The sequence below is a fragment of the Monodon monoceros genome, unplaced genomic scaffold (assembly GCF_005190385.1).
Source record: "Monodon monoceros isolate NGI ecotype Baffin Bay Population unplaced genomic scaffold, NGI_Narwhal_1 Super_Scaffold_13, whole genome shotgun sequence".
In the NCBI taxonomy this organism is placed as follows: Eukaryota; Metazoa; Chordata; class Mammalia; order Artiodactyla; family Monodontidae; genus Monodon; species Monodon monoceros.
The window spans coordinates 62,894-132,614 of NW_021703769.1; the positions used below are offsets into that span (position 1 = coordinate 62,894).

General features: G+C 58.7%; 1 protein-coding gene across 1 annotated transcript; it reads right to left on the reverse strand.

The window, feature by feature from the left end:
- Positions 1–9,656: 9,656 nt before the first annotated feature.
- MYT1 (myelin transcription factor 1) lies at positions 9,657–44,441 on the reverse strand. The gene is made up of 21 exons (XM_029221141.1): positions 44,387–44,441; positions 43,341–43,371; positions 38,003–38,065; positions 37,022–37,269; positions 34,764–35,528; positions 33,533–33,667; positions 32,973–33,063; positions 31,796–31,909; positions 28,446–28,660; positions 26,923–27,047; positions 26,134–26,391; positions 23,289–23,443; positions 22,247–22,309; positions 22,063–22,131; positions 17,728–17,790; positions 17,314–17,397; positions 13,922–14,143; positions 13,259–13,350; positions 12,590–12,693; positions 10,118–10,261; positions 9,657–9,797 (listed from the first exon to the last, which is right to left on the reverse strand). Exons 1-21 carry the CDS (start codon positions 44,439–44,441, stop codon positions 9,657–9,659), a joined length of 3,237 nt encoding a protein of 1,078 aa, XP_029076974.1.
- Between the last annotated feature and the right edge of the window lie 25,280 nt (positions 44,442–69,721).

The window sequence follows — 69,721 nt, forward strand, 5'->3', positions numbered from 1 at the left end:
GACCTTCTCTCCTGCCTCTGGCCATCTGTGAAGTGAGGCAGGACGGATCGCATCCCAGGGCCAGGCCATAGCAACGACGAGACCCGATATTGACCACAAGGCGTCGCCGCTGCACTGTTGTGTTGAGAGCGTCCAAACTAGGTCATCTGAGAAGAGAAAAAAGTTTGTTCTTCTTCATTTTAAGCCATTCGTAGCCATTTGTGGTGGAATTAGCCACAGTTTCAGACATGAGTTGAGGCTTCTCTGCTATTTGTACTATGTTTGATGTTGATCTGAAATTATTGGTGAACTCAAATGTATTCATATAAGTAAAATGACTGGGAAGGGATTCTGAAAAATAACTTCTCATCTTAAAACAAACGACCTTAATAAAAGGTTAGCAATGCCTGGGCACAGGAATCTTCAATGATTACTTTTATGTGTCCACTTGACTAGGTTATGGTGCCCAGATATTTGGTCAAATACCAGTTAGGTGTTACCATGAGGGTAGCTTTTAAACGTGGTTCACATTTACATCAGTAAACTTTGAATAAAGCAAATTACCCATCAGAATGGAGGGCCTCAGCCATGCAGCTGAGGCCCTAAGAGCAAAGATGGAGATCCCACTCACCACCCTCTCACTGCCACTCACCTCCAGACATCAAGACCTCTGGGTCTCCAGGCTGTTGGCCTGCCCTACAGATTGCAGACTTGCCCCCCCACATTGTGTGAGCCAGTTCCTGGAAATAAACCACTCTCCATATATAGATATAGATGTACGGGTATAGATAGATACACATGATATGGATATAGATACGGATACGGATATAGATAATAGATATAGATATGGATACGGATATAGATATAGACATAGATATAGATATGGATACGGATATAGATATAGATACGGATACAGATACAGATATAGATACAGCTGATATAGGTATCTCCTCTTGGTTCTGTTTCTCTGGAGAACCCTGGCTAATACAGCGTCCTGACCCAGAAGTGGTAGCAGATCAGGGCCCAGAGGTCTGTCTACAGGACACCTGGGGCAGAAGCACCCTGAGGTGCTGACACCCGCATTTCTTAGGGTGCCGTTCCCAGGATTCGAGGCGCCCCTTCCCCTTAGCCAGCTCTCACTGTGTTTTATGATTTATGAGAGGGAAAGCTTGCGGGGACAGCGTGAGCGGGTAGCAGCCTTAGAGACATGGGGCCAGCCTGGGAAGAGCAAACTCCAGAACCTCTGGCTGCAGCTGTCAGTGGACAAGACCAGTTGCCAGTGCAGGTGGCAGCAGCAGTCGTATTCACCCTGCGGGCACCAGGTGGGTGGCAGTTAGACTTTGCAGACAGGAGTGCCCTGGGTGGCGCCTCCAAACCCAGGGCTTAGCTGGCAGCTGTGGTCAGACATCAGGTGTCTGGTAACCCACGAGGGGCAGATCTTGGAGCCAGGAGTGGTGGCTGGTGCTGATGGGGGGTGCAAGAAGGAGAGGCAGGCTAGAGGGTGTCCGCAGAGCATCAGGGGTGGCATGTGGCCCAGGGCCTGGGCTCCCGCTCGCTCCCTCCCACTCTCCTTCAGCAGCATGTGCTGTGGACCCCTTTACAGAGAAGGAAACTGAGGCACAGGGGCTGGAAGTGTCCTGCTCAAGGTTCCCAGGTATGAGACGGGCCTGGACTCAAACCAGAGAGCTGACACCTGTGCTAACGTATCGGAAACCAGGAGCCCCCGTGAGGGGCATCTCGGCATACTCTTAACTCATGTCCATCTGCTGCCCCTCACCACTGTCCAGACGTACTTCCTGGGCCCTCCTCCAACCCTACAAATCCCCCACCCTGCTGAGCATGAGTTCTGTGCTTGGCTGCCCACGGCCACACCAGTCTGACCCTCAGCCTCCGCCAGAGCAGCATGGGGGCTCCGGGTGACACTCCACTTAAAGGGTTTAGGTGACTGAACAATGTTCGAAGACCGCCAGTCCCGACCCAGGGCTCCAACGTGCAGGGCAGCAGCAGCATCCCCTCCCCCACACCACTGGCCACCCAGGGGCACATAAACCTGTTGGGGGTACCCTAGGGCCCCTCTAGCATGAGTGCGGGGTGGGTGTGGATGGCCCCTGGGGCAGAGCTCTGTGGCCGGGGTGGGGGGTGAGCCTTGAGGCCTGGAGCACATCACCACCACTGTGAACCCCTCTCACAGATGCCTCTGAGCTGGCTTCCCAGGGACATGCGATGGCAGGGGTGGGGTGTCCAGATGTCTCAGGGCAGCCTGCTCCCCATCGCAGTGCACACACTTGTCTCAGCGCGTCTGCCCCCTGAACTGAGGAGGAAACTGCCGCACAGAGGGTCGACCTGCCCAGGGCCTGGGCCGCTCTGAGTGCTGTTCACAGGACACGTGGCGACCGTGAGCTGGGAAGTATCCCTGCTGCACTAAAGAATTTGCGGTGGGCTGTGGGCCAGGGAAAGAACCCCTCTGAACGTGCACACATGATTTCTCAATTTAAAGTTGTCTGGACTCTAAAAGGCCCCTAGACTCAGCACTTTAAGAAGGAAACACGTTTGAGGGTCTGGTGGTGATCCCAGACCCCAGCTTGGCAGGAATCACGTGGGACAGACCTTCCCCCACCCAGGGTCAGCACAGGGGATGAGGCCAGGAGGCCGCTGTAACCTCTGGGAACAGCATGAATGTGGAGGGGCCTCCAGGGAGGGTACAGTGTGAAGGTGGCTCTGGAATGATCAGGAAGGTTCTGGAAAACGTGGTCCCAGGGCAAGGACCATGTCTTACTCCTCTCTGCCTCTGACTGAAAATGCGTGCATCGGAGGAGACCGCCTTTTGGCGTCCAGAGAAGACATCTTGGACAAGCCTGGCCGCCCTTGAGGGAAACCCATGGCTACCCCAGTGACAGTGAATCCTCACCGGACAACAACTGGAGAGGGGCCACTCTGACAGCAGGTCTGGCCTGCCTGGTGGCTGCCACCATCCCCAGCTCACAGTGAAGGAGGAGCCTCTCCAGGAGGCTCCAGAAAGAGGAGATCAGAACATGTGGCTGGTCCGTCCTCCTCCCGTCGGACGGCATGGACTGTGAACCTGGCAGTAAAGCTGAGAAGGGAATCTCCTGGGCCTGGTGGCCCCAGACCCCTGACGTCCAGGTGGGGCCCCTGCGGCTACGTCAACCTCTTTGTCCGAGACACAGAGGCCAGCTTCCACCTGGCTCCCCCCACACTGCAATGGGGCAGTGTACCTTGGGCCACACTACAGACAAGCTGATCTGCAAAGAGCCTTCTCATTCTGGAAAAAAAAAAGACCCCGTCTGTAATTAGCCCGAGGTGAAGGGAGACAAATACTTTCTCTTTGTAGCCCCTCCGTCATGTTTGAAAGCAAAGTTATTTATAAATCAGAAGCACTGATTGCTTTTCTCTCAGAGCTTAGCACCCTGGAAGGAGGGACCAGAGCTCCTCTGGAGTTCACCGTGGAGCCACCTGTCAGGGAGGGTTAGGCTCAGGGTCTTTCCCTTGACGGTCCAAGCAGGTCTGGGGACTTCTTAACTCCTGGGGCTCCTGCCAGGCGTGGCTCCCACCTGTGGGCTGCTCCTAGCTGAGGTGTCCAGGGGCACAACTGGATCCTCCTAATTCAGACCCAGGGCCCTGGGCCCACCTCCTGCCCCATGCAGCCACCCCTCTCCCCACTCTGGCATGATCTAGGGGGCACCCTGCTCAGCCTTCCTGTGGCAGGTGGGACATCCAAGTGGAGACCCAGAAGGTGCTAGAACTGGGAAAGGCAGGCCTGGGGAACAGTGTGGGCATTCTCTGCACGTGGCACACTCTTGTAGGGATGGTGAGAAAGGGAGGGGAGAGGCCAGGAGGAGACCCAGGGCAGCTTCTGCGGGGCGCAAGGGGGACAGGCTGGAGGAGGGCACAGAGGGGGAGGGATGGAGGGAGCCATAAAAGGCGCTGGAAGGGTAGAAGCCAGGCTTCAGTGGCCCACACACCCTAGACCAGAGGGGACAGGGAGAGGGGCAAGGCTAGCAGGGGCGGGGTCTGGGGGGCAGAAGGGACCGCAGGGGCCTGTCCCTAGGGTCAGCTGCCAGCACTGGTGGTGTGCCCACGATCGTGGATCCCCTGGCACCCCTATGTGTTTTAACCTGACGGGCACTTGGCTGAGGTGGGGGCTGGGATTCTCTCGGAGAAGCCACCTCCTATTTCACGGAGGAGCAAAGAGAAAGGCAACGCCGTAACACCTGCAGACCCGTATGGCAAGGTTTGGACCCGTATCGCCCAGTGTTAGGAAACCCTCCACATCCACAGCTGTAACAGCCTCTACGGAGCCATGAGCCTTAGGGGTGCAGTGGTTAAGGGGAAAGTCTCTCCTGCAATCATGGGGTGGCATCAACACAGCCTCCACACACAGCCTGATGTTCACCCACTTGGGGCGTTACCTGTGGGTCCAGGTAAGGAGGGCAGGTAGACACGCCTATCTACATTGGCACCCTCTCAAAACCTGGCTAAAGTGACAGTTTTTAAGGTATAAACTGGCAGGCAACAAACACATGAAAGGATGCTCAACATCACTAATCATTAGAGAAACGCAAATCAAAACCGCAGTGAGGTGTCACCTCCCAGCAGTCAGAACGGCCATCAGCAAAAATCTAGAAACAATAAATGCTGCAGACGGTGTGGAGAAAAGGGAACCCTCTTGCACTGCTGGTGGGAATGTGAATTGATACAGCCACTATGGAGAACAGTATGGAGGTTCCTTGAAAAACTACAAATAGAGCTACCATATGGCCCAGCAATCCCACTCCTGGGCATATACCCTGAGAAAACCATTAATTCAAAAAGAGTCATGTACCACGATGTTCACTGCAACACTATTTACAATAGCCACGACATGGAAGTCCAAGCTATTAGGAGGGACAACCTAAGTGTCCATCAACAGATGAATGGATAAAGAAGATGTGGCACATACATACAATGGAATATTACTCAGCCATAAAAAGAAATGAAATTGAGCGATTTGCAGTGAGGTGGATGGACCTAGAGTCTGTCATACAGAGTGAAGTAAGTCAGAAAGAGAGAGACAAATACCGCATGCTAACACATATATATGGAATCAAAAAATATATATGGTTCTGAAGAACCTAGGGGCAGGACAGGAATAAAGACGCAGACGTAGAGAATGGACTTGAGGACACGGGGAGGGGGAAGGGTAAGATGGGACGAAGTGAGAGAGAGGTATGGACATATATACACTACCAAATGTAAAACAGCTAGCTAGTGGGAAGCAGCCACACAGCACAGGGAGATCAGCTCGGTGCTTTGTGACCACCTAGAGGGGTGGGATAGGGAGGGTGGGAGGGAGACGCAAGAGGGAGGAGATATGGGGACATATGTCTATGTACAGCTGATTCACTTTGTTATAGAGCAGCAACTAACACACCAGTGTAAAGCAATTATACTCCAATAAAGATGTTTAAAAAAAAAAAGGTATAAACTGGCAGGAATGGGAAGATGGAAGAGGAGACAACAATGTGATTCAGAAGGCAGAAAAGACACCGATATGCAGTGGACGACTTAGCAGACCCCAAACCCGAATTATAGCTAGAGTGTGGGAAGCTCAGAGCCAAGGCCATCCGCACCTCAGAACCCGGGTACCTGGCAGATTCAGGTGATGCTGGAGAAGGAAGAAAGGGCCTGTAACAAAGATGGCTGGTGGCAAGTGTCTCTGAGAGCTGGGGAACGCTCCCCTCCCTCAGGATAAAGCCTTGAGTTTTATTCTCTGCAGGGTGTAAAAGAAGGGTCTGCAGGCTGGGAGAGGAGGCCTGGCTGTGGATGAGGTCCCCACCCCAAAAATAAATCCTAAGAGAGCATATGCCAATGACACCAAGACCTTCCCCAACCCTGGACCCCAGGAGGCTGGTGGCTGAGGCAGACCCTCCAAGCAGGAGGTGGGATCAGCTTTTTGGGGGGTGAACAGCTAATGTCATCATTAGACTGTGGGACCATACAACCTTCTAGCGGCACGGTGCTGCTGCATCTGCTTGAAGCCAGAGGGGCTGCCGTGGACCCTCTGCCCACAGCATCACACACAGACACCAGCAGGTAAGTGCAGAGCCCCACTCAAGCCCAGGTCTGCTGACACCACAGTGGACAAAGCCTCAGAAGCCCAGGATATCATCGTGGATGGAAGCCGAGAGATACTGAGGACCCAGAAGCCCGAGGCCAGGCTGCCTAGTACCTCCCAGAATCCTGGAGCCGGAGAACAGCTTGGAAAGCCTACAGGTCTTATAGAGCAAAGCAGCCTCCTGAGTGCTGTGGTTCTTCAACATCAGGGTCCTACACGCCAGCATCCGTGCCCACGGTGCTACCTCTCCAGGAAGCCCCCTCTCCTCCAATCCACCTGCCACATCCGGCACACGGCCTCTGAGAGGCCTTCCGAGATCCCACACTCCAGGGGAATGCCCTTGGCCCACCTGGCCAGCCATGGGCCTGAGCAGCCCTGAGGGTAAGGCTGAGTCCATCTTTGCTGGAGCCCAGGCCCAGGGCCAGTCCAGGGCTGGTTTGGAGCTGACCTCTCCCCAGGCTGTCCTTTCGCTGTGGCCCACCTGCCCCCCAATTATGCATACAGGACTTCACTGAGATGCGGCTCGTGGAGGGAGCCTCTGGCCCGCCCCTGCCCGCACCCTCCACAGCCCCTCTGTCCCCCCACATCTGTGCACTCACCTGCTCTGGACGCTGACCTCTGGGGCCCTCTTCCCAGCCGTGTTGTCTTTGTTGTTCTTTGGACCAACCAGGTTCTGCAGAGCCCACGGGCAGAGCTTACCGCAACGAAGCCAGCTGGAGACCTGCGTGGCAAGTGCGCCGGCACCCAACCGTCACCTCCACGGGCACCAGCGCTTCTCACGTTGCTGGAGCCCTTGGAAATCTCTGCTGAGGCCGTGCCGTGTGGCGCTGGGGAGAGGTTCTGGCTGAACTGGTGCCAGGTCGGGGTGCGGTAAGCTGGGTCCCCCGAAGCGCAACGTTTCGGAGTCAGGAGGCTAAGAGGCCCGCTAAACCCTTGGCAGGGAGCGGGCGAAGCCCGGGGAGAGGGTGGGAGCAGGGTGTCGCGCGTGGGACGGACATGGCCCTTCGCCCGTTCTTCCGCAGTCCTGGCCTCTGCTCGTCTCCTGCCAACTCTCATGCCTCCAGAACGCTGTCACCCCAGCATCTGCGTGCTGACACAGATGAGTACCAACCCGGACCACTGGTTCCCTGTGCCCCCCCGGGGAGCCCCTCCTCAAGGCTGCACAGGTTCCACGCACTGTCACATGCTCTGGTCCCCACAGCCGGCAGCTGAGGCCCTCCAGAGCCTCAACTGTCCAGCTGGGACGGGTCTTGGAAGTGAGGCCCAGAATTCCTAAGAATCTCCCTTCGTTCTCAATTCGGGTGGGAGCTCCAGTTTGCCCTCAAGGGCCAGATTCCCAGTGAGGTCAAAGTTTGTTGACAGTTCAGGTTGAATGTGACCAGAAGCCCCAAATCTAAGTCTTACCTGGGAGAGCCCCGCCTGACACAAAAGGGTAAAGCAGTGAGGAGCCACTACAGCCATCGCCACCTTCAGGTATGGCTGAATCCAGGAGCTCTGTCTGCCTCCCCCTCCCACCTCCACCTTTCTCTCTCCCCCTCCCAGCTCTGCCTCCCTCCTAAATGTCCAAACTCCCTCCTCTGCAGATGGCTCCCTCCGGCAGCCAGGAGAGGTGGCCTTGGGCAGCCCCCATTTCACACCCCCAGTCTAGCAACCCCAGCAGGAAGACTTCTTCTGACCCTAAGAGAAAACTCTGATTTACACATGCAGGTCTGTGACTCAGACCTTGGGGGGGAGGGCGGTTCCACAAAGGAGATGTGGGTTCCACGTGTAGCATCAAGGAGAGCCCACCCACCATCCACTCCCCAGGAAGGTGACCCCTAGAGCTCTCGGGACAGAGACGGCACCCTCACCAGACACAGCTCCCACTCGCAGTCAGAGTGGACTTTTATTAGGAAATCACCCTGCAGACACACTGAGAAGTGCTGTGCTGTGGGTTCAACGTTTCCTGAGGAAGGAGAATCACAGTATCAGAGCTGTCAGAGGGACGGGAGCCTAGAGCGGGCAGCTGCTCAGGGAGGCCTGCGGCCAGCACCCCTCACAGCAACAGGACTCAGCCATCAAGAACCGGCACACAGACGCGACACAAGAAACACGCCAGAGCACACACGTCTGCACTACGCTTAAATAAACAATAAATACAGAATTCCATTTGCTGTCGTCCGCGCCTGAAACCAAAGGAGCCAAAAGGGATGAAGAAAACCAAAAAGTCGTTCTTTCCATTGGACCGAGGGGGAAATATCCCCAAATTATCAAAATTCCTGTTACAAAATACTTTTTTAAAATTCCATTATTAAAAGAATAAATAACAAAATATATAAAAAATAACTCAGTTGCATTAAAATCATAACTAGAAGTTACAGCAAGATTTTTCGTGTGGCCTATCGCATAGTGAAATCGTTAATTTCGCTTTGATTTCATTGATTTCCCTCTCGTGTGTCCTAGTGTGGGATCTAGGTAAAATAGTATAAAATTAATAAATAAAAATGTTAAATAAATAGCAAACATTAACATAAGAGGTTGTGAATATAAATACTTACATTTTGACAAAATTAAATAATTTACAGAATAATTAAACTAACTACTTTCTTATTTCTTCCAGGAAGTGCAATTTCTCTACTTTTAAATACTAACTTGGAATCGCAGTCACAGTTGATTTGGACTCTATTTACACGTTAGGAACATTGTGTTTTTAACACATTAAATCAAAATTTACCTTCTTTCTAATCTCGAATGGATCTAAAAAGAAGTGACACCTTGGTGGTCTCTAGTTAGGAACTTATCCCCTGACCTCGCTGACACTGTCCCCACCTCAGTAAAGCTCAGCCATGACCCGGGTGGTGGGCGGGTCACGGGCCACGTGGGCACACAGAGAGCCAGAGGCCCTGGCCTTGACCCCAACATGGGTCTAAAGGCCACAGCCTCGAGGGAGCCAAACCCCGAGCACAGGGTCTGCAGGCTCAGCCGGGGGTGCTTCCATGTGGAGCTGGCGCTGTCTTTCAGGGGGTCCTGGGCCAGCTTCCTCGAGGCCTACTCCTAACCTACCCTCTGGAACGCTGTTCTCTTCCACCCTTAACGTAAAAACTGAATTAAAGGACAACAGGAAACACACTTGCCACGCGGCCTCACCGCGCAGGCGCACTGGCCGCCCCAGGCTGGCTCATCACACGCACCACCGCCCGGCCGGGCTGCCCTCTCGGCCTTGACAGACAAAGGAGTACTGTGGCTGCAGCTCCAAAACTTCCCTGAGAACCTGGTCCTTGAGTTTCCCCTGGAGACTTCGAGCTTTCAGAAGCAAAAATAAATCACTTTGTAATACTTCACGCCCCGCACTCGTGTGGAGAGGTCAAGGCCTCTGGCCCGGCGAGCGCATCGCATCGAGGGAGACACGGATTTCCAGGCACCCCTCTGGGTAAACCCCCCGAGGCCGCCCTGGGCTGCCAACTAGAAGTCACTGTGAGTTGGGAATCTCCACTGGGAGGGCAGGGCAAGGGAGGTAAAAGATGGAGGCAAGTCGGGGTACCCCCGGTGCCCCGGATCAGCACGAGGGCTCCTCACACGAGGAGGACTAGACCTGGATGCCCCTCACGGCCTGCTTGATGCTCTCGAGGAGGTCCTTGTTCTCGGGGTTCTGGTAGCACTCCTGGTTGGAGTACATGTCGGTGAGGGTGCTTACATAGGCATCAAAATTCTGTTCGCATATTGGCTCCTAGAGAACAGAACCAGGTTAGCGAGGCCCATCCGTGCAGGGGGCCCCAGGGTTTCCAGAAGCAAGGGAAATCGATGGGGGAACTCTCGGACCCACACGCCCATGCCACCAGAGACAAGCCCACGGACCCACCACGGGCAGCACTCGGGCTGAGACAGCCACAGCCCAGGCTGCTCAGGGTGTTACAGCCACCATGGCCAGCTGTCTGCCCAGGCAGAATCCCCAGCTCAGGGCCCCTCCAGCAAGACCCCAGAGGCAGAGGGGCGCCCTCCCTCCCAAGAGCCCGAGGACGTGGCTGCCACGGGGCTGCTGCTACCTACCATGTGCGGAAGGCGGATGTTGGCAAGACTTTGGATGAGGGCTTGGCTCAGGCCGGACAGCTCCAGGAACAGGGCTTCGTTCTGCTCCTCGATGAGCCTGTTCTCCTCCTCGATGTTCTTCAGGCTCCTCTCCATGGACGAGATCTGCGCCAGACAGAGACGGGAGCTGCCTTCCGACGCATCCGCCCGGGAGCGCACGGGGTGTGCCCGCTGGGCCACGCCTCACGTCCCTCTGTGAGAGGGTGAGGAGGCAGAGGCCCTGCCACAAGTGAGGGCTGGCAGCACCCTGGTCCCTGGGTGGAGGAGGGGATGCAGTGACTGAGCCAGGGCGGGGGTGCCACGGCTTTATGTGCCCCACGGGGTGGAGAGGAGCACAGACTGAGGCACCTGGGCTCAAGTCCCAGCTGCTACTAGCTTCCCGTTCTTCCTCTCTGGTAGGGACACTGTACACACCTTGTGGGACGTCCACCTGCCTTTGGGTTTCCCCCACCAGAAAGACCAACCAAGTGCCTTATTAAAGCTGTGAAGGTGGGCTTCCCTGGTGGCGCAGTGGTTGAGAGTCTGCCTGCTGATGCTGGTGGACGCGGGTTCGTACCCCGGTCCAAGAGGATCCCGCATGCCGCGGAGCAGCTGGGCCCGTGAGCCATGGCCGCTGAGCCTGTGCGTCCGGAGCCTGTGCTCCACGGCGGGAGAGGCCACAACAGTGGGGCCCGTGTACAGAAAAAAAAAAAAAAAAGTAAAGCTGTGAAGGCAAGCAAAGCAGCCCGCTGCAGCTCTCTGCAACTCACGGCGGAGTGGAACCAGCACACCAGAGAGCATCCTGGGATTTCTGGCACAAACACTTCTCCTTCTCTGGACCCAGCAGGGCACTAGGAGGGAGCCTGGAAGTTCTCCCAGGGGCTCTAAGGGTTCCACATGGAACAGCAGAGGACGGTGATGACAGGGCTCATGGCCATGGGCAGTCTCACCTGCTCTAGGTGCCACAGGCACCACATGAGTCTCAGGGTGAGCAGAACCCTGTGCAGAGGGTCACCACCCCATGGGGAAGGTGGGAGAGAAGCCCACCACGGGGCCTGGACCAGAGGAGACATGCTTGGGAGGGCAGCCCCCAGCCTCACTGCATCTCAAAGGAGCCTCAGGGCAGAGGCAATCTCATGCAGTGTGTGTGACACACCAAGCCACCCCTCAGGGGCAGGATGGCGAGCCGCCGTTTAGGAGGCTACGGCTCTGTGACCTGCGGCTGAGAAGCATCACTCTCTCGCCGCCTAGTGACAAGCCTTTGGCTTTAAAAAAGTTTTGAGTAGAGGTCTGGAGCCTGCCTTCTCTGCCTGAGCCCTCCTGCGGGGCACACAACTCAAAACTCCCCGGACGGGAAGGGGAACTCCAAGTCCTTCCAAAAGGACGATAGTGAATAATCTGTCTATAAATAGGTGGGCATTGGCAAATAAAGAGAAATCAGAGGTGCTTCCCAAGGGTGTTGACACTGGGAGATCCCTTGGACTTTGAGAAGGAAAGGAGCAGGGAGGTATGGGGGGGACAGCCACCCAGTGGGGTGTCTCGGTCCCCAGAGACAGCCCCTGCACCCCTTCTCTGCTTCCACTGCCTGTGAATGTGGAGAAGACGTTGCACAGCAGAACAAAACTCCCTCCAGATCCTCATGGGCTGATGCTCTTTTTACACCAGTTCCTGGGTAACAGGAGGTCAGCGTAGAGGCCCGTCTGCCAGGGGAAGGAGGGGCGGCACAAGTCATGTGGACTCCAACATCTCACACTTCCCATTCACCCCCTCTGCCCTCCAGTTCCGCAGGGCCAGGTCACCTCCTTGTCCTTGGGGACGTGGCTGTGTGCGGCCTCCCCTTCTGTGCCCCTAGCTCTGCTCCGGCCCCCACTCAGCAGCCAAGGGAAGGGCATGGTCTTCTTTTCAAAATAGACCATCACCGTTCTTTGCAGGTTTTTGTTCTTGTTTTTTTCTGGTTGCAAATGTTCGATTTGGGGAAATCAGAGAGGTAGGATGCAGACACCTAAAGTAACGTGTAACCCTGTCCCTCAGCACAGCAGTTCTTTCTGGGTCGGACACCGTGCTCACCGCTTTCCTCGTAGAAATGCATTCACCTTACAACAAATGAATGCAGTAGGTTCTCTTATTATCTCCACGCTACCTGGGAGGACATCCAGGTACGGATCAGATGAGAGCCTCACAAGGTCACAGAGGTGGTTTGTGGCAGCGCTGGGCTAGAACCCAGCACCAGCCGGGCTCTGAGGACCCACACTGGGGTTCTGCTCCTACTAACCAACGGGACCAACAGCCACCAGCACCTCAGGACTCCTGACGCCGCTGAGCAGAGCACGCGCTGAGCAGAAGCTGGACAAGGCGCTGGGCTCCCCGCACACTCCCCAGAAGAGGAGGCCGAGGACGGGAAGGACATCCTTGGGTTGGAGGGCGGGGCGGGGGCAGGTAGGCAGCACCACCCACCTGGGACTGCAGCTGCACCATGGCGGCCTCCATCTCGGAGTTGGACTCGTTCAGGTCTCGAATCTCCTGGTTCAGCTGCTTGATCTCCTCGTCGCTGTCCAGCACTGCCCCAGAGAGAAACCTCAGTCGCGGCTCTCGCAAGCGGCGGTCGGCCGAGACCTGATTTCTAGATGGACCCAGGTACCCCCTTCCCAAGCAGAAGCCCTGGCTCATGGCCCACATCTCAGGCTGGGAAAGATGGCCTTCAGGACTAGTAGACGTGTGTCAGCTGTTTGCCTCCTGGCCCTGGGTCTTGGTGGGAAAATAGACGCCTCCTGGGCAAGTGTTAATTGCTGAGATAAAAATGGAAGTTTTTCCCCGATGGCGCTGATTTCCTCAGCTTCCCTCTTCATTGAGCCTGAGTGAGTTCACAGGCCCACACTATGGCTTCCAGCGCGGCCAGCAGGGCTCACCAGCCCCCAGGTTAGAGCCGTAATGACCACGCGAGGGCACAGGGCAGCCAGAGGCTCTGAGCCCAGGTCAGGAGGGCCAGCGGCTCAGCTCAAGAGCTCTGTCCCCACCGCGACTCGCTCCAGGGTGGCTTTGCTTCCCGACCCACTTCTCGCCAGTGCCACCCGCCCACTCTGGCTGCAAAGACCACGTGCAGGGGCTGCAGGAGGGCAGCCTTACCATCACTCGTCTTGAATTTTGTGCCGAGAACCTCATCCCCTGAGACTTTTCCCTTCTTTCCAGCGAAGGTCGCTCTGGGACAGCCGGACAAGCTGGAAGCAAAGGTCACACGTGAAAAGCCAGCGCAAGCTCACGCACCATGGGCCAGTCTGAGGTCACATGTCACAGTGAGAGCTGGCGGCCTGGTGGGATCCTGTTTGGAATGTCGCTCATCCCCAGTGCCCCTCGCTCCCGACACCAGCCCGCAGGCTCCCTCAGTCCTCAGCAGCCCAGGCCATTCCCAGCTCAAGCCACTGCCCTGAAGTCTTGTCCCTCGGACGGCTCGGAGCAAGCGCCACACCACCTTTTCAGAAAGGACTTCCTACCCGCTTCCTGCTGCTATCTCCCCGCAGTGTGTACCATCCTTCACCAAACTAGGTATTTAACTTGTGTGCTGGTTTGCAGGGGGGCTAGTGTCCTCTTGTTCTCCAGAGACTGATACTTGATGGACTTTCAGTAATGGCTTGTGGAATGAATGGGCTACCAGTTCGGGTCTTGCTTTTTCCTCGAGAAACTACCATTTACACCTGAGCCCTGGTCTGGCCCTCCCTGGGAGCCTTGCCCACAGCCCCGCAGCTGGGGCCCTCCTGGGTGATGCAGGGGCAGGGAGGCTGGGATAGTCACCTCCTGTGGGTGAGGAAGCTGCCGTTGGCATGGCCGGAGCCGTCGCAGCCCGGGGTGGGGCAGGTGGGCCCCTCGTTCTTCAAGGGCTTCCAGGAGGAGGATGAGCCATTGAGGGAGCCCTCTTTCTGCCTTCGGGCGGCCAGAGGGCAGCCCGACGCACTTCTGTGAGAGGCGTATTTGCCGCTGATGTGACCAAGCCCCACGCAGCCTGGAACTGGGCACCTGGGCACAAAAAGGTCAGAGGTGAGCCCCAGGCGCCGGAGCCCAGAGACCCCCCCACCCCAGGCCAGACCCTAAGACACACCGGGGTCTCCTGGACGAACTCCAGGCCTTGGAGCAAGAGAAGCACAGGAAGCACAGGAGGCCTGGGGCCTCCCCAGCACAGGGCTCGCGCTCCCTCCCCAGCCTTGGCCTCACATCCCCTGCACAGCTGGGGGGTCAGCAGCCACCTTCTTGCCCCGACCCTCAGCAGCAGTGACCCCTGGGGCCTGGGGCTGGCTCTTGGTGGCCTCAGGTCCACAGCGGGACCTTGCGGCTGGCATCATTTCTGCATCAGCCCAGAGGCCACTTGCTGGGCGCTTGCCCTGAGCACTGGCCGCTTGTCACCGCTTTCTGCAGGCCACAGACCCAGCAAGCACAGAGGACCCAGTTCACAGAGAGCTCGCTGGGGTACAGACACACCAGAGGCAGGAAGCCCCCGGGAGGTGGCAGGGCTGGGGGACAGCGTGCTGCCTCGTGGCCCGCACACTCGGACTCATCTCACAGGCGCCCTCCTCAGCCGGGCCCATCCTCATACGTCCCCTGTCTCAGCTCTCACCCCTTTCTCACTCATCCCAGCCACGTGGGCCCTAACGTGGGCTGTCCACCAAGCCGGCCCAAGGTCACCTTCGCCGCCGATCCAGAGCGGAGTCACTGCCAGGGGCCCCTGCAGGGGACTTGGGGAGGTTCCCTTCTATGTCCACCGCCAAGCCTGGACACCTCCCAACTGTGGGGTCCCAGGGGGACCACTGGGCCCGGCCGTCTGAGGTACCTGAGGTACCTGACGTTACAAGATCAAGAGGCCAAGTGAGAGTCACCAGCTGAATCTAAGCGCTTCTCTCCTGCTCTCCTTGCGAAACCCTTGTCTTCTCAGGAGGGGCTGCTGGGGTTTCCCAGCAACTGCCCTCGTGGTGAGTAGCTCAGATATGTCAACGGTGACTCTGCGAGTCTTTCCCTCCACACCCCAGGTCCAGATCTTCAGAGCTGTCAGGTGACCTCATGTTAAGACGTGTGGCACACCCAGGGGACCCCCGCTCAGAGGCACATCTCTTTGGTCAGGTGCCAGGGCGGCCGGGGGCAGCCGAGGCCTCTCCACGGGCAATGGATGTGCAGCTCCCGACCCACCACGCTGGAACCTCCACAGACTTTCCTTCTTCTTTTTTTATTGGGGTACAGCTGTTTTACAATGTTGTGTTAAGTTCCCACTGTACAGCGAAGTGGAGCTCCCTGTGCTATAGAGCAGGTCCTCGTTAGTTACCTGTTTTACACGTATTAGCGCGTATGTGTCAATCCCAGTCTCCCAAGTCATCCCACCCACCACCTCCACAGACTGTCTAGGCCAGTTATTCAGTCGTGGCCAAAGGGATTTACTGCAACGTGCTGACCGACTCAAACGCTGCAGACACGAGACGCCTAAGAGGGAGCTCTTCCTCTACGGGTCCCTCCACAGCCGCGCCAGTGCCGGCCGACCAAGTCACGCCACGCAGCAGGGCCTGGCGCACCGACTGAGGTTTCTGCGGCCACCTGCCCTTGTCTAAGATGCTCGTCACTTATAAATATGGTTAGTCTATGGCTAGGGAGGAGATCCTATAAAACGGAGGTGCTAAGTGAGCGGCCCCCTCTCCTTGCCATGGAGCCATTAGAAACTCCATCCATCCTGTAAATGGTGAACTGTTTCTACAAGTCACATTCTCCACTTGGCTGCAGAATCTTGCTGTGTGTTTTTAAAGCAAAGTTGACAGCACATCAGGGAAAGGAAAACCACTTTTCCCCGTTAACCTGAAAAACGCTGATCTTGACTCTAATCGTTTGCAAATGCAGCACAATTCATTTATCATCCCTACCAGCAGGATCCTTGCTAAACCCATAACAGCAATGCGTCTGTATGATCACAGGCAAATTCCTAGGTTCTCAGAAGAAAAAATATTCTTTATCCACCCTCTCATTTAGTAGGCAGCATTCACAATACCAACAACCATGTATTTTGCATTTTTGATTTAGCATTCATTACAGTTTTACTGTATAAATTAAATAAACAAGCCACTGCCTTATTACAGCAAACAGCCGGTGGGGCTGTCCCCTTTGAAGGGCATAATGCTGTTCAATTAGGCCCCTCCTCTGTGGCCAAGCAGATGTTTGGGTGGCCAAGCAGCTGGGGTGAGCTCCCGGGAGGAGCAACGGAACCTCGGGCCAGGTTGATCCCCTCTACAGAGGTGAGTGTCCAGCTGTTCCTGACAGTCAGGGCAGACCTGCTTCCCGTGCAACTGCGTGCCCTGCCCCAGCCAAGCCACCAGACAGCCAGAGCCCTTCTCTTCCAGCCCCCACCCGCCTGGGGGCACCCACTGCCTGCTCTACCTGGTGTCAGCTCTGAAAGTCCTGGGCAAGTTGGGTGGTGGGTCACCCTGTTTGCACCTGTGGCACAGCCTCGCCCCCACCTGCCAGTGGGGAGCTCGGGGGGGTCCCTCCTGGAAGGATCAGTTTTCAGCAATACCAGCCCCCACCAGGCGAGTCGGGGTCTGGGTCAGGGTTCATGACATGTCAAGCACCCCCAGTGAGAAGGTCCGTAGAGGGTTTCAGGCACTCCGATCACTTAAGGCCCAGGATGTCCTCTCTCCTCCCCACAGGACTGTTGAGGTCCCAGTTCAAGGTGACCTTCCCAGGCCCCCTCACTGCGCGTCAGCTCCCTTCAGAGGTGTGGGAGCGCGCACACGTGATTCAGAGACTTGCTGTCTTTCTAACCACCCTCTCCTCCTTGACTCTTTGCACCTGACCTTTCCCACCAGGCCAGGAGCCGTGCAGACCGCAATGCCCGTGAGTGCCTGGGGTTGCCAGGCCCTGAGGTCCATGCCCAGGTGCGCGGGCAGCCGGGCACTCTGCCTCTCCCGGCCCGTCAAACGCCGCAAACCCGAGAAGCCCAGACAGGAGCCCGCACACGCAGGTGCCCTCTACACAACGCACACGGCTCCCGCCTGCAAGGTGTCCCCGTGCACGGTGCGAGCACGTCTGTAAAAGTGGGCGTTGTCACAGCTATATTAATGCAAACAGAATCTAGAAGGAGCTTTTAAAGTTATAAAAAATACCGGAAAACCCCAAGTCTGCACAGCAGCCAAGAGGCCGGCAGGACCTGGACTCACTTCATCAGCTCAGGGTCTTCCTTGTCATCCTTTGCGGGTGTAGCCTTGGCTCCGCTTTTCTTGGCACGAGGGCAGCCTGACAAGCTGGTTTTGAAAGAGGAAACAATGCCACAGTGGTCCAAGGACAGCAAAGCCTCACACCCCCCAGCCTCACCCCTCCCCTTAAGCTCTGTGACAGCAGCCCTGGCGGGCGCCGGCAGCAGGGCCACATGCAGGAGGCGGCACCGTGAGCCCCCAGCTCTGGTCAGAGGGTGCCCTGATCAGGCTCTGGGAACACTGGCAGTTCCCATGAAAGGGACGAAACCGTCTCTGGATGCAGCAACGTTAATGTCTTACTTGGAGCCTGGAACTTCGTCTGAGGAGGAAACCGTCCCCACCCGCTCCGGCCTGGCACCCAGGGCACGGCAGGCTCACCTCCGGTGCGATGCGTAGTTCCCCGTTATGTGGCCGGAGCCGTCGCAGCCGGGTGTGGGGCACCTGCGGAGGAGATTAGAGCTGGGACCAGAGCCGCGGAAGTCACTTGGCCACAGAAGACGCCTCTGTACTCAGCCCCCTACAAGTCGTCTACCCACTAAGGTCTCACAGATGGCCACGTGTGTCCCGGCTGGCCTGCTGCCACGACCTCCGGGCCTCAGAGCTTGGCCACCCACGCTCCCCAAGGGGGCCCGGGGGGCGGAGAGGAGAGCACGTTTCCACTGCGGGATGATGGGCTCCTGACTCAGCCTCCTGCAGAGGACCAGGCTGGACTAGAAGGTTCCAGAACACATGTGGGCCTTTAAACAAGCGCTCAGGATGCAAACCTCACATCTAGGACCGGTTCATCCTCCTTGAGCTTGCTGGAGGAAGACGGCCTATTCCCACCGAGGGCTGCCACCGTCGTGAGCACGAACAGACAGCACTGAGCCCCTGAGACTTGCCACCCCCAGAAGTGGTGACGTCGGGGCGTGAGTCCTACTTGGTGAGTGCCGAGATCACACGGGTGCGGGCTTTCGAGGGATGGCTGGCACCAGCTGAGGGGAGGGAGGGGAGGAACAAACCACAAAAGCCCAACTGGGTACACCCCAAGTGCTTGATGAATGTATCACATAGAAGGTAAAACTTCCCCTCTGATACACCGGCTTGGGTTTTCTTATTTTTTCCCTGAATGTCCACTGAAGAAACATGAATCCGTTCCTGCTGGCGCCAGTGGAGAAAGCACCCGATCCTGCAGGTGGGTCCTCAGGAGGCCTCCTCCGGGGTGGATCTGCCGCCTGTGCCGTGTCCCTCGTGAGGGCGTGGTTTCGTCCTATGGACCCGGCAGGACCTTGGTGCTTGCATCTGGAGAGGCTGGCACTCACTGGGTGCTTATCTGCCATTCCTGGCTCCATCCTCACACGGAGAGAGAACTGTGGAGCCAAGGCCATTCCTCAGCACAAACGTGGACCCAGAAGGACAGAGGGCCGAGCGCCAGCGGGCCAGGACACGGGTGGCCGTCAATCAACAGAGGGCTCCCTCGCGCCCAGGCTCCGGCAGCCGTCAGCAGGCAACACTGCCCGCCCATCTCAGGCTGGCATGGCAACACGGAGGGGCTAGATGCCCAGAAGCCTCCTTCTTGGCCCCTCTCTTCACCCCTGCCCCAAGTGCCACACGTCAGCGCCTCCCTGGCCTGGCAGCCGGCCAACGGGTCAATCTCCCTCCTGTCGGGATTTGGGGTAACTCAGACCCCACTGAGGTTGGGACACCTCCTGCCCGTCACGTGTGGTCACATTCCAACCCCCACATCTGGGGCAAAGAGGTTTTTGTGTTTTAACGGAAACCACCCACCACCTCTGTCCAGGTAAGCATCACCCTTTTCAAATGACCCCCAGCTGCTGGGACCTCCTGCTCTGACACTCTGCGTCTCTGCGTGGCCCGCGGTCCCAGGGCGCCAGCTGCTCAGAAAGGCCCTCTGGGCCGCACTGAGGGTACCAGGGTGTCCCTCGCATGGCTCTCTGCGCTGAGGCCCGGGCCTTGTGACACCCTCTGGAAGGACACTCTTCTCCCTCCTGGTCTTTCGCAGCTTCGGAACACACAAGCTGGGCGCTGCAGGCAGTGGCCAGGACGGCGGGTCCACAGCAGTCCCAGGCCTCTGCGGCCGTAAGCACAGCTCTGGTCTGCGGGTGACACCCCTGCGAGTTGCAGCCTCTGGTGGTGCCTGTGAGTGGGTCTCAGGTCTGGGGGAAGCGACTCGGCGAGAACACGCACGTTGGGGCCCTCCAGGAAGGCGGGGCAGCCCCACCCTCCTTGCTGGCCTGATGTAACGGCTTTTCCCCAAGAGTCCTGTCCGAGAGAGGATGACGTCACACGGCTGGAAAAGCAGGTGTGTGCTCTGGGCGCCAGTAGTGTCGGCCACTCTTATGGCCCTGGGTAACCCCAGGGCCAGCTCCAGGAACCCTCCCACCTTCTGTTCTGAGTGCGTTGTCTGGGCAAGACAAAGAATCCATGCCGCCTGGTGCACAGCAGACGTCACCCCACCCCCAGCCCTGTCCTGTGGCCGGGGCGGGGTGGCGGGGGCTGTCCCCCACCCCGTGCAGAGCTCCCCCATGATGCCCTTGCAGGCTGTGTGGCCGCACTCTGAACGCCCACACATGGAGCGGGCTGCACAGCCCAAGGCAGCCGAGTCCCCAGCTCCTGACCACACTGGGCACGTGGATGGGAAGAACAAACGCCCTTGGGATTTGATTGGAGCGCAGAAAACACATCGCCTGCAACTGTCACCACAAACCAGGTGTTGATGGAGGGCCACCAAAAATGACTCATTTGCAAGGCACAGGTGCCTTTGCCCCCCGTGGACAGGTCACCTTCAGCTGGCACTGCCACGAGGCTGATCAGGGTGCCAAACCCCCACCGAGCGGGGGAAGGAGAGAGAAGCATGGGGGAGCCAGGCCACACCCACACTGTGGCCTGCGAGAAGCAAGGAGCACGCTCCACGGAAGGAACCCTTTGGGGAGAAAAGCGCGTCGGAGGGAGTTAGGGAGTGATTTGTTTTCACACGAGGAAAACTTTCCATTGCTAACTTCCAGACAAGTTTGGGTTACAGTTCTTCACAGGCTCTCAGTCTTAGGAGGGCACTGACCCTCCCTGTCGGCCACATTTCTGGACCCAGACCGAGTCTGCGTGCTCCTTCCAGGAGCCCTGACTAACGGCTCTGCAGGAAAAGGGCTACTGAGGGTATGTGGTCACTTCTAGAATTCCACCACCACTCAGGCAGGCCTTCAAACTGGAAAACCATGAAAACTGATCAGTTAGAAAAGCAAGTCGAATTGGAAAAGATAATAGAAGAAAGGATCACGAGAAAGATGGTAAAAGAAGAGAGGAAGGAAAGCGGGAAGAGGACGGTGGGGAAGAGTGCGTCGAACCTACGGGACTGAGAGCCTCACTGCCTTTCTGGGGCTGGACACGGGGTGAGTGAGCACATGTGTGAAGCTGCCATGATGAGCTGAGCCTCAGAACATGCAGGTATCAAAGCCGATAGTTCCCAGAAAGACGCTTCTGTCCATGACCCCTGCCCAGCCTTGCCTGTGGGAACGGAAGGCCCCACGGGTCAAAGAGGCAACGCCACACTTCTCCCGGCTGCTAGGACCAGACAGGCTCCCCCGAGCCACAGAAATGAGGCCGGCAGGACCGGACCCTCTGAGAGAGCTGGAGCTTCCTGCCCCGTTTCCGAGTCAGCTCAGGTCGCCAGAAGCCTGCGGCAACCGTGGTTCCTCACCTTAGAGGCACCAGAGCCCCAGTTCCTCTCTGGCCTCAGACGGGGATGGGCCGGGGAAACCCGGCCTGGATTCAGACCCCCAGCACAGAGGCCCAGGGCGGTAGGAACCCCCTGAAGAGGGGGTGACCTGAGGGGCCAAGAGGGGGCCCTCCTTCCACAACCTCGGCTCAGCCTGGAAATCCAGAGCCAGCACCTTGTGGCTTAGGGCTTAGCCCAGCTCAAGGCATGAAACCAAAGGCAATCACAGCCCCGGGTCCAGCCCCGCGAGGACGCTGAGAGCCGGAAACCTCTGGGTCCTTGCTCCTTGCTTGAACAAGACCATCAAGGAGAGTGGCTGGTGCCACAGGGCGGCCCTGCCCAGACGTCAGGGGCAGGGGGAGCAGAGACAGGGCACAGCCAAAGAAAGGGTGAGCACGGAGGAGAGGCGTGGGGGCGAGGGCACGAGGGGCCAAGACGGAAGCAGCTGGAAGGGGCTGCACGAGGAGGGACGCGCACAGAGTTACCGCTGCCGTCACCAGCATCCAGCTCACTTAGCAAGAGCCGCACGGCCTGTAGCCCCGAGTCACGGAGAGACTTACAAGCCAAGGCCAATTCGGGACTCCTCCCGAATCTCCACGGCAGGAGGAAAGCAGGCCCAGACAGCCCGGCAGGGCTCCTCAGGAGAGGGAGAGAACGGGCCAGGCCACCACGAGCCGCAACCAGGCCCTACACCTGCTTGGTCCTCCCAGCCGTCGGCCCTCAGAGGGGAGCGCGGGAGCCTGTAGCGGCCCTGGGCCCAAGGGGGCAGGCAGACAGCGGCACTCAGAGCAGGGAGATACAGGCAGCAGCGGCGACAGCCCAGCCAAGCAGAATGAGCCCCTCCGTGGCCCTGCCTCTCGGCCCCACGGCCCCGGGCCTCAGGCTGGGGCTGGCCTGTGCCAGAGCCCCGCAGAAGGCTGCTTTTGGCCAGAGCCTCATGGAAGGAGTGAGCAGAGCAAGGAAGCCACCCAAGAGACGGGAGGCCGGGAGGGCAGACATACTTGAGGTCAGCAGAATGGGCAGCCATGAGGTTTCTGAGGCTCTTGTCAGCAAGAGGGCAACCAGAGAGGCTGAAAGAGAAGAGATGGGATATCGGGGTGAGCCAAGAGGGGGAGCAGAGGCGCAGAGGAGGAAGACCCACCACGCAGCACCCAGGCCGGGCCGGACCCGAGTGGGGGGACGAACCTGCGGTGGGAAGCATAGTTCCCAGTGATGTGGCCACTGCCGTCACAGCCGGGGGTGGGACAGCTGGACAAAGGAAACAGAGCGTCAGAACAGAGAGCGAGGCACCCCCGCCAGGCCCGCCCCCCAGGCTGAGCCCGCTCGGAGAGGGCGGCTGCCACCTGCCTCTGGCTCACCCGAAAGCCAAGGAGCGTCTCGTCCCCACCAGCCCTCAGGGCCGGGCCCTCGCCTCTCCGACTATAAGCTTCTCCCACGCAACTTAACTCAAGAAGCAAAGGGAACCCACGTGAAGCTCAGCTTAAAGTTGGGGTGCCTCCGAAGCAGACGTGCTGTGCGTGCACACGTGTGCGTGCTGGGGGATGCGTGTGCAGGGAGCCCCTTCCTGACGTGGCAGGGCCTTCCCCAAGGACAAGACCAGAGCCACCCTGGGGCGAGCCAGCTACAGGGCAGGAGGAAGCTGGAAGCTGGCGGGGTTCGGGGCAGGAAGAGGAACCCCAGGAACAGACTCTAAGCGTCGGTGGGGGCTGGATCACCTGAGGGGCAGGGGCCAGGCCTCTCATGCCCCCTAGGGAAGGTGGTTCTTAGTGGGGGCCGGCCAGAAGGCCGTGGGGTAGCGCACGTCTACCAGTAGCCGCCCCCTCTCCAGTGGCACCTGGTTAAACTGACTCGGCTGCCGGAGCTGAGGTCACGGAGCCCAAGGCAGAGCGCACCTCAGGCCTGGGCGCGAGGGCCAGGAGCACAGCGGGCGCTCGGGGGCGGTCCCTCCCCTCGGCCCTTGTCTGCTCTGTGGGCCACACGGGGGCTTTTGCCCTCACTCTTTATCAGCCTGAAGGAGTGGGTTAGAGGCCCGCGTGGTGCAGGGGTGAGAGGACGCCTTCCCCCGCTGCCTGGCCCAGGAGGGGCCTAGTAGCGGAGGCCCAGCCTCTGCCCACCAAGGCAGCCAGGCCAGCAGGACGGTCAGCACGGGGCGCTCCCACCGAGACGAGCTCCTCTCAGGGCCGTGGCGGTGCCCTGAGGGGTCCCGCTGCCCAAGGTGGGGACTTACGTGAGCAGCTCCTTCTTTATGTCCTTGGAGAGAAACTTCAGCTTAAAGTTGGCCAGGGTGACCTCCCCGGGGTACTTCCTCTCCTCAAAATTCTCCTCCGACGCTTCCTGGTCATCTGCTTCAGAAGAAGCAAAAGAATGGGCTGCTGGCTCTGACTGCAAAAGACCAGCAGGGAGAGGTTTCAACCGGCTGGCGGGGGGCCGGGCGCCCGGCCCGGGGGCTGAGGGAGAGGGGCCTTTCAGAGGCATCTTCCGGAGTCTCCTGTCTTCTGGAAGCAGGAGGAAGACACAGGAAACGGCGCCCCGAGGGGCTGGGGTGCTGCCTCACCTCAGCCACTGCTCCTGAGCTGCCCGGGAACGAGGAGACCCGGGCGCTGCCCGGCACCGCAGCTTCTGACGCCCTCCGCGGACTCAGGCAGGTGGGTCACCTCCAACTACCCGCCCTGGGCTGCAATCTACACGCCAGAGTGTACACCGAGGGCGGCTCCTTTGGGGCTGGGGACGCACTCAGTAGGCAGTGGCACTAAGGAAGTGTTTGTTGAAATGCTTTGAGGATGAGACGGCACGATGCACAGAGTATGACACAAAATAATCACAGCGACCTCGGGACCATCTGGCCCTACAGAACCCCAGCCAGCATGACGACCTGGCCGTAGCAGGCACCGAATAAGCACTTTGGCCTCAAAAGTGGGGCCTGCAAGTGCTGAATCGCCACCCAAGGGCAGGGTGCTGTGGATGCAGGGGTGAACAAGGACAGTCCCTGCGTCCGGGCGCAGGGAAGGAGTCCACGAGAGTCAGGAAGGCCAGTGCCCTACAGGTCAGTCTGCAGCAGACCACTACCCCCGTGGTGGATCACGATTCAGATCTCAGGACTGGTACTTGCTGTGTGTCCCAGGCATGCCGTCCAACCTCCTGGGCGCCACACTTTTCAACTGGAAAGAATAGCTGCCCCTCCCAGGACGTCTGGGGATGGAAGGAGGAAGGGTCCTCGGCACCATGTCGTGCCGAGGTCACTGTCGCCACTGTTACTATTACTGAACAAGGCGCAGCTGGGTGGACGAAGCCCCTCAACTCAAGCCCAGTCTGCAGGAGAAACGGGGGCCTCCCAGAAGCATAGGGGTAGAGGCTGCTCCAGAGCAGGGAGCGTCCCAGAGGCCCCTAGACACGGGGGCCAGGGGTGTTGGGGTGTTAGGGGGACCTGAGGTGGGGCTGCTGCCAGAGTTGGGTGAGGCAAGGTTAAGAGTGGGGCAGTAGCCCTACCCAGGATGGTCAAGGAGCCTCAGACAGAGCTAGAAGGAGAGTCTGAGCAGGGAATCCAGGGCCATGGTAGAGGGACTGGGAAGGCCTGATGCAGGAGGTGTTTCTGGGGGGTCACCCAATAGGACGTGGGCACCTGTGCCCAGGGCACAGGGGAGGAGAGGAAGGGCCTGGGGGTCAGCTGAGGCTTCCTGCTGGAGAGTGGACTGTCGACCATGGGGCAGAGCAGCAGGCCTCTGTGGCCAGGGACCACAGGACCTCTGAGACCAGGGTCATCCACAGAGGACATGACAGTCCTGGGAGGGGATGAGGATGCTCAGAGGGCACGTGGAGGGGGCGGGGGGCAGCGTGGCCAGAGAGGCCAGCCTGAGCTGGGGGTCAAAGAAAGGGGCAGGGAAAGGGAAGGAGCCGAAGGAGGGGCCGAGGGGCAGAACTGAATAGGGTGACAGCAGACGTGGGGACGCTACGCTGGTGGCCCAGAACAGGAACAGGAAGGCGGGGCCCACCAGCCAGGGAGAAGCCCTCCTGTCGGCCCCGGGTGGGCACCCTCAGCCAGCCTCCCTCCCCTGGGGGCTCCCTCTGAAGAGGTGTCCCTCTTCTGAGGCCAGACATTGAGTTGCAGCCATGTGACTGAGGCAGAAGACCTAGACCTGAGGCTCAGTCGGCTCCTCTGTAAAGTGGGGTTGCATGCGAAGCCTGCAGAGAGAGGGGCCCTAGCTGGCCCTGAGGGTGGGACTGCGGAGGGGCTGGGCTCTCAGAGGAACCCTCACCACCCCGTACTCCTGCACAGGGACTTGCCCCCCTTGCCCTCCTGGGCATGGGGGCTGGCAAGGAGGGCAGGGCTGGGGGGGCACCCACAGGCCTGTCCACACTGTGCAGAGGCCACCTGGTCTGAGCCCTCAGAGCAGGGCTCTGCTGTTCGGGAGGCTCTTCTCCTTGGGGAGAAGCCCTGCATCAGCCCCCATCTCAGCTGGGTGGAGTAACTGGGAAGGGAATGTTCCACCGCCCCCAGACTACAGCTCCAACACAGCGGCCTGGTGTGCGGCCCTTCCCCAGGCAGTACTGTCCTGGGACTCTGGCCACTGGCCACCCAAGGGGCTCCTGAGTCCAGGAGTTTTCTCCTGCCTCCGTCCAGGGAGCCAGGCGCCTGAAGTGTCCTGGTGACAGTGAGAAGAGGCTGCTGCCAGAGCTCAGGGTGTCCCTGATCTGGACACAGCAGGTCGGTGGGAGGCCCACAGAAACGAGGAACTCGGAGCCACTCCCGAATCATCCCCCGTGGGGTCTGAACAAAAGCCCTTCTCCTCCCCGTGCTCTCGGAGAACCGCATTGGTGCTGAACACTGATTCTGCAGAGGTGAGAAGGCCACCTCTCTCTCCGAGGGGACAAGGCCACAGACTGGCCCAATGGTGAAAATCCCTCCAAGAAGGTGGGCTTAGCTGCCCAAAGGGTGCAGGACCCTGGGTGGAAAGGGGCAGGACGCACGGAGGCTCTGCCTGGAGCGAAAGTGCGTTCACACCCGCCCTCGGGTAAGGCAGACTGACCACCAGCGCCTGCTCGACCTTCTGCCAGCTCAGGACCCCAGGACCCACCTCCTCAGGTTCCTCCTCTCGCTGGCGGCTGGGCTTGGTGTAGTCCAGGGGCCGGTCCCACTCGTCCTGGCGGGAGGCGTGGCTGGACTGGGGCGAGGCCACGGAGCTGCTGGGGGCCGTGATGCTCTGGCCCTGGGAGGCATCAGGCGAGGTCACGCCGGGGCCGCCACCGCCGCCGGGGAAAGCGTTCTCCCGCCTGCGGTGTCTGTGCATGCTCAAATCCAGGGTTCCGTTCTCATCCACCGCAATGTCCGTGGCCTGCATTGCAAAGGTAACGCCTGTGTCAGACCCCACCCCCTTCCCACGCGTGCCTCTGGTCCCTTACTCAGCTCACCGGAAGCCCAGACAGCGTCTCCCTCCAAAGAGAGCAGACCCAAACAAGAAGAGAAGAGCCTACGCGGGAAGAGAGCGTCCTGAGGCTGATGTGGGCCACGCTCTGCCCACTGCCTTGAGGCTTCCAGCGCCGGAAAACCAGACCCTTGACACGGCAGCTCGTGTGGGCCCAAAAACACGTGCAGGGTCCTTAGACTCGGCGAGATATGGGAACACACGTGTGCACAGCCACTTGGGCCCCCTTAGGCACAGCGCACGGAGTTCAGAGGGGACCCATCCAATGTCTCTGCCCAGCAGGGTCAACGGTCAGGAGGGAGAAGAGGAAAGAGTGGTAATCACCTAGTAGACCCTGGGTTTGCTGAGCCCCCTTCGTGCAGGCTGCACGTGCCCCTGACTGCAAATCCCAACCCCCTTCTCTGCCTCAGCAGGGGCTCCTGGCGGGGGGGACACACCAACCTTGCTGGGCAGGTCCTGCGGCTTCATGCTGAGGTTCTCAGGCATCTCCCAGCAGCGCGTGGAGAGGTTCAGGATGGCCGTGGCGGCCATGTGTGCGGCCTCCGCGTCATGGGCGTAGTCGAAGCCTGTAGAAGAGGACGAAGTGCAGGGGCTGGGCCTGGGGGGAGAGGCCTTTGGGAAAGGTTTGGCTGCAAAAAGGGAACAAGAGCAGGCTGATATACAACCTGAACGGGAGGCGGCCACACAGACATGGGGTGGGGTGTGGGGTACTTCGGGGGGGCTGGGAGCAAGCACACAGGGCACAGCCAGGGCCGGGAGCCTGGCCCCACCGCAGCCTCACCCCTGTCGGGCATTGAGAAGGCCGTTTCTATCTTGACCTAACTTGGGCAGAAAGGGCAAAGCCTCCGAAGACGTTCGAGCGCCCCCGATATTTCAAACAAACAAGTTGTCTGTCGGTGATGCTCATTGAGAGACTAAAGTCTGCAAGTAGGAGGAGTGTCTGGAATATCATTCAAGTAGGAAAAGTTTATCACAACGCCTCAAAAGGCTGATTTCGGTGTCGCCCCCCGCCCCCCTCCGCCAAGAGCCACAGCTTTGGCGAATGACATTAGTGTTCAAATAAACACGACACAGGAAGGCATCAAACGTTATCTTTTCTAGTAACTGTGCTATAACCATAAGGTCACCCTCAGGTATGATTTCTGAGTAATCAGGATATCGCCAGCAGATTTCCAGCGCCCCAGCGTAAGTGGGTGCCTTGCGGGAAGGCATGAGGCCCCCAGTCCTAACAAGCCGGAGAGACACTCGCACTCCAGGTGGTAATTATATCATTAACCTGTAGGAAACTCATCACTGCCAATTCTGGGGGCTGACAACAGCCACCAGGGGCCGCCAGCTCCAATCTCAAGCGCACTGGGGCGCTTTTCCATGCTGTTTGTATTTCCAGGGCTAACAGGCTTGCAACTCACAAATTAGCGCAATAAGTGAGCCCTCCCCCCCCCCAAAAAAAAGCCAGGAAGGCTTGTTCCGGAAGGTTTGGCGGAATGAACGTTGTTAGTGCGACGAGCACCCGGAAAGTTTGCTGCTAATGTCACAAATGGCACACTGTATCCAGCAAGATGGTCCCCGCGCAGGAAGCATCTGTCGGGTACCCAGGCTCAGCACAGCGGTTGTCTGACCCTCCCAGACCCCCAGCCCTTGAGCTGGAATAAACTGGCTGGGAACGGACAGCCAGGGGAGGGCACGCTCGTAGGGTGAACCACGGCAGCGACGTCGTTAAGTCTGTGGACACGCACGGCATAATGGACTTGGGTTTGTTTCACGTGTAGTGAGGAGACACATCCAGTTTGATGGTGAGTGTGTGGGCAGCAACGTGGGTGAGACACGGACTCTGAGAAATCCGCCACGGGGGATTGGGGCGTTTTGGGCCCCAGCGTGGAGAGGACCGACACGCTGCTGCTGAGGGCTCCCCCTCCACTGCCCCTCAGACGCTACACCTCCGGGAGCAGCTTTCCCCAACTTACATTTAAAGGCTTTCGGTGAGGTTTCGCTGGTCTGAATCTTTGGGGCAAGCATGCGCTTGCCAAAAACCTGAGCGTCAAAACTTGCGTAGTCGAAGGTGACCTTGGAGAACTTCTCCAGCTCCTTGGCCAGGTTGGCCCTGGGTGTGGTGGAGGCCACGCTGGGCCGGTAGCTTCCATACGGAGGGACCTCAAGCTGCTTCACAAAGCACATGGGCCTGGGGTGTGAGACGGAGATGAGAATCATGAAGACAGGACGCAAGGACTCTGTGCTGTTCATCCCAATGCCCCGTGCCATGGCCTGGCCCAGCCATCCCTCAGACCCCGGCGCGGACAGAGACCCAGGCAGGCCCTCCCTCACATCCACCACTACAGGGTGCCTAGGGGCTGATGTGCAGGAAGAATTGCCACAGGGACGAAGCACTAGGAGCCTTGAAGAAACAGTGCGTGTCCCCTTGCGGACCGCGTCAACAGAGGGAATGAGGAGAGCAGGTTTCTGAGCCCTTTGCAGGGAGCCCTAGAGGAGCATCCTTAGGGCGGCAGGCAGCCGAGGCAGAATTCTGGTGGTGGAATAACTTACAATTCCCCAGAGGGGAGGGAGCTGGGGTGCCTGGAGGGAACATGAAGGAGGTTCTGAGAATCAGCCTCAGGGCGGCCGACTCAGCCCTTAGCCCTCCAGGTCGTCTGCTGAAAGTCACCTGAGATGCCCCTGGAGGGGCTGCTGCAAGGGTTAAAGACACGCATGAAAGGACGCTGCAAGCATTCAGCCACTGTTACTGAAGCTCTGAAAGAGCTCAGATTTTTAAATGCACGAGAGATGGTGCGAACACACCAGCCCTGACAGCACTGGAGCCACGGCGGGAGGAAGACCAGGCCGACCAGGAAGAAAGGCCACAAGGTCTGTACCGGTCTGCGGATGGGCTTGTGTACCAGTCAGCTGAGAGAAGAGCGGAGGAGGCCTGGGAGAGCCATGCAGTGACTTCAGTCTGGAGAAGGTGGTGGGCGGAATTAAGAAGGAGCCAGTGGTGAGGCCCCCAGGGCGCCAGGCACTACGAGAACTTAGGTGTGACCCGAAAATATGAGCCGGGTGCCAGGAAGACCCTGCAACCACGATAGGCTGGCTCTGCAGGGCCTTGGGAAACCGACGGCTCTCCTTCCCCAGCAAGGGCGGGGGCCCCTCTGAACCAGCCAGTGGCATCGGAGAAGTGGCTGGTGAGTGCTCAGGCACCCCCGGGGGGAGACAAGTCCTAAACTTAATGTCTGTGCCACGTTTTGGTGGCTTCCTCAGCCGGGGCTTCCGCCAGCAGCAGACTCAGTGTCCGTGATGCCCACAGAGCTTTGCAGAGATTCGCCCCACACCCTGGGGTACTGGCCCCTCCACGGAGCACGTGGAGCCTGGATGGAAAGCTCTGCACCGCGGCCACAGCTGCCACCATCTGGCCTCCTCACCGAGGGCCCGGAAACAAAACGGCCCTGCCTCATCCAGCCTCATGAGGAACTTCTGAAGTCGATAACGCTGTCGTCCCACTTTTACCGGCAAACAAACGGAGTCACGTTCCCGGGGCACAACTCCCACATTTGGCAGCTGTTTGGCCCCCACCCTGGCCTCGCCAAGCCTCACCTGCCTGGTAGTTTGACATTTTGTCAGTGACTTGGATCAAGGCAAGAAACCCGACAAGAAGCCAGAGGAACAGGAATAAGATGGAGGAAAGAAGCAGTTTCCACCACCGTGAGCGCCACCCGCTTGAAAGAAGCCAACTGGAGTGCAGGGCGCCCCAGTGCGGGAGGGCGAGGCCCAGCCCGGAGACCACTTGCACGTGACCCTGAGACCAAGGTGGGAGGCCACGCTGCTCAGGCAGTGGCTCTGCCAGGCACATGCCAGGGAAGGGACAGCTGGGTGATGGAGGTGGCCCGCCCACCTCCAGGCCATGGTCTGTGCCATTGCCCATGCTCGTGACTGCCGGACGCCGGGCCTGTGCAGGGGACGGTGGCCCTGGTCTCCCACACTCTCCTTTGGGAGACAGACGTGGAACAGAGAGTCTAGACGGGACGACCTGTCAGTTCTAGCTCCTCAGAGATGAGGGAGCAGGGAGTCCGCTGAGCAAGGACACGGGGGTGAGGGAGAGTCCCCCAGCACGGTGGGCACCAGAGAACCGGTCCCACTGGGAGGAGATTCTGAAGGCAGGCTGCTGGGGAGCGTGTGGCCTTGGGAAAGCTCCTCAGCCTCTGGCCTTGTTTGTGGCACCTACAGGGGCCTGCGGGTGAGGCCACACCAAGCAGACTCGCTCTGAAGGGTCTTTCAGAAGCCCCCTCATTGATGAGCCGTGTCTGCACGCACACACGGGTGCACACACACTCACACATGTGCATATGCACCTAAACACACGGCACCTCAAGGGTCACGGGGAGTGGCACTCCGGAGGGTGCCGCTGGCACCCACTCCGCTCCCCAGCTCACGGTCCGTCCTGGGGTGAGCAGCTCCCAGGGCTCCCTAGACAGCAGGGGTCCTGGGCTGGTGCAACCCACTCTCTCCAAACAGGACCAGCGACTCCACAAACAAATCCCTGAACAATCCCAGGCGGTGACATCAGACACCCTCGGGGACAGCGAGGCAGGGGCAGCCGTGCGGGTGCCGGGGCCCATGAAACCACCCTCCAAGTCCCCCCTGGGAGACACCAGCACACACGTGCACATACACACGAGCATGGACACGCACACACAGCGGCGGAGAGGCGAGAAGCCCCCTGGGCACTTGCGGAGGCAGCCCATGAAGCCTAGCAGGACCCTGCAGGGCCTTCCCGGGTAAAAAAGCCCCTGCGCGTCTCTGATTCTCGTTTGTAGGAAAAAAAAAAAAAAACAGTCTTGAAGCCCCCTAGGCCTTCCCACCCAGTTCCAAAGAGCAGGTTCAGTCAGTTAATAGGACAACAGAGTCACAGGGCTCCTAGTTCCTCCTGAAGAGACAGAGGGAACAATCTGACACGTATCTCTGAGTCACTCTGCAGAAACTAAGACCCCACCCGGTGGAGGATGGTGATGACATGCTGACCGCAAGCACGTGGACCCCAGACTGCTTGGAACCGTAAGGCTGAGATTCCCTCACCATCAGCTGATCAGAAGAAGGTCCACGAGCTGATCACCCATCCTGGACCCTCTCCCCTCACACTGGCTGTAAAGACCCTGCCTGAAAGCCACCGGGGAGTCGAGTCTTTGGAGCACGAGCCGCCCGTCCTCCTGGCTCGGCTCTTGTAACAAACCTTCTCCGCTCCAGACTCTGAGCTTGGCCTCACTGCACGTCAGGCATATGGACCCGGGGTCGAAAACACGCCTCCCGGTCTGTGACTCATTTCACTCACCTGAGGATCCGATCCGAACTGGGGCTATTCTTGGAAGGGTCTCCCGTCGGTGGCTGTTGCTTCTCATGAGATTTGGCTAATTTTTCGGCAGCAGCAATGGGACACCCAGACAAACTAGAGAAAGGACAGGAGGACAGCTGAGCCCTCCTCCAGGCCCCACCCATCTGAGCCGGGAGCCAGGCGCCAGCAGGAGCTCAGGGAAGGCTGCCTTGCCTATAGAGGGGCCTTTCCCCAGGTCTGTCCTCAAGCCTTCAAAGCACCTGCTGCTCAGCCAGCTTCTGTTTTTGGAAATTCTAAGCCAATGACACAGAGACAAAACGCACCCGAAAGTTCTTCAAGGCTCTGAGGAAAGGCACCTCCTCTGGGTGGGTGCGGGGCTCGGGCCGCCTCTCACCTCCCTCCTCTCCCCTCACCACCAACCAGAGCTGCTCACAGTCTATCAGCCCACGGGCCACGGGCTGGGTGCTGACCCTGGAGGACATGGTCTACCAGGGTCGCACGAGGAGGGCACAGGTCCTGCCCAGGAAAGCACCCAATCCGAGACGCCACAGGTTCAGCTTCCACTGTCAGAACTGAGAAACTGCGATCAGCCAGGAGAGGTGACATCATCCCAGCAGTGTTGGGAAATTTAGCCTCTTCTCAGTGATTGGACCTCAAAAACTCTGGCCAGTCGCTCCAGCTGAGTGTCACTTGCCGGAGCCACTTCACGCCCCGCCACAGCTGCAGCTACCCATGGCTCGGGGCGAGGGCGGGGCCGACCTCTCACCAGAAGATGGCAGACAACTCAAGCACCAGGCTCTCAGCACCCCTACAGAGCAGCCAGGCTCGGCCCCGGCTGCTGAGGTTCTGCCTTGAGCAAAAGCTAGTGTCCAGAGGTTTCCCGAATCTCAGCAGGACAGGGTCTCTACCTGGCTCTCCCCACAGGCTGCAGGCCTCCCTGCGCTGCGTGCGTCCATTCCTCCAGCCGCCCTCTGGTCTCTCGGGACCCCCACTCACAGTGGCACAGGTGACCACCCCTCCAGGTGCTGCTCTGCTCCCGCCAAAGGTCTGCCCTGACCGTGCACTCACCCCAAAGGGCAGCACACAGGGAGACCGTGTCCCAGGCTGGGGCATGCACTGCAGGCAGCCCCCTCCATGGCCCTCACCATTCCCAGCCCAGCCCAGCCCAGCCCCGTACCTTCTGTGCGTGTTACGGTTGCTATTCACGTGGCCCTGGCCTGTGCAGCCAGGAGTGGGGCACTTGAGCACGTTCTCATGCATGGCCAATACTGCAAGACAACGTGGGGGGGGGGGAGCCGGTGAGCACCACCAGCCGCGGAGGGCGCAGGAGCCCCAGTCCCCGCTCAGCCAGGCCACGCCTGCCCCCTCTCACCGCGACCCTGGCCTCCCTGAGGCAGAAACCTTACAAACTTAATGGTCACGATTGCTGCCCCTCGCCTAGAAGCAAGGACAGCTTTTCTCCTGAGCCCTCAGAACACAGACAGCGGCCCCTCCCCAGCTCCAGGGCCCAGCCTCCCCTCCTGTGTGCCCGTGTCTGTGGCCGGTTTCCAGGGGCCCTGATCCAGGCTGCCGTTTCAAGGTGAATAACTGGGCGTGCTCCAAGTCGCCACGCTTGTAGGGCCCAAGTTTGGGCTTCTGGACGTGCCAGTCCAGAGGGACAGGGTCCTGGGTGGCCACTCCTCTATGTGGACACCATCCAAACACCAGAGGCGGCCTGAGCCGTGCAGAGCTACTCACTCTCCGGGGGGATCCTGTCCTTGTGGGGGCAGCCAGACAGGCTGCGGTGGTGCGGGTACAGCCCAGTGACGTGGCCGGTGCCGTCGCAGCCTGGTGTCGGACACTTGATCTCACGCTTCTCAGCTCTTGAGGGATCTAAACACACAAGGCCTATCCGTCAGAGGGCAGCCGGGAAGCTGGGCGGGAGGTGGTGAGCAGGGAGGCGGAAGGGCAGCTCACCGTCCTTCACTCTGGCTGTCCAGAGAGGAGAGTGACCAGACTGCCCAAGAGCCCAAAAGGGACCGTGGCTGGACAGCACGGGGACCCTGCAGAGACCGTCCACACTGGCCGTCCGCGTGGAAAAGCTCCCCACAGATTGCGGCAAGCCACAAACAGCAGGACCCGCAGGGCTTTAGGGGGGACCCCCCCGGATGGCGGCTGACACCTTCTGCCCTGTCCTGCTAATGTCATGCGAGGGCCACTGGCTTCGGGCTGGGAGCCAGGCCTCTGCACAGAGAGGTAAAGCCGTGTGACAAGGTCTCTGCCAGGACACGTCCTTTGTATTTGACAGTAACGGGGACCGAGGGGCTGAGTCACTTACCCAAAGCAGCTAATAAAGGCCTGGGCAGAAATTTGACCCCAAATCTCAGTTACTGACCTCGTAGAGCCTCTGCAGGCCCAGAGAGGTCACTTTCAGTGTGGGGCAGAAGGGAATGCCTCTCAGGACACACACGGTCCCCAGAGCATAGCCAGTGTCCCAGGGAAACTTCCAGCGGAGCCATCCGTCCCCTTTGGTAGGGAAGCCACAATGCAGAAGTGACAGACATCCTCAGAAAGCCCACCCCAGGGAGGGCAGGACCCTGGCGGGCTCTGTGTGTGTGGTTTAAATGGGAGGAAGTTGTCCTCAGACCACCGGGCAGGCAGGGGCACCCTAAGGGGTTCACAAGCCTCTCCCGGGCACTGCCTTCCTGCGCTCGCTGTCGCCGGCCTCTCTGTCCAGGGCGTCTGCACCTCAGCGTCAGTCGGTCCCTGAGAACCAGTCCCACTGTCCTCCATGGCTTGGGCCTGCTCTGCACTGCTCAGTGCTCCCAGCCTGGCCACCTGCCTCACCGACCACAGGCGGCTTCTGTCTGGCTCACACCACCTCCCCCCGCCCGTGCCCCCCAGCCCGTAAAGACCTCAGGACTCGCCCGTGGGTCCGGGACTGCGCACCCCTGGGAGGGGGCGGGGCAGAGCCAGGTGCCCAGCCTACCTTTGCTGCAGTAGCTCTTCCGGGCGGCATCCAGGGGCCTCGCCGCCTTCCCCGGCTCGCCCGGGCCCAGCGGGCCTTGCTCGGCGGGTGGGCATCCCGGCTCGCGGACGGCCCGCACCTGCTCAGCCTTCAGGGCGATGGCCTGCTCCAGGAGGCCCAGGTTCCCACGGGTCATCATGTCGTACATCTCCGACTCATCCGTGACTGTGGACTTCTGGGACCTCGAGTCCTCGTCCTTCCCGTTGTCGTCAGAGCGCACTTCCACGAGGACGGAGTACGCGGGCCTGGGGCTGGGCGGCGCCGGGCGCCGAGGCTCAGAGGCCTCCGGGCGGGGGGCGGGGGGGGCCTGCTCCTGGCAGATCGCATCAGGCGGGGCCTCCCCCCGCTCAGTGCCCAGGGCCACCCTCTGCTTGCTGGACTCCTCGCTGGCCACACCCTCCAGGGACTGGGGACGCAGCTCCTGGGAGCGCTCACTGGTGACTTCGATCGCTTCCTCTGCGTCCTCCGGCTGGATGAAGACATCCTTCTCCCCCTCGTCGCTGGTGGCTCCTTCCTCAGCCTCCTCCCGCACCAGGCGCACGATGCCGGCGCCCCGCTTGGCCCCCTGGCCCGAGTCTTCCCCGACCAGTGTCTCTTCGGCGATTTGGCCCAAATTTAGGAGAGAAGTTGCGATGATCTCCTGATAGCTGCTGTAGCTGCCCTTGGAGGAGCCCGTGAGGCTGCTGATGGGATTGGATCCGAAACGAGCCTTGATGGGGCTCCTTCCTGCACGAAATCAGAAACTGCGTGGGAGGCACACGGGGAATAGAGGACAGGTCTCCAGGCGGGGCTCCTCCAGCCTGCCTCACTGCCGCTGGGGGACACCAAACCCCCAGAAATGGGCTCGGGGTGGCCGTTTTTGTCAGCCCCTCTGCCCGGATCTGGAGGTCACAGTAAACTTATGTTGGGAGGTGGAGGGAGAAACCACCGCTGTATTTTGAAGCTGAGAATTACTCTGACACTTTTGATTAACGGTCCTCCCTGTTATGTGTACTTTCTTAAATCAGGCGAATCTACATTTCATAAAATGGAGCTTAAAGAATGGATCAGGGCTTCCCTGGTGGCGCAGTGGTTGAGAGTCTGCCTGCCGATGCAGGGGACGCGGGTTCGTGCCCCGGTCCGGGAAGATCCCACATGCCGCGGAGCGGCTGGGCCCGTGAGCCATGGCCGCTGAGCCTGCGCGTCCGGAGCCTGTGCTCCGCAACGGGAGGGGTCTCAACAGTGAGAGGCCCACGTACGGCAAAAAAAAAAAAAAAAAAAAAAAAGAATGGATCAGATTTTTAAAAATTGTTTCATAACAGATAAACAGCAAAAGCTGGTTTTAAAGTTTAAGGCTTTTAATTGCCATGGCTAAGACGCAGTGGGTGCTCACCACACCCAGGCCCCCTGGGATCAACGACAAGGACCACCCCCCAGGGCGCAGCAGCCAGCCCACATCCTCCCACTCTAGGAGGGGCCAAGCCAGGGCCCATGCCTGAGCACCAAACTCCCTCCTTTATAAGAAACCCAGCAAGCGAGAGTCCCCTGGCCCTGCACCCTCTCAGGCAGAGCCGGGTCGTCAGGAGGGAGGCGGGTATGAGGACCCTCCCTGGAGTGGCTGCAAAATGAATAAAAATCCACCTCAGGCCCTGAGAGGCGAGAGCACCAGAAGCTTGGAGGTGTTGCGGGGTTGGGGCCTCAGGCCTCAGCCACATCCCCAGGACCCTACAGTCAGCCAGGGTCTCGGGACATGGACGTGTCCCACCTTCGCACTACTGTTTGCCAAGGGCTGGGGGCCCCGCAGGAAAGAAGGTGCCAGCAGGGAGACCCCCTCAGTTCCCCCTGCCCTGCCCAGCTTCCCTGAACATCCGCACCATCTCCCCTGATGCCAAGCAGACCCCTTGCCCCTCCTGCAGGTGGCTCTCCTGAGGCCAAGTGGGGCGGGTCTATCTGAGACCCCGCCACACAGACGCACAGCCACATCCATCTGTCCGACCGTCTCTCACACACACAGACACACATCCAGGTCCACAATGCTCACATACAGATGAGCCTCTGGGCCCCCCCACCCCGAGCCCCAAGCGCCAGCCCCTCCCCAGGAAGCCTTGCAAACGTCAGACAAGAGGCGCTTGTTCTCAGCAGGGCTTCCTCGCTCGCGGGAGCCCCGCCTGCTCACAGGCTGCGATTCTCCGGGCCCACACTAAGCGCCTTTATTCAGGGGAGAAAGAGCAACAAAGCACCTTCAGCTGGCTCGGGGCGATGAATCTCCTCCTGTCCTGACGCCTCAGCCTCGTCCTCCTCCGCAGTTCCTTCCGATTCATCAGAAACAGAGGCGCCCTTCACCTCGGCATCCTCGCTGCTGTCGCTGTCCACGCCGTAGCCCTCGTCCAGAGCCAGCTTCAGGGGGTGTGCCTTCCGCTTGGACCCCAGGTGCTCGGCCTCGGCGCCCCCCAGCTTCCTCTTCTTGGCCAGAGGGCAGCTCAGTAAACTGGGAGGGAGGAGGCCGGGCCACCCTGTCAGCACCTCCCGGGCCCCCGGCCTTCACCCTCTGCAGCGCTATCCCTGTCCTGAAAATTTCTCTTTGCATCTCATCACCACCCCTCCACCAAAGCCCCAAACTCAAGACTGGCAGGTTGATGTGTTCAAAATTTTACAGTAATTGTCCGCATTAAAAAGGCCCTGATTGTGCTTTAAATTTCACTTCCTGCTTCTCTGGGAAGGCCTAATCTCAACGGCCCTGTCCACGCCACAGTCATCCCCCCTGGGATGGCCGGGGGTGGGGGCCGGCCCAGGCTGCTCTGCTCCGTGCCCACCGCCCCCCAGGCAGGTCGTCGGGAGTGCCCAGGCCCTTCCTCCTTCACCTCCAGAACCTTCACACCCTCACCCACCTCCTGAGCCTGGCACCGCAGTCGGGGGCCCCTGAGGCCCAGCAGACCCCCGGGATGACAGCAGTGAGAAGAGCCACCCAGCGTGTGCCGGCTCTGCTCTGGGCTCTCCCGCACAGACTCCTCCGGTCTCACAGCAGCCCCAAAGGGGAGACAACGGAAAGGCACGCCACAGCCGCGCTCAGCCTCCCAGTAAGAGGGTCACGTGGGAGGCCACCGCAGCTCGGCAGCCAAGAGCAGGGGTGGAAGGTTCTAGACCCACAAAGGGTCCCAGAGCAGCAGAGCAGCCCAACCTCTTTCCCAGGAACCCTGTTGAGGGCCCTCCAGCCTCCTTACCTTCGGTGCCTGGAGTACTTGCCCCGGATATGTCCCGAGCCCGTGCATCCGGGAGTGGGACAGCTGGGGGGAGACAAGCAGGGGTGGTCACCTGGGGGTGGGCCCCGTGGGGCATGGGGAGAGGGTCCGAATCTCGGGGCCCACCCCAGACCCTCACCCGGGGAAGCAGAAGATTGTCTCCAAACAGTTCATCTCAGAATGGCTGCTTGCAGTTTGCAAAAAATTAATGAAATAACTCACCCCCATTTATGTAAATGAATGGCTCATTACAACTTTATAAGAGTGTTTAATTAAAGATCTGTGTGTATGAAATCAAGGCTGGATGACTTCCTTTTTCCACAGTGAGTCTTTCCCACTGCAGGCAAACCACCACCAGGCTTCCAGGGGGCTGGGAACAAGGAAGCTCCAGGGTGCCCCCAGAGCCAGCACCTGAAGCTGGCCCAAGGGCAAATCACAAACACGGGGATCCTCCAGGGCCTTCAAGATGCTGCGAGGCCCTGCCAGGCGTGCCCCTCGCTGGCACACAGCCGAACCCCCCCGGCAGGAACAACTCTGCAAAGGTGCAGCTTTGACCCAAGCCACAGGACCCCGGCTGCAGGTGGCAGCAAAGACCCCACTCCAGAACTTGCGGCCTGGTGTGATCCCAGCTTCCCATGAAGGGAGGTGAAGCCAGGAGGGCCGATGACCCAGGAGCTGCGTGAGACCTCGGTGGGGCGAAGCCTGGCCCCTTACAGTTCCAGGGGTCCCTCTCCCTTCACCATCATCCACCTCCCCACAGAACCAGATGGTGGGAAGCTCTGGAAACTTCCAGTCACAGCCACAGACCACCCAACCCACTTCCCCAGCAGTCAGCTCCCCGGGGCAGCAAGGGGCCTGTGTGGGGCTTGAGGTCAGGGTCCTGTGGGCTTCTGAGACGGAGAACCCGTGGTGGGAACAGGGGGAGCCCGAGCTCCTCCCGGGAGGTATCACCGCAAGGTGCCCCCATCCAAGAAGGGACAACCTTGTCGTCACAGGGTCTGAGCCCCCCACCTCCGAGCAGGCTCTCCCAGAGCCTGGGAAGGAAGGCTGTGCGGACCCACCGACGCCAGTGAGCTCCTGAGGCTCACAAAGGGGCACCACTCTGGACCTCTGTCCAGACACACTGATGTGTCTAATCTGATTGATCACGGACCTGACTACAGAGGACTGTGGGGTCCCGCCGGCCGGCAGGCCACACTCGCTGACGGATCAGCAAGAAACAGAACAGTCCGTGGAGGCAGGGTCGCGCCCCCCAGCGCAACGGTGGCCCTTGCGGGAGCCGGGGTCTCTGAGGGGGACGCACCCTGCAGCCCCCCATGATGAGGCCACCGTGGCTCGTCTCCTGGTGTTTAAAAGAAGAGAGAAAGGAGAGAGGGAGAGGAAGGGGGAGGATGGGGGGGAAACATGCGAACTTTGTGTGGGTTTCCTTTCCAGACAGACAGGACTTGCTGCTGCCCGAGGCCTCTCACTCTGAAATCTATGCCCCACACTTGCTGTCACTTTCTCAAGAACTAGCTTTGAGACTCTTCACAAAAGCTCCTTGTTATTGGGGATTTGAAGCTGAGGTCCCAATTAGTCGATTAATCACTGAGTCAGTCAGGCAATTAGGTGCCAGCTGCTGTAGCACTGGCACTGCCCCCAAACACGTCACCTGCTCCGAGCACACCTCCGCCCACCAGTTCAGAAGCACCTGGCCTCCAGCCCTGAGGGCCGGCCCCTCCAAGGGCAGTGGGCCAGGCATGCACCGCATGTGCAGAGCTGCCAAGGGCCCCTCTGGGAGAGGAATCTGGAGACCCCCTTCTCCCCACGTGCCAGCACAGAGAGTACCCGTTGAAAGCGAGCCCCAGGGGCTCAGTGCCAGCAGGTCACCCTATGGGCACCCCCAGTGCTGGTAGGATGCCCTCTGTGTGCTCGGGGCCGGAGGGCAGGGTGAGGCACCAGCTCTGGTTCCAGGCCTCTGGAGCCCCTCCCCAGCATGGAGGAAGAGGGAGACCCGGCCAAGCCCTCCCCCGATTCCACAGCATGGCCCTGAGTGTGGCAGAGACAGGGAGGTGGGCAGAGGGCCTGCCTGCCGTCAGCCTGAGAGGGGTCCTGGCGATGGCTCGGAGGGATCTGAGGATCTGGACATAAACAGTAGCTCTCAGGCCATGGCGGAGGCCGGGAGGAGCCGTGCCCCAGCGGGAGCCCCTGGAAGCGACTGGCTTCCCTCCGGCCCCGTGGAGGCAGGTAGAGGGCTCCCCACTCCCTTCTGTCACCTTGGCAGGAGCTGGCCAGTGGCTCAAGAGGAGGCCCTCAGGTGAGGACAGGCAGGCTGCGGACTGGGGCGCGGGCGTGGCAGACGGGCATCCTTCCCGGGACTGGGAGACGCCCCAAGGATGCTCCAAGAGGGGTCCACCCACTCCCTTCCACAGAGAGGGCAGCGCCCACCTTCCCTGCATAAGCCACCTCCCACAGCGTGGACAGCAGATGGGCCCCATGGAGACCGGGGGCGGGGTGCAGGGGGAGTCTGCTGGCTCTTCACTGCGCAAAGGGAAAGGCCACCAGACCCGCTTGTTTTCTCTCAGGGACTCGGCTTCAAGTCAGAGCAAGAGCTGAAGGGGCTCCGGGTGGGAGGAGGCAGCTGAGAGCCCTGCTTGGTCCAGGCCCACCAGCTCCTCAGCTCGTTTCCTAGCAACCGCCACTCGCCGGCAAGCGGCTCCCGGAGTCTCTGCTTGAGATGGGGAAAGGGCCGCTGGGGGCGGTGGGCCACAGATTCTGGGTCCACAGGGTGCAAGTCCCTCGTCCACAGAGTGAGCCCTGCGGGTACAGCTTCCCTGTGACCCGTCCTCCCGTCAAGTGATTCCGAAGGGGTTCCTTTGACATCCCAGCGGCACGTCTGCTCCAGGGTCGCTCTGCCTGTGCTGGCGCCCACTGCGAAGGCCCCGCCGGGACCAACCACAGCCCCCCACGTGCTGGGGGCAGGAGTCGCGCTTGCAGCACCTGCCCCTTCCCGCGGGGTGAGCGCACAATCACAGAGCCTCAGGGATCGTGCCCCACAGGTGGTTCGCGGCCAACAAACAGTTGTGAACTCAGGCGTGGGTGGCACGTTCCACGTGGATTTTCCTCTAAGCATCGATTCTCAGAAACGGGAAGAATTGCTGAGGACATGGTTGCTAGAACACGTCAATGCATCTCTCCCCAGTTTCTCCATCAGATTGCATGCGGGCCTCACTATTACCATGTAAACAGGGTGAGACCAAGAGATCGATGATGCTGCACAAATTCCAGATGCCCACACAATCCCCTTACTTACACTGGTCAAGTCCGCTCTCAGAATATTTCAAAATACATCTATTCTGGGTCATTTTTGCTTCAAAGTTTCAAGAGAAACCTAGCCCTCTGGGTTTGCCTTTCCAGTCACCTCCATTACTTCATCTGTTCCCAAAACTCAAGTCCTGTGCCCAGCCTCCTCTCCCTCGTTGTCCCCAGGATGTCCCCAGGTGAACGTCACATAGCCCAAGGGAAGCAGCACCTCCCCCGGGAGACCTGCTCTGCACCCTGCGGTCTGCGGCCCCTCTGAGCGTCACGTGGGGTCTCCTCCACTGGTCCACCCGCAGGCCCCTACCCTCCAGGGAGCTGACCACTGTGCTCCATGCAACTCCAGGGGCCTGGCTTGTCTGCTGTGCCCCCCTCGCCCTCCAGCCCTGTGACCAGGACTGGCCTTTGAGCAGGAGGGTGTATGATTCAGCTCTTCCGGCTGTGTGAGTTCTAACCCTCCGAGCCTCAGTTTCCCCACTTCACAAATGGGGAAACACCAGCAGCCGCCAGTGCTTCCATGAGAATCCCTGAGATCGGACTGCACTGTACGGCCGCTGCAGGGCTCGCCGCATGCGTGGGGCTCTGAGCACCGCTCCCGCGTGCTTCCCCTCCCGCCTCCAGGTTACAGCCTCAAAGGTTGGAGAGATGCTGGGATGTTCTGGGGTCCTCTCATTTTCCTGACTGGCAAAAGAAGCCATCCACTCAACCACTAGTTGGTGAAGAATAAGATGGTCCCAGCCCCAGACGTGTTCACTGTCTAGTGAGAATCTTCACCCCTAAGAATGTAGAAGTGGCTTATGCCCTGGAACCATGCAATTAGGTGGAGAGAGCTGTTCCAGGCTGGGGCACAGGGAGCACGAAATAACAGCACCCACCCTCAGTAACTAGAAAGCTCTGTTTGTCTCCATCCTCGAGCCTGGAAGCCCACAGAAATGTCCATCAGGGGGGAGTGGCCATCACCCCCAACCCCGCAGCACAGGCAGAGCAGGACCACGGTGAACTCAGCGCCAGAGCTGCCCCAGGGGCGGGAGGGTGGGCTCGGAGCCCCTTCATCCCTCCAGCAAGCCTCAGGCAGGTTACCTTGGCCACAGTTCAAGTCTGGCCCCATCTCACAGGAAACTTATAAAAATTAGACGGGGCACCCAGAGCCCACCTGGCACACTGGGGGCCCTCCCTTCCGTCTCCAGTGTTCTGAGCCAGACGCACTGGCACTACCCCTCGCCCGGAAAGGGGGGATGCGAGAGGCTGCTTTCCTTGCCACTCACGGGACACCATTCACTGGAGCTCTGCCTGGGCAAGATGGCCCCCGGGGCCGGCCCTGGACGCCCCAGGAAGAGCCCAGGCCCACAGGACCTGCAGTCCGAAGGCCACGTGGGGCGATGCTGGGGCAGCCCAGCCCGTAAGCATTGGGGTGGCTTTCTCTCTGGCCTTCCCCCAGCCCCTCCCCTCCACACACACACAAAGCCTTTAGCCAAGCCCAGGACGGAAGCCAGCAGGCGAGGGCAAGTCGACCTCTGGGGAGGAAGCCTGGCCCCTCCTGCTTCAACCCAGGAAATTGCCATGTGTCTGTCCTCCCTCCTGTTCGGGATGCCCGTCCCTGTGAGGCCGGCCCGGAATCTGGAAAGTCACAGAACTCAGCCGATACATAAGCCACTGCTGCCCTCAAGTCAGTGGAAGACTCGGGCGTGGGACAGCCTGTCCCCTCATCTCTGGCCGAGGAGCCACTAAGACAGCACCTTGCTGCCGGCTGAGGACCATGGTGACAGTCATGTCCCAGGGGTGACAAGGTGTGAGCACATCTGTGCCACTGTGCAAGGCTGGCTGCATGGCGGTGCCAGGACAAGGCGGGAGAGGACAAGGCAGGGTGAAGACGGATGCACACAGGCCAGGCAGAAAGGAGCCTCGTTAGGGAAAGCAGGGGCCCGGGCGCGGTTGCTCAACTCCAAGCTCCCAGTGCAACATTTACGACGAACGGGGTCACAGGCGTGCACCATGCTGGGTGCGGGCAGGAAGCCTTTCTTACCTGAGGTCGGCACCTGTGGGCTCTGGGGGAGCTGAGTGAGAGAAAGAGAAACAGGGAAACTTGTGTGGGAAGCAGAACTGAAAAGGCACGTGTGTCTCCACAGCACAAGCGACTGAAGGGCGGGGGCGACCCCCGTCCTAAACCCCTCTTTTCCCTCCTAGAATGTCCTCCAGGGTCTCACAGAGGGAGCTGCCTCCTCCAAGCCGGTGCTCATGTCAGACCACCCCCCCCCCCGCCACCGGTGGCTGCTGGTTTTGCGGAGTCGGACAGAGGCCCCAGCTAAGACAGGCTCCCTAGGACAGCATCTCTTTCTCTAATCTCAGGGAGCAGTCATCTTCTGGCTGGAAAGAGGACCCAGAGGATAAAGCTGGCCAGAGAAGAGAACAGGTGGCCCAAGCACCTGGTCCCTCAGTGATGGGGCCACTGGGACAAGAACTTGCATTAGTCTGACTGGCAGACACTTGAGAAGCTCGGGGCGTCTGGCCCCTCCTTGAGGGCCACACACGCACAGGAGCAGTGTGTGCCCTGTGGCGTCGGGGTGGCAAGGCTGGCCACGGTGTCGGGACTTGGTCCCTGCAGAGCAAGCAGGGCCTCAGCCCCTCTCCCTACCCCAGTGCCAGTTCAACCCAGGAACATCCCAGTGCCCTCAGCGCCAAGACTAATCTGGGAGGCAGAGAGGCTGGTGATGCGAGGCTGGCGGCCTCTCCTTCCCAAACAGAACAGGTCTAACCAGGTTTTGCTTTCCCCACTCTGCAGCGCTGGGGCTGCCACTTCCTCTCCTCCCCAGCAGGTGCATCTAGGCCAAAAGCCCCCCAGTGGCCGTGGCCCTCAAATGCACCCTGAGGTTGAAGAAGCCTGAGGCCACCAGGTGCCCGGCTTAGGGGAGGAGCGTCCCAGGGGCGAGGCACTGCTGCGGGATTCTGTCCTCCTAAGGACAACTGCTGTGGGAGGTGGCATTTACAGCTTTAGGACCTGGGACTCTTGGCCAGAGGCAGGCTGTGGACGGCCCTGGCCAGACCCTGCTGGGAGGGGAGGGGGGAACTCACCTCGGAGGGCCTTGGATCTCGTACGAGCTCTCTTCTCGTCATTTTCTAAGCTCATCTGCAAGTAAAAACAACTGCGCTGTCAACAGGAAGACGGCAGAGCCACCCCCTGTGTCTGCAGCGTCACCTCCAGGCATTTTCTGTCTCAAGCTTCACCGGGGCCTGTGAAGCTGACACAGGAGACAAGGAACCGCTCGCAGGGCAGGAACGGCCTGCGAACCCGCGAGCAGCAGGTGAGGCGGAGGCGCTTCGGGGCGGAGACCACTGGCCCCACAGTGTCCCTCATCTCCTGCTCTGGGCCCTCCTGACGCCCCCAGGCTCACATCCGAGGAGGAAGCCGCAGCCACCAAGCCTTCATTAACGTCCGGGTGTCGTAACACACGGTCCCCTGGCGACACCACCCACCGCAGACTCTGACCCCGCCATGCTGAGAGCCCAGCTTCCCCTGGGAGTTGGTGACCCCGGCACTCGAGGGTCGTCTTGTTAGAAACAGGTGCCTGGGACCTGAGCGGGCTTCGCCGCCCCCCGTGCGCTGTCCCGCGGAGAGCCAATGGGGCAGCCTGAGCTTGGGGACCCGATCATCCTCAACAAGAGATGGGCGGGTGCTTCCAGCAGCACAGGGGCCTCCAGGCACTGCTGCCCAGGGGAACACAGAACAGGTCATCCACTCATTTAAACTTTTCTAATAACTTTTTCTAATTAAAAGTGTAAAAAGAGGCCTTCCCTGGTGGCGCAGTGGTTGAGAGTCCGCCTGCCGATGCAGGGGACACAGGTTCGTGCCCCGGTCCGGGGGGATCCCACGTGCCGCAGAGCGGCTGGGCCCGTGAGCCATGGCCGCTGAGCCTGCGCGTCCGGAGCCTGTGCTCCGCAACGGGAGAGGCCACGGCAGTGGGAGGCCCACGTACCGAAAAAAAAAAAAAAAAAAGTGTAAAAAGCAGCGGGTGAAATTGATTTTAATATTAAACTTTACTTAGCCCAATCTCTCCAAAACATTATCATTTCTACAGCATCAATAGAAAAAGTTATGAACGGGATTTTGTTTAGTGCTAACTCTTAGAAATCCTGCACATCTCCTGGACTCACAGCCCCTCTGAGTTTGACCAGCCACATGCCAAGGGCCCGTGGTCACGGCACCGGCTCTGGAGGCGGGAAGCACACGGGGGTGAGAGCTGGTAGGAGCGCAGGCCGAGGCGTCCCCTGGACCCGACACACAGGCCGCCCTCCCAGAGATGCTGACTCCCCCAGGAGAGAGGGAGTGGAGGCCCTCGAGGGGGACAGGGACCCCGCACGTCCTCTGGCTACCCTGCCTGAGCCCATCAGCTCCTGTCCCGCATTCTCTGCCTCAGACCCACTTCCATGGGGGATGCTGCCCACATCCTTCCAGGGAACGAGGCAGAGCCCTGGGAGGGTAGGGACGCCCCGGAGCACAGGTCATCACACGGGATCCCCAGCCGGGTCGGGGCTGGAACGAGTGGGAGATAGAAGGGGCCCTCTTCCCAGCAGGTGTGCCCTGTGGGGGGCGGGGGAGGGAGCAGCCCCACCTCCCAGGCCCCCAAGAGGCCATCAGAGCAAAGCCAGCCAGTGGGAAAGGAGCAGCCGGGGAAGGGGCTTCAGTCCCCAGAGGCCAGCACAGGACAAGCAGCTAAGGTCCCGCTCGGGAAGAAAGACAAGGGACCCCTCCCATTAACTCCCCTGCTAGTAAGCTAGAACTTGCAAAGTGAGCCCCCCACCCCGGGCAGCACGAACGCACAGAGATTCATGTGCTGTGTTAAGGACGGAAATCACAACCTGGGGTAATTTATGCAGCCGTCGACTCCAGGCGGTAGAGCTAAGAGCTGTGCGCTTACAGCCTCCCGACAGCATGGAAGACAATTACTATAATTCCTATTTTTAAAGCAGTGTTCCCCATGGACCAATGGCTCACATTTAAAGTGAAGAGAGGAGCAGGTGTCAAAGGGACTTCATTACATTTATGAGTCTTCAAATGTCGTCTGCGCTGAGCCCAGCACAGAGGCTTCCGATGCAGTGGCACAAAGGGGCCAAGGCGTCTGATTGCCAGGCCGCTCTCAGCTGAAATGCAATCTACAGCTCTTTTTTTTTTTTTTTTTTTTTTTTTCTGTCAGTTTTCCCAAGGAAATTGGCGAGCATTCTGCTAGGTTAAAGCGTGCCTTGGCAATCTGGATTTCCTGAAGATAAATTATTCAAAGAGCACAGAATAGAGAGGGTTGCAGGATGCGTCCGGGCGCTGCTCGCACACTGCAAGCTCCTGTTGGCAGAGCTGACAGCTGTGGCATTCACTCTGCCAAGCACCTTTCCATCTGCAATTTACCTGCATCAAATGGTCAATAAGTGAGAAGTTCTCTCCAGTGCACGGAGCTTTGATGTGCAAAGGGGAAAAACTGAACTACGGGAGGAAGAACTAGGGTTATGGCTCTTCAATATGAGAATGAGCTTCTGAGAGCCGGGTGCCGCCACCGACGGGCAAGCAGGGAAACCTTGATTTCTGAGCCAGCGCCACTGGCTTTTTACTGCTTTCCTTCTCTGAGGGTGGTTCTCTGCATCCTCCCACCCTCAGCACCGGTGCCTCACGTGGGGATGGGTAGCCCTGTTCAGTCTGCCGGCCGCCCCACCTTCTGCCCCCACCACAGCAAGACAGGCCAAGACAGGGAGACACTTCCCAATTTTTCATTAATTTATTTTTGAAATTCTTCCCTTGTTCCGAGCACAAACCAGTCAAGTCTGTTTCTGAAAGGCCCACACGTAGTCGAGTGACCTCCCACCGGAGGGTGAAAGGCCCCATCCCGGCCTACCGGCCTCAACGCACCCCCGTGGGGCTAGCGATCTCTCAAGAACTGGTCCACGCTGCTTCTGTGATGCCCACCGCCTTCCGCCGCCAGCGGCCTGTCTTGCGGCTGCCCTGGGCTCCCTGCGCCAGCTCTTCGCTCTAATAACATTTCAGTCGTTCTGTCTTCAACAGGAGAACTATGGGAGAATAATTTACAAATGCAAAGGCACCCCATTTGGCCACATCTCTCTTTTTTTTAATTACTTATTTGTTTGTTTGTTTGTTTTTTGGCTGCGTTGGGTCTTTGTTGCTGCACGCAAGCGTTTCTCCGGTTGCTGTGAGTGGGGGCTACTTTTCGTTGCGGTGCATGGGCTTCTCATTGTGGTGCCTTCTCTTTTTGTTTTTGTTTTTTTTGCAGTATGCGGGCCTCTCACTGTTGTGGCCTTTCCCGTTGCGGAGCACAGGCTCCGGACGCACAGGCTCAGTGGCCATGGCTCACAGGCCCAGCCGCTCCGCGGCATGTGGGATCTTCCCAGACCGGGGCGCGAACCCGTGTCCCCTGCATCGGCAGGCGGACTCTCAACCACTGCGCCACCAGGGAAGCCCAGTGGCTTCTCTTGTTGTGGAGCACGGGCTCTAGGCGCACAGATTCAGTAGCTGTGGCATGCGGGCTCAGTAGTTGTGGCTCGTGGGCTCTAGAGTACAGCTCAGTAGTTGTGGCGCACGGGCTTAGTTGCTCCAAAGCATGTGGGATCTTCCTGGACCAGGGATAGAACCCATGTCCCCTGCATTGGCAGGCGGATTCCTAAGCACTGTGCCACCAGGGAAGTCCCTGACCACATCTCTTAACCAGCGAGAACGGTCTCTTCACCCTTCTTCTGAACCTGCTTTGTTGTATCACGTGATGGTCTCGCTCACAGGGGTGGCGATGCTTGGCTCTGTTTTGTATTTTTCAGTAAAGTCAAGGGTAATCGTGTAAGCTCTTCTTAAATGTAAACGGTTCTCACAATGACTTGTTACAAAACCAGCCCCTTCCACATGGCACCCTTGCCAAACCTGAGGTCCCCGAGTTGGATGTTTACAAACTCGGGGACCAAGAGAGCAAACGTGCAGAGCAACCTTGAAACCAGTAGCTTCTTAGGCTGTGGTTGTGAGAAGGGCTCTCAGAATCCAGACGCACAGCCAGTAACACAGTGGACAGGGTGGACTCTCCCCCAGGAATGTCCAGTCAGAGGTCCAACAGGCTTCGTGCCGACCTTCAACTCTACCCCCAGAACCCAGGCCTGCCCACCCCCTGCCAAGTTCAGGGACCTGCAGGTGGTTTCTGGAGGGGTGCCTCCCCCGTTTCTCTTTCTGGCTCAGTCATCCTCCCTCCGTCTGTCTGTCTCTATGTGTCTCTCTGAATCTCTCTCTCCGACTCTCTCCCTCTGTCCCTGTCTCCGTCTCTCTGACTCTCTATGTCTCTCTCTGTTTCTCTTTCATTCTCTTTCCTTCTTGGTTCTTCCCGGGGCCTTCACAGCTGAAGAGCTTCCCCCCTCTCCACCCTATACCACGTCCCTGCCCTTCTGCACCATGGCTAAGGGCTAGACGAAAACCAGACTCCAGGCTGGAGCCTGGCCCTGAGCAGCCCTGGACGTCGCCTGACGCTCCGGCCCCTGCGGGCTGTCCTGGCCTGAGTAGCACCAACTATGGGACCCGAGGCAGCAGGTCCCTCACTGCAGAAAAGGGGAGATGTCAGGGCGTCGGGGGGGGAGCTCAAGAGGAAGGGGCTACTCAGCCGTGGGAGCCTGGGTGGGAGTGGGGAGGCCCCGTGGATCAGAGAGGACCTGAGGACATTCAGGGAAGAGGGCCTCAGGGGGCGGGTGCGCCTGCCCCGTGGAGAAGGTGCACCCTTGGGTGGCCAGCGCCTCTCAGTGGTCAGGCCTGCGTCCTCCCTCTTTGCACCCCCTCTCTCGCTCTCCCCCTGGCCTGCTCATCTCCATCTGAAATAAGCTCAATCATTCATGTTTTTGAGGTCAGTGTCTCCCTGCAGAGACCTCTTTGACTGCTCGGGGCATACTGTGTAAGGTCAGACAAACAGGCAGAGGGACAGACAAACTGGGACGATCTGAAACGTCTGAGATCCTGGAGCTGGGAAGGTGGCCAGGAGCCATCAGAGCAGAGACCAGAGCCCCGAGCTGCTGGAGAGTCCAGGGCCCCTGGGACCACAGAGGACTCCCCCTGGACCTGGGCTGCGGGAGTAAGTCCAGGAGCTCGGGCTAGTGCCCCATTTTACTTAGAACACGTTGCAACAGCTTGCAAAGCTGGGGTTAGAATGGACTTAGGACGACTTTTAAAACGCACAAGATTATATGACGACTTTTAAAACGCACAAGATTACTCGGGTGATGGCGTCCCTTTTCCTCCGGGAAGACCCAGGCGAAGAAGGGGGAGTGTCTGCTGGCTCGCAGGACCAGGCAGCCTGCCTAGAAGGAGGGGTGACGTGGGGAGAGGAGGGCAGAGCAGGGGCACAGTCTGGGCTGGTTTTATTCCCTCACCGTGCGCACAGCCTGGGAGCAGAGCGTTGGGACAAACCCGTGCTCCTACCTCTGGAGAGACGCCCCCTTGAAGGATTTCCGAGCAGCTTTCAAGTACGTTCCTTGCTCCGTCTCCCACCAGCCATTCCAGCAGAATACTCGCCATCTCCCAGCCCAGCCCGCAAGCCGCAGCAGGGCAGACCCCAGAGCAGCCTTCTGCTTTGAAGATGCTGAAGTCCTGCTGTCTCCGGGATCCTCAGCATACATCCTGCTCTCCATTCTCTGATGGCTGAGGCTAAACCACACACACGCACCCCTGCACCTCCTGACAGCTGTCACAGCACCCCTGGTTCCTGGCGGTGACGCCTGTGTCCCCCGTGGAGGACGTCTGACTGTGTGTCTGAAAATCTCTGACGCTCCACCCATTGTCCAACCGACTGGCAGCTGAACAGGCCAGCCCTCTCCTTGGGTTGTAGAAAGGACACCCCACGGAGCATTATTTAATGCGCATCTTGGGAGGGGCTCTCCTGGCATCTCCAAGCGTGGGGTCATGGCTCACTCCAACCCCTACATTAAAATTATAACTATATAATAGACACCCTGATACAGCAGCCATGCCTGGATCCATCTGTCTAAAACTTCAGCATAAATGGAGTTTCCACCTTCTCGGGGTAGAAATCTAGCCACATCCAAGTAGGCAGGTCAGAGGACACAGCTGGCGCCACCTCCTCCCCTCGTCAGCAGCGTCCACTGCAGTGGCAGGAGGGAGGCCCTGCTGAGCATCCCCACAGTCACCCTGCTCCTGGCTTGCGTACCTCTAGTCATCCACTGAACACCCATGATCTGGGGCCCAAGTGCTTCATTCTTCAAGGTCAAGAAGAGCTTTAAGGTCCTACCATCCATACCTGCTCCTTTCCTCCTTAAGTTTATAAAAAAAAAAAAGCCCGATGCCCAGCACTTCCCACAAAGCACACAACCACCTAATCTTGTCTAACAGCCCCTTCCAAACCCACCTCCGAGCTGTCCACACGCCTGGTGCTGAACTCAGAGGCCGAGGCGGCTGTGACCACCCCCCCACACACAGGGCTCCTCTGCTCCGGGTGCCCTCGGGGCGCCGAGCTCCCCAGCTCCCCGCCTCCTTCTCGGGCCAGTCCTGCCATTGTGAGCGCTCTGCCCTCTTGTGTCCCCACCCCTTCTTGGCCTCCTCGGTGAGAAGGTGCCCCCGGTGCCAGCCCCATAGTCCCTCCTTCTCTGGCTCACTCTTCTTAGCTTCCCTGCTCAGAGCAGTAACTCTGGCCCTGTCTGCCCAAACTAGAGGAAATGACCCTAACGGAGCAGGTGTGAAACAGTCGGCGCTGGGGGAGAAGCTGAGCGTGGCCACCAGGCATGTTCCCAGCAGGTCCCACACACTCCAGGCTTGTCACACCTGAGCCACGGGGTGACTGCAGCCTTCCTACCTGCCCCTTACACAACGCCAGCCACTGTGAAGACACGGCACCCAGAGCCCCTGGCCTCAAACCAGGTAGCTTCTTGGTCACGTGATCCCTGAGCGCTCAGGGCCAGATGGGTGAGGCGAGTACAGCATTCAGTCAGGTGCAGATTTAAGGGGGAAACCAAACTAAGTGATCAAATTAAATAATAATTTAATGCAATATTTTAAAACATCTAAATTAATGCAAAAATTCCATGATGAGCAAAATAACAAAACTTTAAATAAAGACTGGGCCAGCATTACTGTCTGAGCTGAGCTCAAACACGGCTCAGCAGAGCACAGATGACCACACAGGAATAAGAGTGTGAGTGGAGGTGCCTGACGAGGTGCTACGACAGACCCATGCCACCTACAGTCCAGTCACCAGATTCAAAAGAAAAACGCTGGGCTTCGAGAGTAAAATACAAGCCCCCTCAAATGAGGTTGCCACCTAAAACTTCACAGCCCTGCCTGTCTATTCCCAGGGCTGCCACTTCTTGGTGGCCATGCTCTGGGTCATGGCTTGGATCCTTGGTGGAGAGCGTCTACATGTCAAAGAATATGAGAGATCAGAATCTGAGATCTGGGAAGGGATGCCCACCAAGCCCGTTGTCACCCGCACTTCCATCTCTGAGGGTCACCTGAGCCTGGGCACCTGGCTTCACCCAGAGCCCATCATGGGGAGTGAGCACATCCAGAATGAGAGGTTTGGTGTGGCTATGAGTGCATGTGATATCTGGGTCTGGAGCATCCCTGTGGAGGTGGAGTGCCCGAGTCACCTCCACCGGCGAGTTCCAGGCAGGTATGAGCAGGGCACCACAGGCCCCCACTTGGGAAGATTGCAGTCAACCAGATCAGCAGACCTCAGGAGTCCCTGCAGCAAAGGCTGCCCAGCGAGCGGCGGGGAGAAGAGCAAGTACTGAAGTGCACCGCGGAGCCCGGTGGGACCGGGCCCCAGAGCAGGGGCCTGGCAGACGCGGGACCTGCTGCCGCATTGTAGTTTTCCTCTACTCAGAGGCACTTTTCTTCCTTTCATTTTAAAGATCATGGATGGTCCTAGCCTGCACTTATTCTTGGCCTAATCTAGATGGATAGTGACTAGACCAAAAGTCACCTCCACGCTCCACGCCAAGGAGTGAGAAGGACCCTTGCCCGGACCCGGGGCCCCAGGTTGGGCGCTGCGCTCCAAGCACCTCACCTTGCTGTGTCCGCCCAGGAAGAGTCTCGGGGTCCTGCAGTTGTCGGTCTTGTCTCCGTGCGTCCACCCCTGACTCAGCAGCTCACCCCGGAACTCATTTTCTGAGAGTCAGAGAAAGAAAACCTAATGAACGCCAGCCGTGCCAGCTCAAGGGGAGAAACCGAGAAACTGGGGCCACTCTTGTACACAGCACTCATACGACCCTTGTTTTCTGGAATCCACCAGAAAGACATGACCGTCTCAGGAACACAGGACAGGGGCTCTTGGGGGGAAGTCACTCTCTGCTTCGGACAGCCTCAGGCTTCTAGCACCCGCAGCCCTGCACCATCGTCCCAGCTCTTGCGCTGTTTTATGGAGCATGTCAGAAAGTGGGGGGGGGGGGGGATTTCCACTAACAGCCACTCCGACCAGGGGGCTGGCACAAGTCAGGTGAGGTCCAATGCTTTGCCTCCCCTTTGCCCGGGTTCCCGGCATCTTTCCTCTCCCTGTGTTTCCGCCTCTCTCCAGGGCAATACTTCTAGTTAATATTTAATTCCTCACATAAATTCACACGTCAAAGCAGAGGCTATAGGCATCAGCTGGACCGGACAAAGAAACGCATCGTGTACCTATTCCTTGCACGGCACTCCCTTGTTTCCATGACAACCAGCTTTCTACAACTGCAGCGTTTCAAAGGAAGGTCATGAAGTAACCAACAATAAAAACAGGAAATGAATATTCCTGCATCCTGCTCTCTGCTTCTCCTTGGAAGTGAGTTTGAGTTCCGCTGAAGGCCGGTCAGGCTCACTGCTGTAACACCCGTCATCCTTCTTTCCTCACGTTTTTGATGTGCATCCCCAAATGCCGTTTTGCTATAATTCCACCACTCCTGCCCCGCTCAGCCCTGTGCTCCGGCCACAGTGCCCTCTTGTCTGGAAATGTCTCCATCCCATTAAAGGGCCTCCTCTGACCTCCAGTAGCACAGGAGGGAAGCAGATTGGTTGTCAAGGAGACGGTCTAATGCACCGTCTTCAAAGGAATGGGTGATACCACCAGAATTTGGCACCTACTGTGTGTGCCAGCTGTGTGCCTCACCCTCACCGAGCTGTGGGCCACCTGCAGGGGACCCCCCTGAGGACTGGACTCCACTAGAGAGGTGTAAACCGATCATCTCGGGCCCGCTACCCCATGGCCATCAGCACACGGTAAGAGGAGCCAGGCCCACCCAATCAAACCTATGAGAGGAGTCGCCCAGGGCCCCGGACCCCGGAGGAGGAGACAGCAAACAGCATCTGTGGTGAGGAGGGAGCAGACAGTCTCCTCCAAAGGCGATGGAAGGGAAGAAACTGGGGAGGTGAGTTGACAAGAATGGCCCTGGCCACAGGGTGTGCATCGCACTTGAAGACGGGTGGTAGGAATTCTGCATCTAGAGTGACAGTGGAGGCTGGGAGACCCCTGGCCACAAATGAGGTTCCCTTTCCACACGTACCTCCCGTCAGAGGAGACGTTGCAGGAACCCTCATCCTGGGCTGGTTTGCGAGGCTCCAGGGGAATTTCTTACCATGGTGACATATGTGAATGAGTGGGGTAACTGGGCATATCTCCCTGGCAGCTGGAGGGAAGGACACACCCTGAGATCTGTGCTGCTGCGAGCAGGATGGGTCCCTCCCCCTCGGCGTCCCAGCAGGTGTCCTGGAAGCCTCCCTCCCAGGCCTTCCTGCTCTCGGTCCCACATGCTTCCTGGAGAAGCCCAGCAGGTGAAGGGCGCGAGTCTGTGCCAGGGGGCCTCTGTGCTCTGTGACGGGAGGGAACCAGCTCACTGGGCCTCGCCACCCTCTCCTGGAGCGAAGTCCTGTTGAGGGGAACCCTCCCCTCACCTGCATTCCCTGTGCCCCACGCCTGCTCAGGCCACACAAGAGGACCTTAAGAACATCTACCCCAGACTTCCCTGGTGGCGCAGTGGTTAAGAATCCACCTGCCAACACAGGGGACACAGGTTCGAGCCCTGGTCCGGGAAGATCCCATGTGCCACGGAGCAACTAAGCCCGTGCGCCACAACTACTGAGCCCATGTGCCACAACTACTGAAGCCCGTGCGCCTAGAGCCCGTGCTCCGCAACGAGAGAAGCCACCGCAATGAGAAGCCCGCGCACCGCAACGAAGAGTAGCCCCATCTCACTGCAACTAGAGAAAAGCCCGCACGCAGCAACGAAGACCCAACGCAGCCAAAAATAAATAAATAAATAAATATAAATAAAAATAAAATAAAGACTATGGTCTGTAAAGCTTAAGAGGAAAGAGTAAAAAGAACAGGTGCCCAGCATCTCCTCACAACAGCACCCCAGCGATGCCTTCAGCACCAGCCCTGGGAGGCGGAGGGAACTTGCAGGAGTCACACACCCCGAGACCAGTACCACACGACGTGGGTCCATAATTGACACGATTCCTTCCTCTTCCTGGGAATGTTCTGGTAGCAAACCACAGCCACCACAGTAAAGCGTGATGGTGCTTCTCCTTTGCTTGGAGATAACCCAGGGCCCCTTGGTCCCCCACTGGGACCCGCCTACGTCCCACCGCAGACAAGCCCTCCGCTGCGTGGACGCGCTGAGCTGCAGCAGCCCACACACGCCCAAACCGCGGCCGCCAGCCACAGGACGGGAGGAGGAGCCATCGGAGACCGAGCGCCTGGCGCACAGTGGCCGCGTGAGGGTGGCCTGCTTCCGTTGCCCGGGATCACAAGCAGGGAGCGCTCTCCTCAAGACCGGCCCTTTTCCTGGGCTCTCAGGTCTCTAGTGAGCTCATCTGGAGCCCCGCCCCCAGACACACAGAACAAAGAGGCCGCTTGGGAGCCGCTGGCCCTGGCCGTGGCCTCTCTTCGGGACGGCCTGCTCCGTGTCACCCCAGCGTCTGACCCCACAGAGGCCCCAAACTCACTTTGGCAGGACTCCGGCTGACAGACAAGCTCAGAAAAGCAACCAGGGCCTTTTAACAGCCACACTCGGGCCCGCAGGGCAGGGAGGATCCTGGGAGCTCAACTGGCATCGCCCTCCTGGGGCCGGAGTCAGGTCTGTCCCTCTCCTGATGACGCCAGTGTTCAGGGTCAGATCAGGCCTCCCCAACACATGCCACTTTGGCATGTGGATTGTTTAGCTCCGAAGGCAGTAGAGACCCTGTGGACTCAAGAGAAACTCCTGTCAAAATGTTTTCAGAGTCTTCACTAGAGTGTGTGTCTCTGGTGACCTGCCTGTGGAACCAAGAGCTGTCACTACCGGCCTTCCACCCAGCAAGCAAAGGAGGAGGGTCTTTGCTTGGAGGGAGCCCACATCTTGGCTCTTCCATGCCCCCACCCGGTAGGACCTGTCAGCCCCCGATCCCCCGCCATCCTCTGTCCCCGCTCTGTCCCGTCCTGGCTGAGCCCACCTCTCCCCCCAGGGCTTGTCAGGCCCTTCTTCCCAATGCCAATTAAAGTGTCCTCGAAGAAGCAACCATAGACCATCTTCCTCTCAAATGTTTGCTCACCTGCCCTAACTGGACCCTTCCTGGGGCTTCTCGACTCTGCAACGAGCTTGAGGCGTCCACACTCACAAAACACAATGTGTCTGGACTCTGCACCCCAGCCCCGGGGCTCCACATCTCTACCCGCTTCGACAACCCGATTTCTTAAGGGGCCCCGAGAAGCTGACTCCGTCCCTGCTCCCCAGGCCAGCTCCCAGCCCTCCACCAAAGCAGCAGCCCTTGAAGGGTCACCGGTACCATCCTGGCCGCCTGCCCGTCCTGCACCGATACTCGCTCCCTCCCTCCTCGCCTGGGGCACTCCGGCTCGCCCCCAGCCTCTGCTCCTCTGCCCCACTGACCATCCTACCACCTCCTCCTCTGACTTCTCCCCTCCCTGCTGCCTGTCCTGCGCCCTGAATCCTGCCTGTCATTTTCTGACTCTCACCAGTATCTGAGCACTTTTGACTCTCCAGCTGTTTTGTTTTGTTTTTGCAAAAATTGATAAACTGATTCTAAAACTGATATGGCAGATCAAGGAACATAGAATAACCAAGACAATAAAGGTGGACCCGCCTCACACCATACGTAAAAACTCACACAATGGATCGGAGATCTAAACATCTGAGTTAATACTCCTAGAAAACACAGGAGTAAATCATCCTGACTTTTTGAGTTAGGCAGTGGTTTCTCTGACTCCTAAAACACAAGCGACAAAAGAGGAAATGGATGAACTGGACGTTATCAAAGTTGAACACTTTGGGAAGTCAAATAACACCACGAGTCAAGTGAAGAGACAACCCACAGACTGGGAGAAAACATGTGCAAGATCACATATCTGATAAGGGACTTATATTCAGAGTATAGAAAGACCTCTTACAACTCCAGAATAAAACAAATAACCCAATTTTAAAGTGGGCAAAGGGGAATTCCCTAGTGGTCCAGTGGTTAGCACTCGGTGCTTTCACTGCCAGGGCCCGGGTTCAATCCCTGGTGGGGGAACTAAGATCCTGCAAGCCGCACGGCATGGCCAAGAAAAAAAAAAGTGGGCAAAGGATTTGAATAGGCATTCCTCCAAAGTTAACATATAAAAGATGCTCCTCATCGGGCTTCCCTGGTGGCGCAGCGGTTGAGAGTCCGCCTGCCGATGCAGGGGACACAGGTTCGTGCCCCGGTCCGGGAGGATCCCACATGCCGCGGAGCGGCTGGGCCCGTGAGCCATGGCCGCTGAGCCTGCGCGTCCGGAGCCTGTGCTCCGCAACGGGAGAGGCCACAACAGTGAGAGGCCCGCGTACCGCAAAAAAAAAATATTAAACATAGACATACCATAGGCCCCAGCAATTCTACTCCTGGGTATAGATCTAAGAGAAGTGAAAACATATGTCCACACAAAGCCTTGTACCCAACTCTTTATCACAGGTTTATTTATACTAGCCAAAAAGTGGAAAAAACCCAAGTGTCCATCGACTGCTGAACGGACGACACAAGACATGACGGAATAGTATTTGGCAATAAAAAGGGTTACAGTGTCCGTCCAGGGTTCAACGTGGGTGAACCTCAGAAACCTCAGGGGAAGCAGCTCAGTGGAAGAAGATCCCAGACTGCACAGTCCCTTAGTTACAGAGTGTCCGAAAATGGCAAACCCACAGAGACAGAAAGTAGATCAGTGGTGCCGGGGCTCAGGGGAGGGGCAGCGGGCACGACTGTTCACGGGCACAGGGTCTCTCTGTGGGGACGAGAATGTTCTGAAGTTAGACTGTGGTGATCAATGCCTAACCCTATAAATATGCTAAGACCACTGAACTGTGTACTCCTAATGGGTGAATTTTGTGACGAGTAAATTATATTTCAGTAAAGCTGTTTTTTAGAAGTCAATGGCACACACGAGGGAGCACAATGGTGAGAGTCCCACAGGCCAGCTCTTGACGCACGGAACTCCCACCCGGACACGGGTGCGATGACCGACTTTAAAGAGGGCGGAGGCCCGCGGGTCGGCCCAAGTGAGCAAACCTGAGGAGACAAGCAGGGCCGGGGCTCCCGTCCACGCCAGGAGCGCAGGGCGGGCGAGGGATGCGCCGATTGCCAGGGCCGTCCAGCCGGCAGGCTCACTGTGCTCTGGGTGCTGTAGGAGATCCATGTAGTGGAGGCTCACATCAAAAATAAATTTCTGACGACAGGAGCTGCAGGACAAGAGGTGAACTGCGTCCTCCGTGATGTGTGAGCCGCTGGCCCAGAGGCCTGGGGCTGGTCTGTGAGGCCCCCCAACCCAAGACCCTCGTACGGGGCAGCAGGTGCGAGCAGGCTGCCTTTGGCTCCCCCAGCCTGGCTTCTGTGGGCCTGTGTTCCGGGCCCACCTGGAGATGAGGCAGGGCTGGTTCCAGGGGTGCAGGAAGAGGACAGCTAATGGCAGCAGTGTGGGACGAGCCTTGGGGGCCAGGGTGAGGCGTCTCAGACCCCACCCCGCAGCAGCTCTGGGGACACAGGCCAGGAGAAGACAAGTGCTTCTGTGTAGCAGGGGCACCGTGACCCCAAGCAGCACACGCATCCCTACGCTGCCACGTCAGGACTGTCGGCAGCTCGTGGCTGAGCCAGGGCTGCAGCCGACCTCTCCTCCCCTCACCCCCAAGACTGACCACATGGCCCTGTGTCCGGCCTGTGCATCGGTGGGGCTGCCACGCCGGGGCCCCCACTGGCCTGGAGAGGGCAGGCCTCCTCAGCCTTCACCAGCCCTCAGGCAACTTTGGAAGAACATTCTCCACCTCAAAGCCATGAACCGAACACATCCACTGAAAGCCTGGACCCTGGAATCGGGTACAGTCGGCCCCCATATCTGCAGGGTCTGCATCCACGGATGCAACCAACCTTGGATGGAAAATATACTCCCCAAAATTGCAGAAAGTTCCAAAAAGCAAATACTTGTATTTGGTATTACAAGTACTCTAGAGATGATTTGAAGTCTATGGAGGATGTGCGTAGGTTACATGCAAATGCTCCAGTGTTTTATATGAGGGACTCGAGCATCTGTGGATTTTCGTATCCTGGAGAGGTGGTCCTAGAACCAATCCCCAGCAGAGGCCCAAGGACGACTATATAAACGCATTTAAAAAGAGAAATTCTCTCCTACTTTCATCTCAATCCTCATTCGCCCTTCCCTCCGGCTCTTCGGGTTTTAAGGCAAAGCCCAGCAAGGCAGGAAGAAAGGGTTAGAATAAAATTGTAGCAACAGTTGAAGGCCCACACAAAACTGACCACAGGTCACAGTAGACACTGGGCGGGGGAGCGGGGGGTGTGCAGCCACAGCCCAGAATTCTACCCTCTGAAGCCAGAGAACCTCTGACCCCAAAGCCCTGAGGTACAGATGGCGCTCCCAGACACGGGAGGCCCTTGGAGGCCCTGGGAGGGCCCAGGCCACGTTGCACAGCTCCCAGGGCTGCAGAAGGAGGTTTAGCATCCCTCCAACATCAAAGGGAGTTCCCAGGACCTTCCTTAGACCTGTGGGCCAGAACCTTGGGCAGGGTGGGGTGTGGAATGCACCTGGGAACCTTCAGTGGATGAGTGAGTAAGCATCGTAGGAAGCGGCCCTCCTCTGCAGCGTGGATGGCAGCTAAGAGCGGGAGCCAGGACAGAACCAGGGACGGCTGGACAGAGTGGAAGTGGCCTGGCCCCGGCAGGAGCACATAGAGATTGGTATGGGAGTTTTTTTAGAAGGCTTCACACCATCACATCTGTCTTCCCCAGTTTGGAAATAAAATGTAAAACCAGAATGAAATATCCAGTGGAAGAGTTGGGAGAGAGTCAAAGAAACACGCTAGCAAAGCAAATGAAAGAGAAAGACAGAGAGGAGCTTCCCTGGCGGTCCAGCGGCTAAGACTCCGCGCTTCCACTGCAGGGGGCGAGGGTTCGGTCCCTGGCTGGGGAACTAAGACCCCGCATACTGTGCAGCGCGGCCAAAAAAAATAAAGAAAGAAAAAGACAGAGAGATGGGAGAAAAGGAGGAAAAGCTGAGTAGGACCTAATGGCCAACCCCCGAGTTCCAGAGAGAACCAAGAAAATGAGAGGGAAACATGTACTAAATAAGAACAAATAATTGCCCAAAACTAAAGGAAATTCTGTTTTTAGCTTGAAAGGCCCATCAAGTGCCCAACACAGTGAATGAAAAAGACCTGCTGCAACCCAGCCAAGCACCGTGAAATCCTAAAGCGCCAGGAGAAACGAGAGGCCCTGAGATCCCCACAGCGGGAAGGTCGCTCCAACCCAGCCAAGCACTGTGAAATCCTAACGCACCAGGAGAAACGAGAGGGCCTGAAACCCCACCAGCGGGAAGGTCACACACAGAAGATATCCTCGGGACAGCATTCCAACGGCGAAGCCAGACCTGCAAACTATAAGGTTGAAAATCAACTCCCTCTGCCCTCTGGGCCCAGACAAAATATCAATCAAGGAAAACGCCCCCAGAGACATTCTCAAAAGCACGCTCCCCACTGGACGCTAAGAAAGTTAGTAGAGGGGACAGGGAAAATTATCTGCAAGAAAAGCAAAACTTGTGTGAGAAATAATCTTGGTGTGTATGACTGGGTGCAGAAGTGAAAACGAATGAATAAAGATGACACTCAGCCTTACTCAGGGGCGGCCAGCCGGTGGCTGGGATGGAGAGTGGCAGAAGACTCTGGTCCTGAGGCCGTAAGTCCTGCTGGGTCTGTCCTGCCCCACATCCTGTGAACCCACAGTCCCGGGCAAACGGGGCCCATGAAGGCCCGGCCTGGAGTGGAGTGTGGGGTGTCCCACGGGAGTGGGTGTCAAGAGCCCACAGGCCAGGCGAGCGCCTGCGGAAGGGTGAGAAGGGCCTGGCGCAGAAACGTGGCTGATCGAGTAAGCGAGCATACTAAGGAAACTGGGTCCCTCATTGCTGAAGGAAGAAAGCCGCTCGTGCGGAAAGGGAGAGATCTAGAACGTATCCCGGGGGACTGCAGTCAGAGGCATCAGTGTGAACGTGTGGTTCTCAGCAAGAAATAAAGTCAGATGTGTGTGTGTCCACACGTGTGTCCACTGAGAGGCTGGCAGCACGTCCACGCTAGGTCCAGGGGTGGCTCCAGGTCTAGGGCACAGAGTGCTCAGAGAGCCACAGATGCATCAGAAGGACACAGAGGCCAGCACTCAGGATAACCTGAGCATCAAAATAATGATTCTAATCCACCGGATAAAGTAAGCCGTGCGTCTGCTCAGAGGTCAGTCAGAATGAATACCTTGGTATGTGAAGAGGAATGTGGTATTTCCCCCAAATAACTGATTCATGGCAAAGGGGAGAGTGTCCCTGCAGCCAGAGATGCTGGGATGACGGCCCCCAACCCAGGGACAGAGCTACCCCTGGGCGTCACCAAGCAGCCCACGTCCAGGCCCCAGGACAGCTCACCCGGCGCCCAGCGCCCTCCGAGGGGGCGGTCACGCCTGACCAAGACCGACACACCGCGTGGTTCCGAGCCCCCCGAGACGCTACTGAGGAGCAGACGACCCCGGGTGACGGGCACAGAGGAGTGGCAAACGCACCCTCACGTGGTCAGGAGGAACACCCTTTGAAAAGTTGCTGTGAGTTTGAGATTGCTTCAAAAACTATTTTTAAAACTGACATGGTGTGGGGTGTGACTTCAGTAACAGTGGTCAGGGGAGGCTCTGCAAAGAGAGCTTGAAGCCGGGGCCCGGGGGCTCCTCAGGCCCCTCCAGCAGCCCGTCTCCAGCTTCCTAGCTCCTCAAAGAGGCTAAAATGTCCTGGGTCAAGGCTGGCTTCCCAGGGACCTCCTGGAGAGGGGGGGACAGCGGCGGCAGGGCGTGCCCCAGGGACAGTCTGATAGCCTGGAAAATCCAAAAGGGAGCGGCACCCATGCCCTGGACGCTGCGGGTCCCAGGCCGGGCACAGGACAGGTGGGGCACCTTGAGCCCCCAGGAGCGCTGAACTGGGTGGCCTCTCCCTCTCCCCCATCCCCCTCTCCCCCTCCCCCCTCTCCCCCTCCCCCGGTCCCTTCTCTGCTCCAGGCCTGTCTGTGACCTGGTTTCCAGGGTCTGGAGGCAGCATTGGTGTCGCACCCACTGGACCAGCTTTCGGCAGGAAATGCAAACAGGGCCGATGGGAAAATGAGGGCAAGGTTTGCTCTTTTTCGTTCCTTTTTTTTTTTTTCTTGCTTGCTGGAATTCAGAGAGAAGTAAAATGAAGACTTGCTGAGTGGGGCAAAGACAGACCTGCTTTTGCTGAGTTTAGGTGAAAATGAGAGAAGAGAGCTGGGGGCAGGGGAGTCGGCAGTTCCATCGCTCTGCACGATTCTCATTATTTTCCTTCTAAATCAGCCTCGCTGGTGCTTTCTCTATTCAATAAAAGCCAAACGCAAGCCACGTCCCCTAATCTCTCGAACAGCAGCTCACTGCTGAGAAAATAATACAGATGTAACTTCCAGCATCGTACACTTTATTTTCCATTTATATGCAAATGGTGACCTTTCACCCAGGCTGTCTCAAAGAAGCGATTCCTTAAAAATGCAAATAGCATGTTGCGAGCAGTTACTGTGGCTGAGTCTTTCTTATATGATTATTATTATTTCTTTTAACCTTTACCCACGCTGTAGAAACAACAGCCACACTGCCGGGCAGTAATGAAGACTTTCCAAACCCAGTCACAGGACTGGCTCCCCAGGCGGCCTGTCAGGGAGCCTGCCAGCAGGGGAGGGGCCCCCGGATGCCGAGGGGTGGGGGGCCTCACAGCCCCAGGGTGGGCTGAGCGTCCGGGCAGAGGTACAATGGTGTGGAGCCAGGCCTCCGACACCCGGGCAGGTGCGGGGACCGCAGGCTGCAGGCTGTGTCTGCTCCAGGGAGACGCACAGGATTTCACAGAGGGCCTTCGCACCCCAAAAGGAGTCAACACGAGTGACCCCGACCTCGACCCCCGCCCAGGCACACGTGCTTCACCCCCAGACGAGGAGTCGGGGTGGGGGTGGGGGTCAGGGGAGCCCTCCCTCAACCCCCCCAGGCCAACAGGAAAGGCCTGGACAGGAGGCTGGAGACGGGGCCTGGGAAATGGACACGGCTACTGGGTGCACAGGCGACGCTGGGCTGGGGGCTTCCACGGCCCTGACCCACCCGACCAACCGAGTCAGGACGGAGGCCAGGGAAGGCGCCCGCGTCCTCGCCGCGCCCCCCACACCCCTCAGGGTCCCCGGGATTTCCCCTGCAGGAGACAGAACTGTCCTGCCCGAGGAGGGGAGAGATGGCCGCTTCCTTCTTCCTTGAGACCACACTTTACTTAGGCTCTTGCAGTTAACCCGACTAGAACGGGCTCTCTCTCGTACAAACAGGATAAATCCAAGCTGCTCGTGGCTCCCTGAAGGTCTGTCCATGCCCTGGCTTGTGTCCCATTCAGGACAGGGGACCGACACGGGGGTAGGAGGTCCGGGCAGCTCTGGGGCCTCGAAGCCTGGGGTACGGGGTTCGACAACAGTTCCACTCTCCTTCTCCCACCCCAGTCCCTCTACCTCCAGGACGTGGAAGCACTCCTGTCTGGGGGAGGAGAGTGAACCTAGGGGGCTGCCACTGCAGCCCCAGCCCCAGGGCTCAGAATGGCCCCCATGTGGTGGCTGATTTTCGGGGGAGGGGTGGCCAGCAGAGACACCCACCTGTCAAGGCCTCCTACACTGCCCACTCTGCTGCCTTTTAAGTTGGAAATACTGGGGGGCTGTGCACGTGAATTTCCCAGTCTGGATGGGCATGCGGGACACGCAGAGCGCTAACACGGAACAGAATTTGGAGAGAACGCAAACCATACGTTTGCCTCCAAATGGCTCTGGGCAGTAAGGCGTCCATCGCCAGGAGGGGGGCATGGCGGGGTGGGGAGAGCCCCTCCAGGCCCTGTGCCCCCCACCTCCTCCCCGACGCTGACACGTGTGCTCGGGAGCTGTCAGGATGCTCTCTGGGATGGCATCACAGCAACAGTGGGACTCTGACGCTCACACCAGGGCCCATTTGGGGTCCCCCGCATGCCAGAGGTGCAGGCCGCGGCTGAGCATGAGAGCTCAGGCCCTGGGGCTTGCAGGGTCTGAACCACACCAGGCAGCAGGTTCTGAACCCAGAAGCTGCACATGTGATTTGCAGCTGAGCCAGCAAATCCTGGCCCAGAAGCCTACAGCCGGTCCCATGACCCGTTCGCAGCCTTCAAGGGGGCTGCAAAGTTTGCTAATGTGATTCAGTATCAAATACAAGCCGCCTTTCCTCTCCCTTTGGGCTGATGCACTGACTTCAGGGTCTCCACGGGTTTCTCTGATGGCTTCAGTGGTGTTTCTAGAAGCATCAGAACGGCAGGATGCAGGAAGGTGGCAAGCTCACAGCTCCTCACAGCTCTCACACGTCGTGAAAAGTGCTGCCTTATGTGTGCTGGGGGAGGGGAACCTCACAGCGAACATGCTTTGCTGCAAAATGAGACCCCGTGGGGCTTCCCTGGCGGTCCAGTGGTTAAGACCTCGCGCTTCCAATGCAGAAGGCGTGGGTTCGATCCCTGGTCAGGGAACTAAGATCCCACCCGCCGCGCGCGGTGCAGCCAAAGAAAAGAACACTGAGACCCCAGGAAGCCAGGGCTGGGGCGTGGGCTTCATGAAATAAAAGGAGATCCACAAACATCTAAGTAATTTAGCCAGAACCTAATCAGACCACTAAAAGGTAATAACAGAAACACCCCCTCAGTCTGGACAACAGAGCCTAACTTTACACCCAGGCCAACAGGGCCTTCACTCACAGATGGTGGAGGGAAAACTCAGAACTGAACACTTAAGTACTCTCTTGCCACCTTGATTCAGAACCTTCCCTGGCTGTCTCCAGCCCAGCACTGACAGCTCAGTGCCCGTGTTTACAAGGGCACCCAGGCCAGCACCTGCGTATGTACCAGAACCGCGAACGCTGAGGCACTGCCCGCCAGGAGGCCCCGACCTGGTGGCCTGCAGGCCCTCCTCCAAGGCAAGTGGGGACACCCACAAGGCGGGTCCAATACAATAGCAGAGATGTTTCAACTATTGGACACCTAAGGGCGTGACTGTGACGCCTGGGAGGGTCCGCCAAGGGGCCCGGGCAGCGTCTGTTAGAGGCCGTGGAAGAGAAGCTGGAGGTGAACGGAGACAGGAGATGGATCAGGGATCTTGGGGTGGCCCAGATGGGGGATGGAGAATCAGGCTGGAAGACAGGCTGGAGACAGACCCAGGACGTCTCCCACGCAGTGGGAAAGCACCCAGGAGCGCAGCGAGGGTCAGTGTGGTCTGAGGATGACCTCCTGGGCGGTCTGGGGGGCTGGGCAGTCAGGCTGTGCAGGTCTGGGACTTGAGTGAGAAGTTCCATGATTACACATCCAAACTGATGGTTAACAAACCAATTCACTGCTCAGTTAGCAGTCTGGTAACCAAGCAGGCCGTTGTGAACCACTGAGTCTGGGAGCCCTAGTACAGTTACAGTCTCAGAGCACCTTAGTCATGTCACAGGTGCAGCTCTGAGTCTGTGAAACGCCTTGTGCCACCCCTTCACTCAGGAACCACCGGGCTGCCCATAGGGGACAACAGGGGCCAAGCCGTTTTATACCCTGTAGGTGTGAAGAGTGAAGGGACACCGCCTGGCACGCAGGAAGTTAGGGACGCGCCCCAGACCTGCGACCCGAGGTGTCTAACCCTCTAGGACCGAGTAAAGCAGGCACGGGGATAAAGAATAACGGAGAAGCCAGACCCTCCTCACTCCCAGGCAGGGGCAGGTGGGCCCTGGGTCCGGAGTCTGAGACGAGAGAGGTTGGGGGCTGCAGGCCGAGGGGAGGGCAGCCGTCCAGCCTGGAGCCCCGGGGAGCTCTCTCTCACGCTGCTGCTTTAATGTGGAGTTTTTAGGCAACAAAATGGGGGAAAAGGAGAGGCCCCAGATGGCTTCCCCAGGAGTCCTCAGACCAACATCGAGCGGGATCAAGGTGTGAAGCCAGGCGTGAGGGCTTGTCTGGCGGCAGCTCGGCCAGATGGCGCGTCCGGATGGACACAGCCCTGCGCCCTGCCCGCCACCCTGCGCCACGCGGTGCCTCGGGCCTGTCCCCGGCGCACCCTCCATGCGGACCCTGCTCCCAGGCTGCAGTCCGGAATAACCCCTCACACACCACACGTGTCCGCACAACCCCACACGGCCCCGCCGGGTGCCTGAGCGGCAGAAGGGGGGCCCGGGGACGCAGAGCGGCCAGCACTGGGCAAGGGCTCTGCCCCCTCCGGCCAGGACTAATCCTGGACAGAGGCAGATTAAACCGTCCTTGGAGTTACTTTCATTGCATCTGATTAAAATAACACTGCATTTTTTAAAGTGTAAATTCAAAAATGAAAACAGGAGGGAGCATGGACACCAGGCTCCAAGCAGAGGGAGGCCAAGCACGAGCAGCGCCCCCTGCTGGCGAGCATTCGCCACTCCGTCCTCTCTGGAGCCATCAGCCCAAACACGTCTGAGAGCAAAGCATTTTAAGCCAGGTGGAAGACATCTCTCGTTTCGTTTTGAGGGTTTTTTAAGCAACATTTGGGGGAATTCAGCCATCTGTGAAGGACAGGACGTATGCCGAGGACCTCGAGGCATTCCACCTCAAAGCCCTGCAAGCAGCCGGGAGGGGTCCCGAGAGGGTGGCCCTGGGGTCTTCAGGGAGCAGAAAGCCCACGCGGGGGCAGCTCCGGTGGCAGCTGCTCTCATGCCTTCTGGGAAACAGCATTTTCCTGGCTGAGTAATCTCCCTGTGGTGCCGGGTCCCAAAGACCGTCTTCCCATAAACTCACACCGCAAAATTCCCGTTAAAATCACCTCTGTAGACAGCTGACTTCGGAGTGAGTTTACAAGGAAGGAGCTGCCAGGGGTGGAGTGAGGGCCCCCAGCCAGGCTTTCCACAAGATAAACGCCAGCAAGAAGGGGATCTGGACGGGTCTTCCAGGCCTGGGACCGGTGTTTATCCCTCCAACGCGCAAGGCTCACTGGTTGCCCAGTGCCCTGCCTGCCTGGGGGGTCAGGTGACAAGGCAGCCCCTGCCCACCCGGCAGACACCCTCGCCCCTGCCACCTTGTCCACTCCGGGGCTGAGCAACGTGCTCTGGTCGCCCCTGGGCCCCCTCCCCAGCCCAGGCAGTGGGAGGTGGGAGGTGTTGAGCAGCCCCTCCCCCGCCTTCTCTTCACCAGAGTGGAAGTGCCTCATGCACCAGGGGGAGCTCAGCCCCAACCAGCCATCAGAGCAGTGGCCCGAGGCCCAGGGGCACTTCCCCCACATCCTCAGTCTGCAGGGCCCTTGTCCTGCCGTCTCTGACAGTGCTGGGCCATGCAAAGCAGCATTCCACCCGTGCAACCATTGCCCGGGCTGGGCACCACCAGCAGGGGCTGGGCTGCACACATACCCCAGGCTCCCTGACCAGCTCCCAGCGTTGGCTCAGATCCCCTCCGCCCCGCCCCGAATGCCCCACCCCCATCACACAGAGTGACCCAGGTCCTCGCGGGCACATTCGGCGACCCCAGGCCGGAGGAGGACAGTAGGGCCCAGAGAGGAAGGGCCTTGGCTCTGGGCAGCACCGGGGAGAGCGCCCACCCCAGCGAAGGCCAGGGGACAGGCCAAGCTCCAGCCAGAACGGGCAGCTGTGGGTCAGCTACCCGTGGGGCTGAGGGCCCGGAGCTCTCTCCTGTGCCAGCACACTCTCTGCAGGCCTCTCCCGAACGCCTCTGGGCACTGACAGGGCTTTCCAGGACAACCTCCTATGACCCCAGGAACAGGGCCACTTTGCAGACCCAAAGGCTCTGCCCGCTGTGTGGGGACATCTCAGGGCGGGTCCTACTCCCTCAGGCACCAGGAGCGTTCGGGGCAACGGGCAATCACTTCCTTTGCCAGAATCTTCCGAGAGGGTCTGGAGCATTGGCTCCAAATACTTGGGGCTGCCTCCAGGCCTGTGGGGATTGCCTGAGGGTCGCAGAGACTCCCCACCCCGGGTTACACTTTAGACAGAAGCAGCCCCCTGCCCTCAGTGAGTTCCCAGGCCCGTATCTGGGGCCACGGTCCAAAAGGGTCAGAGCCCGGGGGTTCCAGAATTAAAGGTCTCGAAGTCCAACTCTCTGAGGACCCTGGTCAGCCCCCTAGATCAGCGGACACCCCTGGGAGTGCCCGGGAGGTAGGGGCACCTTGTAGGGGCCTCAGTCTCCAGCCCTGCAGGGCAGAGGGTTCGTGAAGCTACTTCCTTCTCTTTGCGAACAAATTGCCCCGTAAGTCCTAAGCCAGCCTTCTCTCCCCGCTGGCACCACAAAACTCCAATCCCTGCTCTCCCATTCTTTTGTTTACCATTAATTAACAGGGCCATATGGAAGGAGGTGAGAATCACAGCCATGGGCCAGTGGGAGGGGAGCCCTGGTGGTGAGGCACCTGGACCTCTCCCCAGTGGCCACCCAGCCTCCCTGGGCCGGAAGAGGCAAAGTCCAAGCACATCCTCTCACACCGAGGCTGAGGGCCCGCTTCCTCTGGTTTGCCCCAACACTCTCCTGCCTTTTGTTCACTCAGCCACTGGCCTCAGAGGTGTCCTCAAGTCTCTCTGATTTTTTTTAACCACTGGGGCAAAAGTCCTCATCTCCCTCTCCCAAAAGGATAATGATAATTATCGCTGTCTTTATCGCCATTACAGTGACACAGTCTGATGGCCCAAGACAGAGCCCACATCCTGCTACCAGACCCACCTCTCAGAGGCTTTGTTTCAGAAATTAAACCCCAACTTTACCAGCCAATGATGTCCATGGATGCAAAGGTGATGCTGAGAGCAGAGAAGCCCTCGGTGACTCACAACAAGGACCCGCCACACCACAGCCCAGGGGCCACTGGCAGCTTGTTTACCTTCCTGATTCACAAAGAGGAAAGTGAACCCAGCAGACAAAGTCCACGGCCCGGAACACATCACCCTCCAGGCAATGGCATCACATCATTCAAGGCTCACACGGACTTCTTGCCTAAACCTGATTTCTAGTTTTAAATACAAAAATCCAGTTACGCTAACGCTATAAGCAACCACACTTGTGACCCCGATCACAGAATGAGAAAAGGAGGCGAAGGGACAGCGATATTTACTGCAGGGCATCTATCCTGCAGACACACGCACCCTAGTTGTTGTTCCTTAAGTTTAGAAATACGTGACACGCAAAGACAGGACGCTCACATGACCATCTCTGCTCTGTCTTGGGTGGGAGCACGCATGAGGTCCCGACGGCGTCCCCCTCGAGAGAGGTCTTCTGCTTAAGGAGCCAGCGTTCTCCCGGGGAGCTTAGCTCCTGGGTCCCACGGCTGCAGATACATCTGTGTTTCTCTTTCAGAAAAGCACACAAAGTTTCTCGTCTCGACACAAGGTCCCCCAGTGTCTTTTCTGTCAGACGCACAATGTGTCCCCTAGATTCTCAGAGTGGCCAAGCGCATGAGCAAAGCCAAGGAGGGACAGAGAACTCGGAGGAAAACGGCCGCGGGCAGACCCAGGAGGAAAAGAAAGACTCGGTCCAACAGAGCAGCTTTAAAAAGCCATCCCCAGACCTGCTTTTCCAGCAAAGAAAGCCTTCACGTCAGAAACTAACCCTGCGTACCCTCTCCCCGTCTCCACCCGAGGGGAAAAGCCAAGCGCTGGGCATCTGCCTTTGTCAGCGAAAGAACGTAACATTGACTTACCTTTTTCCCCACAGCTATTGTCTGTCCTCTTTCAAAATGACATCACGGAAAGCAATCATGAAATTTACATGGGGGTGCGGGTGTTCGGGGAGGAGAGGCAAGGCAGCTGCCTCCCTTCCGGTGGTCGCATGTGGGGAAGCCTGTGTGCGGGTTTCAATTAAATATCCTCTCCCGTTAGTGTGCGAACTCCTAAGCCAGCTAAAG

Excerpts from the sequence above, each read along its gene's own strand:
- MYT1 (XM_029221141.1), bottom strand. The coding sequence starts at position 44,441 with ATGAGCTTAGAAAATGACGAGAAGAGAGCTCGTACGAGATCCAAGGCC. Across the intron at positions 27,048-28,445 it reads CTCACCGAAAGCCTTTAAAT|GCTTCGACTACGCCCATGAC; the intron begins GTAAGTTGGGGA and ends CCTCTTCTACAG. Across the intron at positions 17,791-22,062 it reads GCCCATTCTGCTGACCTCAA|GTGCCCCACACCCGGCTGCG; the intron begins GTATGTCTGCCC and ends TCTCCTCCGCAG.